This window comes from Zingiber officinale, chromosome 2A, assembly GCF_018446385.1.
Source record: "Zingiber officinale cultivar Zhangliang chromosome 2A, Zo_v1.1, whole genome shotgun sequence".
NCBI classification, from domain to species: Eukaryota; Viridiplantae; Streptophyta; class Magnoliopsida; order Zingiberales; family Zingiberaceae; genus Zingiber; species Zingiber officinale.
In genome coordinates, this window is record NC_055988.1 from 136,431,694 (window position 1) to 136,503,782 (window position 72,089).

Genomic DNA, 72,089 nt, shown 5'->3' on the forward strand with positions numbered 1-72,089 from the left:
TTGTGTACATGTACCTTGTATAAAAGTTGACAATATGGATTGTCTAAGGTGGTTGATGTTTCAATAACTTGAGGTTTGTGGAGACTAAAAAAGGATGGCATGGGTATTTGAGGGGCCGTAGGAAGAGGGTCGTGGAGATCGAAAAAGGATGGTGCGGGGAACCAAGGGACTTGTTTGTGCAATTGTTCTCCTTGTAGTCTAGTGACATTTTGAATTGATGTTTAGATAAAGGGTTTCATTTAGGCTTAGTATATTATATTTGATATATGTGTAATGTGTAAGATCAATTGCACGTGAGAGGGAGGGAGGAGAGTGAATCAGGTGTATTTAAAAATTATTTCTTTTTAGTTTTTTTTTAAAGTGAGGGCACAATTAAAAAATAAACTAACTAAGAAAAACATAAAAAAAAAAAAATAGAACACGATTATTTTTTATTTGATTTGAAATCTTTGAGGACTCCTACTCCAAGACCCGGACTCTTTGGATATTTTCGATGAGTAATCCACTAATTAATAGTAATTGAATACACAGAAAAAAGTGTAACAACACCTACACTTTCTTTAAGCAATAATTAACTTTAAACCAAAACCATTACCCAATACTTGGACGAAGATTTGAATGTGCTCGTGCATTGGTGTTGGTCCGTCCATAGTAGTTGGGAGTAGTAGCGTTGTAGCACATCAGTAGTATGAAGTCAAAGCAGTTGAACAATCAAGGAATCACGTAGAAATATTGTCAGAATTGATGTCCAAAAGTTGTTGACCGAAGTTACTTTTATAGATTTTTTCAGGTGCTTGGACCACCCCCGGGTGCCTCCATTGAAACCCATTTAATCTTGCTTCGACACTAAGTTATCCAACTCCGAGTGCATGGATTCCTTCCGAACTTCTGGACTGGTGATGTGGTTGCTCCTCAGCAAAGCCTTATCTGAGTCACCTTTATCACTTTTCGGGAGACCTGGACCACTCTCGGGTGCCTAAATGATAACGTAGGTCAACCAACCAACGTCTGCCAACTCATCTGCTCATGAAGCTAGATTCGAGCCATTTCGAGCGCCTGGAAGTCCCTTTTCTAGCCAATTTCCAGCTTCGATGTCATGCACCATAGAGTTAGCAAAACAAACAAAAAATAGTATTAAAATTAATCTGACAGTTTCAGGACTATCAGGTCTTGACTTTGGATTTCGCTAAAATCCTAGGTCGGACCAACATCTACTGTTCCCTCAATCAGAAATGAATCCTCAATGGATCTCCTGTAGTTGCTTGCCTTCACTTACCATGTCATACCCCGAAGGAGTCCCTGCCCGATAAATGGATAACATCTCCCCCCTTATGACAACGTATAAAACCTAGATACATTATCACATAGCTGTACAAGTATAATGATTATAACCCATATGGTTGGAACTATACACAACCACGTAGGATAATGAGCAATCCACATGGTTGAAACAAAAACAAAATAGAAGATATAAGATAAGCCACATAAACAAAAAACGAATGACTGCGAGTTCACTCGACTTATACAACAACCATTTAAAATAACAAAAGGAGCCACGAGGCTAAACATCAATTCCAAGTCAAATTATTATAATGTCAAGTCCATAAAATCCAAAGAAATGCAAGTAAAGCAAAAGCAAAATAAAGACCATCCTCATATATGATGTGGGACAGACAGTCAGGTTGCTCCAATTGACACTACATCATACATATAGGAGTGATGCGTCCAAATGACTCAGCGAGTAATAGACAATGATAGTGCATGGTCAAAATAAGAATATGGAGATCAAAGGTATACAGTCTTACAAGTAGGAGTTATGCACATAATCATAAATGACATAATGAATACGCATACCCAATCCAGACTAACTTGTAAGGTATGATGATCAGTAATCACTAATGACCAACATCAGATATGTTCGTAACACCTGAGTAATATATGATAGCATATACATGTATAATAAATGAATATGTATGAATCATGACAACCATGTGCAACAATTATATAATAAGTAAGTGCAACATACCACAAACATATGCAAATATATCTTCAAAAGATGCACTTCACATCATATGCATATGAACATATATGCGTCACTCCTACTCTCCACTTCAAGCTACCACTACATCAATGTGGCCTAGTGGGTGGGACTACAATAACTGCTAATGTCTCCAGCTACCACCATATCAATATGGTCGAGATGGGTAGGATGTAGAGTAACTATCTAGCTACATAACAAGAGGGCATTGTCTGCACAACTCCAGCTATCACTATTCCTGAGTGGCTAAGTGGGAAACTTATGGGTCTACAAAAACTAGAATTGGAGAATCAATCATTGAGGACAAAGCTTGTGGATTTACAAAAGACCCTAGAGAAATTCATAAATAAGTCTAAGAACTTAGATGTAATGCTAAGAAGGCAACTGGACAAAGCATGATTGATTAAGTTTGGGATACCAATCATCATCACCAAATGCCAATCTTCTCCTAAAAGTGTAGTACCTACAAATACAAAAACAAAACAAGTATCAAATAATCATTGAAAAGATCTAGATCATCTAACATTTTGAGAAGCAAAATCATCAATAAGTTCTTCCAAATCAAGTTTTTCTAACACCTCATTTCAATACATAAAATTGTCAAGCCATTTAATGTTTCTTGAGACAATTGAACGCAAGTGTGATTTTATCAATTTTAGTTTAAAAAACTATTTTTTGCTGATGCTACAATAACTGGTATAGTTAACAAAACTCTATAAGCAATGGAGATATTAGGAAAACAATATAAGACTTTTACAAACTCAAGAACTTCAAAAGCTGACTTTGTTTCTGTTGGTAAACACATTTGTATCATTTGCAATTTAGAAAATAAATCATTAGCATCAATATTAGACTTGTCATTATATTTTAGAGCAACTTGAAGATTATCACAACACTCATGCAATCTATTATCATCCATTGAAAGAAACGTTTTAGGATTGAATAGAAAATAAAAAACATTTTCAAAGATTCTAATTATTCAAATATACTTTTCAAAGAGGAAATAGCAATATCAACGATAACAAAAAAAATAAGTAATCCTAAAAGATTCCTCAGCAAATTGTAAAATCTCTTCATGACAATTTTCATCAAATTATTTCTTTCTATGAGTTATATGTTTTTGAGGAAAAATAGGATCAATTTTCATTTTAGATGCAATATCTTTCGCTAATGTTATAGCAGATTGGAAACCTTCCTCCCTATATATTTCAAAATAAGAAATCAATTCTCTCAAAATCTTTATTGCAATGTCAATTTGCATATCTTTAGATTGTAACTTTTTACTAATCAATTCAATTTTTTTTTCAAAATGTTATGCCATATAGTCATGCCCACAAAAATTCAAAACTTTCAAGTTCATGTGTCACTAACGATTAAGCCTCACTCCTAGTCTTAGCATCTTCACCAACTTTTGATAATTCATATAAAGCTTCTCTTATCTCATTTGGTTGAGTTATTATGGCTGCGATACTATTAACATGACTTTTCCATCTTGTTGTTGACAATGACTTTATAGTTAATTGATGAACATGTTCTTGTAAAATCTTCCACCTTTTTATTGAACTAGTAAATAAAGTATACATGTGTTGCACAACTCCAAAAAATGACACAACCTTAACACACGAATTTGTCATATCATAAATCGTTAAATCAAGAGAATGACAAGCACATAGCATATAAAATACTCTTGGATTTATTTCAAAAAATCTTTTTTGTACACCTTGATTTTTTACCTTTCATATTAGAACCATTATCATAACCTTGCCCCCTCACATTATCAATATCAAGTCCAAGGATTTCTAAAACATATTGTAATTCATTAAAAAGTCCTAATCCAGATGTATCATCCACTTTTAAAAATTCTATAAAATACTCATTTACCTTTATAGGACAAGCTAAGACATCCACACATTGAATTATCAAAGTCATTTGCTCATGGTGACTTGCATCTGAAGTACAATCAAGTATCACTGAAAAATATTTTGCCTCTTTTATTTTTTTCAATTATAGTACTTCTTACTTTAGAACCTAATATAAAAATTAAGTCATTTTGAATCTTATGACTAAGGTAATGATAATGAATCTCATTATTTTGAATACGTCTAAAATGCTCTTGCATTACCAAATTAAATTCCGCAATTAATTCAAGTAGCCCCAAAAAGTTACCATTACTATTTTGGTAAAATTTTTCATTATCCCTACGAAAAGTCAAATTATGTTTAGCATGACATTTCACAACAGAAATAATCCTAGCTAAAATAAGTTTCCAATGTTCTTTCTCTTTCTTAATTTGCACTTTGATCTTTTTATCAATTGTTTCATTCTTTTTCAATCTAATTTCCAAATCAATCCAAATTCTCATGTTAGAAATATGCTCAATACCATTCTCATGTTGTCTAAGTCTATCACTTAAACGTTTCCAATTATTCAGACCTTCATTTGCTAGCAAACTTTTATTTTTCACTGATTTAAACAATTTACAACAAAAATAATATACTTTGTTTGCATCTTTCGAGTATACAAGCCATTTTCTATCTCGATTCTCTCCATTTGATAATTTTCTTGTGTAATAAGAATATGAAAAGTGTCTCGAAAGCTCATCTACAGTAAACTTAAGATTACTTTCTCTTATACGACCTTTCTCTACCAAAAGATCTCTTATTTTATTATCAATGTTATCCCAAGATCTTGAATCATATGTATCCAACACATGACCAGTTTTCTCTAACTCATTTTCATTCTCAATTATATTTCCAACTTCTACATTCAAATCATTATCATCATTTTCTCTCAATTCTTCTTGCTCATTCATTGCATGATTGCTATCATCATTTTCTATCAATTCTTTCTGCTTATTGATTACATGATCATTAAGTACTCAGTTGTTACTCATTTGTTGTATAATCATTTAGTTCTTCTTGATTACTCAGTTGTTGCTCATTTGTTACATAATCATTTAGGTCTTGATTTTTTTCTTATAATTCATCAACTGAATCTTTAATTGAAGAGCTAGTTTTAAAAAATTTATGAAGAACACATTTTTGAGTTTTAATTATTTGTTCCACTCTTTTTTTCTTTTCTGACTTCCATATAGATATTTCTTTGAAAACATGCTTGTAATATAAATTTTAAGTGTAAAAATAAAAAACACAAAACTGGCAACAAAGTTGGCAAGTAGCGACGAAATAAAGATAAGTAGTGAAAATAATAGTAAAAGAGCAATAAAATCTGATTTGTGCTTGAAGCAATCGATAGATGCCACCTTTGCAATAATTTCCAACCGAACCACAGATCTAAGGCAAGGATCACTGAGAGATGGAACTCGCAGCAGTTTTTACTGTTCGAGCACAAATCCAAACACTTTCTCCTTAGAGGAACTCAAACATGAGTCACTGACTTGACCATCCAGAAATTAAAGTTATGAAAGGGAGAAAGAAAATCAGTAAATCACCTCCACTATGGCTGAAAATTCCTAAAAATAGTCTCTAAATCCTATTGACAGTGATCAAATTCAGAAGCTGGCAGTTTTTACTCTTCAAGCACAAAATCAAATTATTTTTTCCCAGATGGAATTGTGTCCGACAGCTCTCCTCCTCCAAAATCGATAACTTTCTTGATCAACAAGATCTCCTACAGGCTACAACCTATAGAGTGCGGACTTGTAGTTGCGAGGATTGAATTATGAGACCACGATCGATTGAGAAGATAGAAAAAAAAATCTCACAAAACAACCGTGCGAAAAAGATAAAGAAAAGCATAAAAGAATTGAGATTTTCACAGCACCTTATCGATGCTTCAAAGGTTCAAAGCCAAAATGCCAGGTGGAGCTTCCCCTCATTTTATTTTTCACAGCACTTTATCGTTGCTTCAAAGGTTCAAAACCAAAGGATAAAAATTAAGAACGGTCCAATATTACAATACTGCCTTGGAAAGGAAATAGTGGCCCATTCCTTTTTTTTAAGTAGAATTTTCTTAAATTTTAATTATATATATATATATATATATATATATATATATTAAAAAATCCAAGTATATATATATTTTAACCTTTATTAAAAGAATCTAATAAAATATGTTTTTTGATTTTTATTAAAATAATTTAATTATATATTATATATATTTGTAGAATTTAGGACTTCTAAAAATCAGAGCCCTGGGCCATTGTGCACATGGCTTACATTACACATCTCCATGTTAAGGCATCTCCAATTATTAGTGTGGGATATTGGGACCTTAAATGGACCAAAACGATTTAGAGGAAGGAAGCCATCAATTGTTGAAAGTCGTAATTGACTTCAAAATTGAAATCTACGATTCACGTAGATAGATTTAGACTATTAATTTGCTCAAAACCGATTAAGGGTGAATGAGAAATTAATGTTTAAAGTCAACCCAAAATAACATTTGTTATTCATTAATAAAGTGCATAGAAGAATAGTTCCACATCGAAAATTCTCGATGTGTATTCTCTACTTATTAATGAAGATGTGTTAATGGAGTTAACACAAAAAATAAAAGACAGGTGACCCCTTAGCCCAGGGCGAGCAGGTGCTCGCACCTGTGAGCCCGCCACCCGCCACGTGCGCAATGGGCGCTTTGTAGGCGCACTTTGCACTTCGGACGTAGGCATTGAGGAGCTTAAATTTATGCTCCAGGTGACATTGCAGTGCCTACGTGGCACTCGGGTCGTACCTGACGTGGCAGTGCCTATGCGGCATCCTCGTGGGCAAAGGGAGATGACTGGACAGTTGACTTAGGGAATGGATGGCTATCGTTGATCAACGTTGATCGAATAGATATGATGGATCGCTTGTGATGCGATCTAGAGCGTTGGATCGCAAAGAGTAACGATCTGACGGCCTGGGATGAGACTTGATCTGAAGCATCGAATCAATGGATCCAGATCCGATGGCTGATGACAATAGGCGGGATCTGAGGGTCACAATTCCTCAGATCTGATGGATGAGATTGAAGTGGGCTTGGTGAAGGGTTACAACCCTTCAGAATAGATGATCTAGATCGATCCAGCCCAAGGAACACATCCACTCACCCAAAGGACACTCAACCTCTTCGTTCAGTATAAATAGAACCCTCCAGATGATGGAATACTCACTCAATCTTCTCTTCTCTTCCTCAAGCATTCATCTCATCGTGTGCATTCAAGAGTCCAAGAAGTCTACTAAAAGGTTCGCTGGTCTCGGAAGTCGGAGTGCTACGATTCCGAGACGTTCGTCGTCGTTGTATCTTGGGAACGAATTGCAACAATCCGTTAAGCACTGTAGCGGAGCAATATCGTTTACGGAGATAGTGTCGAACACTAGCCTCGACGATCAGTTTACATACTCCAGAAGCTACCCGGAGACAACAATTAGAACTTTAAATGAATTTTTTTTTAAGATCTTAATATGTCACATCAATAATATGAAAACTCAATGAGATATCTTTAATGATTAAAATTTTAAATGAATTTTTTTATGATTCATGTCATAGCATGAATTGCATGACTTTATGCATGTTGTATCAACTTTGACACAAAAGAATAAATTTATGTTTTCGCTATTGCACTTAAATTATAATTAAACCTTGATTTGGTTGTATTGGAGATGCCCTTAGCATGTTGTGTGTGTATATTTTTTAGTTTTCTTTTGCATGAGAATTTATGAAAAATATATAATAACACTAAAAAAAATCATTTTCAAAAATATAAAAAGAGAAACACCTCTCTTGAGTTCCATGGGTGGTGCATGGTAAAATATTTAAGGAAATAAATAATCAGATGAGAGTTCGAATTTCAATCATATGTTAAACGGGTGAATTAAGAGAAAGTCGGTCAGAACCTCTGAATTATATATATATTCTGAGAATTTTAGGGCTATTAAAGAAAGAATGACGAACGGTAAAGTTATTCACCATTGGCATTCATTCACCGGCGCAAGAAATGTTCAGCGTCCGAATCCACTCTCTCGACGACCCCGGCTCTGCGCCTCTTCGATCTTCGTCCGATCTCATCGATGACTGCGTCGGCGATCCCCAAGAAGCCGTCGGTACCAGTTGGAGCTCTAAGCCAAACCCTAAGGTCCAGCTCCTCCGCGGCATCGTTCATCTCTACCGCACCCTCTCGCCACCACTTTCAACCTCTTCTTCCTCCTCCTCGACAACCCCCCAAGTTTCTTCCGAATCCACCCTCCCGGTACATTTCTCTCTCTCTCTTTCCTACCGTCTCTCTCTAAGCCTGCTTACTTCTATGGTTCCATCTCTCTCGTAGCCCGTACGCGGCACACTTATCTTGATTCTTGCCGTGCCATGCCACGTCTCCCTGGAGGATCTCTTTCAATTTTGTGGCTCCATTGATCGATCCTCCATCATCCAAGTCATTAGGTACTCAATTGAAGTTGAAGTGAATGAAGAAGAGTTGGGAGGATTCGAACTTCTTTGCTTCTCTTCGTCGAAATTAAATTTTAGGTTTTTGATATAGTGGCTTTGCAGGAACGATGCATTTGAAGATAGGTACAGTGTGCTCGTGAAGTTTGATGATCAAAATAGCACAGATCAATTTTATCTTGATGCTAATGGATGGCGTTTTTCTGCAGAGGTGAAGTTGTATCTTAAACTTAGCTACTTCATCTAAGTGTCACTGCTTTGGGTACCCTAAACATCTGATCCTTGTTGGCATTGTAGGGAGAGGTTTGCCACCTTCTGTTTATAAATTCCGTAGAGTTCACTGATCACATGAAGATTGCAGGAACTCCACCAAGTGGATCAACAGAGTTGCCTACATGCCCTGTTTGTATAGGTGATATTTTGGTTTTAGAGTGCTTCGGTTATTCACTTTATATACCAGACTCTTCAAGTTCTTCTAGTTCATGGGTGCCTTTCTTTTGAAAAAAAAAATGGAAATTCTCCTCCACAGTAAGTTCATAGATTCAATTTTTGTTAGTCTTTGTTGGTTCCTTAACCTCATGGACAATTACTAGATGACAATTTGAAACTCTGAAAATCAATTATGTACAAACTTTTTATTTTGGAAATTATTATGAAAGAACAAGTAACTGATTTTATTTGTCAATATTATTTCATATAAAATCTCAAGGGAAAAAATCAGAAGGGCATCCCGAATTAAACAAATCATCAAAAGGGCACCCCACCAAATATTTTATCCCAAGAATACTCTTAGTTCCAGCACTATTGTAGAAGCTACGATTAGCTGCTACAACGCGTAGAAGCTACTAAGCAGCTTCTACAACGTGTAACACTTAATATAATACTGTTGTGGTATTTAGTAGCTACTTGGTAGCTTTTACATGTTGTAGCAGCTACTAGATAGCTGCTACAATTGTTTTCAAGTGATTTTGATCAATTTAAAATAATTTAATAAAGTTTAAACAATTTTTACTAAGTTGGTAAAGATAATTTTGATATAATAGCGATCAGAGTTTATGATTTAGGTTTAAAGTTTTAGTGAAATAGTTAATTTTTTATATTGTAGCAGCTACCAAATAACTTCGACATGCTATAGCAGCTATCGAATAGCTTCTATATATTGTGGCTAAACCATAAATGTTAAACTTTGAATACTGAAAGAGTTGATTTTTCATGTTGTAACTACTACCAAGTAGTAATCAAACACTGTTGTAGCTATTGAGTAGCTTTTACACACTGTGACTAAACATTAAATCTTAAAAGCTTAAACCTTAAATCTTAAAATCTTAAACCTTAAATCCTAAAATCTGAATACTATTATATCAAAATATTTTTTACCAACTTGGTTAAAATTATTTAAACTTCATCAAAAATACTTTAAATTAATCAGAATCATTTTAAAATAGCAACTACTTAGTAATTTTTACACATTGTAGCAGCTATAGAGTAGCTTCTACATGTTGTAGCAGTTATAGAATAACTTCTACACATTGTAGAAGCTAGTTATAGGTGCTATAATAACTTTGGAAGTAAGGAACAACGTTGTAGCAGTTACCGAATAGTTGCTACACACATAAGAGGTATTTTTGGGATAAAGCATCTGATGGGACACCCTTTTGCATTTTTTTGAAAAAGGGGTGCCCTTTTGATGATTTGTATAATTTGGGGCACCCTTTTGATTTTTACTCAAATCTTAATACTGCAAATTCCTTAACAACACTCAGCAACCAAAATCCCTTAACAAATTCTTTTATGAAATCAAACTTTCCTCCAAAACATCAGTATACTTGGCACTCATTGGTAACATGTAGAGATAAAATAATGCAAGATGAAAATGAGAGGTAATTAAAAAGATTGTCATTCTCTTCCTCTTGCCTCAGCTAAATTACTTTCAGAATCACTTGCAGGTTGGTGATGAAAATTAGAGTAACTGTTTGTAATCCAAAAGTTCATGTGCTTGAGGGACAAAGTTATTTCTGCTCTCCTAACACATTGATTGTGCCTTTGAGTTTTTTTTTAAAGTGTGCCTCACTGTTTTTTATGCCCCTAATTGAATTTGTGTTGCCTCAAGTTTTAAATGCTCACTTGTTCTTCAGATGTCCTCATCTGCATTTAATTGTCCAAGAAAAACACTAAATGTCTATTTATTTTCTCAGAAAGCTTGTAGTTTGTTGATGTTTTTGTCACAAATTAGAGTTTTGCACAAATCTTTTTGTACTCCTAAAGTGATAGATATATTGACTAGCCAATTTTAACAATTATTATACTAGATTTTGTATCCTGAAGTTAAAGTTACCTACTAACTTATGTTTTGCTAGTTTTGATTTTATTTTTTGATTTTGCATATTTTTTCTAGAGAGATTAGACCAAGACATCAGTGGAATTATTGCAACAACTTGTGACCACTCTTTTCAATGCTCTTGCATTTCAAAGTGGGTTAATTCCTCATGTTCAGTAAGTTCTTCCTGCATACTAATTGGTCTTCAGTTATTAGTTCTTTGAATACAAATCTCAGTAATGAGTTGGTATGGGCTTTATCTTTATTTCTACTAATTATTAGGTTGCACATATTCTTGTAGTTTCTTAGGTATTACAATTAGGTTTTTCTCCATAGGAAAATGTGTACTAGTCCTTATGGCCAAGCTGAAATTTTATTGATTTTGAGTACGGATTTTGTTTTATTGGAAGTATGTGTAGAATTGCTGCAACAAGATTATTGCATGATGAACAATTGAGTTATGTTGCATTTGACTTATCACTTTCCTGTGATATTCACTATTTAACACTAGTTTATCAGAGCAAATCTTATAGTTATGCACAAGTTAAGGTACAGAGATATATATGTTTACATCAGTTTTTTACAAATATACTCAGCTTCAAAGGGAATTCGGTAAAGAAATCATTTAAAGCTTTAGTTCACAATCACTAACAATGAGACAAAGACTTTGATAATGAGCTAATCACTGAATCGACAAATATTCACCTATATAATGCAATTATTCAATGACTCACAGCTAGGGATGCATCAGGCACAAGGGGAGTTAATAGCAACCATGATGACTTGAGGTTCTAGAGGGGACATTTCTAGTTGTTCTAACATTTAGCACATTATAAGACCAATAATACAAAGGTTGATGCTTGCTTAAAAATTGATACAATAACATCTAGAGAAAGTATTTGTAGAGGATGCTCTAGTTCAGAGTACTAAGTTGAAAGTAAGTGTAGGAGTGCATATACCAGATGTAAGAGATTTGTGATTGTTTGTAGCACGGGAAGTTGACTAAAGGAAAAGGGCCAAACTTATTGCAAAACTATATAGATCCCATCTATATACATTTATCAATGGAATTATATATAAAAGCCATTTCCCGCCTTAGCTGATGTGCTTTCATTCAGAAGAGAGTCTTTTAGTGTGGGGTAAAGTTCACGAAGACATGTATGGTAATCACATCATAATAGCAAAGGTTAGCCGTTATAACGATCTTAGTGGATCCTACTGCTTAGACTAAGAAAGAGGGCGGCTGACTTTTGCACCATCTAGGCAGAAGAAATTTTGAGAGTACTTTGGTTTTATTGGACTACCTTAAGGTCCACGATTGGGGAATTGCCATTCAACTTAGTTTTTGAATCATAAGTAGTCATTCAAATTAAAGTAGTAGCTTTATCTCATAAAATGGTGAATTTTGCACAATAAGAGGTAGATTAGAGATTGAGTGAATTTGGATCTCTTCAAGTTAGATTGTGATCGCACTTAGTGTTGTTGTCGTATAATGTAAATATAAGCTTGGCTGATGTCTGTCCCAAGTCTGAATGAAAAAGGGGGTTGTATTAGGTTGTCAGCCAACGTCGAACATAGGTGAATGTTCTATGAATGGATCCATCAAACTATTGTACGCATATTAGGTTGTTCTCGAAAGGAATGCGTTGCATGGTCCGATTGTAACGTTTGAGAAAGAACCACTGCATCTTCATGAGAGTTTGAGTGTAGTGTTAAATATTTAAGAGTTTTCACATATTAGGTTGGATAAGAACAAACATTATAGGAATATCGATTGTCTTAGATTTGAAACATGAAATATATAAACACTCATTAGTAAAACAAACTAACAATGAAGGTAGTAAATATGATGATTAGGAGAAGAATTAATATTTTGTATTTACAAGAAATAAAATGGGTAGGAAAGAAGACAAAGATGTTGGAGAACTCAAGTTTTAAGTTATAATATACAAGGAGTAAAACAAAAAATATTGTATGTATTGTTATAGGTAAGTTCGTTAAATGATTAAGTAGGAGTAGCTAGAAAGGAGATAAGATTATAAATCTCAAGCTAGTGGTGACAAAAAAAACTATTAATGCATCAAATATAGATTTTGGAAAGACCTAAATGAGGTAGTACAGAAAAATTATGTCATACTAAATGATTTTAATAAGAGGAAATCTAAATGGAGTAAGAAATGAGGAATTTGATAGGGTGCATTAGGGATATGATTTTAGAATAAAAAATGAAAGAGGAAAAATTATATTTGATTTTACAATAGCATATAAACTTATAAATGCTAATACGTTTTTCAAGAAAAGAGAAGAACGCTTGGTTATGTTCAAAAGTGAGAATAATAAGTCGCAAATTGACTTTTTTATAGTTAGAAAGAAAGATAGAAAAAGTTATAAAGATTGCAAATCATCTTTAGAGAAAACTTAACCATCCATGGTTAGTCGTATTCGATATGCATCTCAAGTATAATATCAATAAAAGGAAAACATACATGACTCCTAGAATCAAGTGGTGAAAGTTAAAGACGGAAAATAAAGTATATTTAAAGAGAGGGTAGGAGTACAACTATTAGGAGAAATATATGGCGACTTAAATACAACATCAGATAAGATGATATTAAAGTTGAAGATGGTAGCCAAGAGCGTACTTTGTAAGTCAAAAGGACGTGCACTACTTAGTAAAGAATCTTAGTGGTGGAATAAGAAAGTATAGAAGAAAGTGAAGGCCAAACGAACAATTTATAAGTTATTATACACTTGCAAGAACGAAGAAAATTTAAAAAAGTATGCAATAGCCAAGAAAGTGGTGGATGAAGGAAAGAATGAAACTTTTGAATATTTATATCGACAATTAGATAAAAAAGGAGAAAAAAATATTTATAGAATAGATAAAGCAAAAGAGAAGACAAGAGATCTTATCAAATAAGATGCATTAAAGATGAATACAATAGGACACTAGTGAATGATGATGAAATAAAAGAGCGATGGAAAATGTACTTTCATCAACTTTTGAATGAACGTTTAAATGATCAACTTAACTTAGGTAATTTAAGTAGGTCATATGAATATAGAAATTTAAATTTTTATCATAGAATTCAAACTTCAGAATATACTTGAAATGAGATGCAAAATAGAAAAATAGTTGAACAGTTGATATTCTGAAGAGGTATAGAAGTGCCTAGGAATCAAGATATTGAATGACTTATAAAATTATTTAATCTGATATTGAAAATGAAAGGGAGCCTTGGCGTAACGGTAAAGTTGTTGCCATGTGACCAAAAGGTCACTGGTTCGAATCCTGGAAACAGCCTCTTGCAAAAAAGCAGGGTAAGGCTACGTACAATGGATCCTTCCCCGGGACCCCGCATGGCGGGAGCTTCGTGCACCGGGCTGCCCTTTATTGAAAATGAAAAAACTGCCTTATCAATAAAGAATAAGTACTCTATCCCCTATATAAAAATAAAGGAGATGTACAAAATTGTGTGAATCATAGGGATATTAAGTTAATGAGTCATACCATGAAACTTTAGTAAAATAATAGAAAAAAACTAAGGAAAGAAACCACGGTGACTAAAAATCAATTTGGATTTATGCTTGGAAGGTGGACAATAGAATTATATATCTTCTTAGACAACTAATTGAAAAGTATCGGAAACAAAACAAGACTTACATATGATATTCGTCGACCTACAAAAAAAAGTTTATGATAAAGTCTCGAGAAAAGTTATGTGGAAAATTCTAGAAAAAAATGTGTTAGTGTAGCGTATAATGAAATAATTATGGACAAATTAACTGAAGTGTTTCTTATAAAGGTAGAGTTACATCAACTATCAACTTTAAATCTCTAATTTTTTATGCTAATCATGGATGAACTCACTTGACACATCAAGATATGTTACTATTGCGCATATTGTTTGCAGATGATGATATTATTTTGGTAGATGAAACACATGAAAAAGTAAATCCTAAATTTAAATCTTGATGGGAAATACAGGAAGTGAATGATTTTAGGTTTAGTAAAGGTAGGATATTTGAAATTTAAGTTTAACAATATTAGACTTAATAAGACAATTGCTAAGATAGGATTGACAAACTATAGCTTTAGTATTTAGTATCATATGTGCAACAACATAGAGGGGTTGAGAGATCTTACATAGAATACAAGCAAAATTGTTAAAATGGAGGAGAGCATCAGATGTTCTTTGTGATCATTAAGTACCTTTAAAACTTAAAGAGTGAATCATTTGTGCAATATAATGGAGGGGTTGAGAGATGTCTTACATAAGGTACAAGCAGGATGGTTAAAATGGAAGAGAATGTTAGGTATTCTTGGTGATCATAAAGTACCTCTAAAATTTAAAAAATTACAAAAAAACAATTAGAGATGCTATGATATATGAAGTTGAATGTTGGGTTGTGACTCGAACACATGAGCAGAAGATGAGAGTCATAGAAATGAGGATGTTAAGGTGGATGTGCAGACATAGAAGGATGGATAGAATGAGAAATGATAACATTAGAGAGAAAGTTAGGCTTGCACCCATTGGGGAAAAATTTTGAGAGACAAGTTTAAGATGGTACAGATAAGTACTTAGATGATCAATAAATGCTCCAATAGGCAATGTGAAATTATGACAAATACGCACATTAAACGAGGAAAAGGAAGATTAAAGAAGGCTTGGTTAGCAACTATTAAAATTTATTTGAATATAGATAATGATTTAGTAAGGGATAGAGTTCAATTACATAAAAGATTCATATAGTCGATTCCACCTAGTGGGATAAGATTTGATTATTATTGTAGACTTTGGCATATCAAAATTGAATGTTTCAAGTACAACATTCAGCACAAAGAAGAATGTAGGCAAGTCGAATACGGAATAGGAGAAGATGATGCATAACTAGGAGGGTCTATATCTTTGAGAGTGGAGATTCAGCTAGGAAACTTCAAGCTAGTAGAATGGAAGGGAAGGAAAATTTTGTCAATTTGAGGAAGTTTTTCATTAGGATTAATTTGGCATTAGGGCCTAAGTTGAGATTGTTGCTTTTATAGTAGCTTTAGGTTCCAATTTTAAATTGTAACCTTTGTATAAGCTAAAAGTAATGAACATTTTGCATATGAGTTGGATCTCTTTGAGTTAGATCGGGATCACACTTGGTGCTGTTGCCGTATAATGCAATATAAGAAATTTGTGGCAAGGGTTTATAATTGCAGGCCCACACTGATTGATATACACTTTTGCTAATGTTGAATGAGGCTTTGGCATATCAAAATTGAATGTTTTAGGTAGAACACTCACAAAGAAGAATGTAGCCAAGTTAGTTACGAAATAGGGGAAGATGACGCTTAACTAGGATGGTCCATATCTTTGAGAGTGGAGGTTCAACTAGTAACCTTCAAGCTAGTAAAATGGAAGGAAAGGAGATCCTCAAAAATCTTGCCAATGAGGAAGTTCTTCATTTAGGGTCAATTTGACATTTGGTCCAAAGATGGGATTTTTTTTTCTTCTTTTATAGTAGCTTTCTTTTCTAATTATAAAATGTAACCTTTGTATAAGCTAGATGTAATGGAAATTTTGCATTTGAAGAAATATGTTCAATTAAAATATCATGAGGTGACTTAAGTTTCTTTTATTGTTAAGGATGGATAAATAGAAAGTTTGAATAGTTGAGATGGTTCTTGCATCGAGAGTTCTGATCAAGCGAACTAAGAGGTGAGCTAACCTAGGGTGAATTCACAGGTAAAGTTGAATTTAGGCTGCGAAGTGCTAAAGTTATAACCACCAAAGAGGCACTTTGAGGAAAGGACCTCAATCCTTAGAGTTGGAAAGAAGCCAAAGATCAAAGAGGCATTCTAAAGAAAAAGATACAAATCCTTTAGTTGAAATAAAAAACCTAAAGAGGTGTATTGAAAGCAAAAGATATCAACCTTCATAAGATTAAAAGTTTTAAGAAATGCTTTAAAAAAAAATGACATAAATGCTCAGATTTAAAGTGGAGCTAAATATCCAAAGTGGTGCATCGAAAGAAAAGAACATATGTTTTTTAAATCTAGGAAGACCAAGGGTCTCAAAAGGCATCTTAAGAAATTGCGCATAAGTTCTCAGACCCCTAATCAAGCAAACACACAGTAATACCAACTAGGGTGAGTGACGAGTCAGAGTAACTGGACACATGAGCAAGTAGAGAGAACTGTTGCAACAGGAAACAAATTGATTCTTTGATGATTATGTGACATGTGGAAATGTGTCAAAGTGAGTCCTTAGAACCTACAAAACGAGGGGAATTTCAGCCATTAAGAATTCTGGGATTATGTGATAGACAATAAAGTTTTCTCCGACTCGGACATCCTATGATCTCACTTCCACCATTTGCCTGACATTTCCTCATCCCGATTGTAACCCCTCAACCTCCTCACCTCAGATCCCTATAGTCATTCACCCCTTTACCAAAATTCCTCAACTATAACTAGTAAACCAAGCTTTGACCGAACCACTTGCAGTTTGTGTGAGTTGAACACAACACATTCCAACCTCATTAGCCTCAGCTCAACTTAGGCTAGTTTAGGTAAATACGGCTCTACCTAACCACAATTGGATTCATACCTGCCCAACTTAAATTCCTCTAACTCTATATACTGAATCACAGTCAGAGTTATGATTTACACAGCTAACAAACTTTTATAATCTGTTATAATACCATGATAGATATTACTATTTAGCACTAGTTAATTAGAGCAGATTTGATAGTTAGATACATGTAAGTTAAGGTATAGGGATATAAGTTTGTGACTTCTATCTTCACAAACTGTTTACACTTCTATCTTAGTGATATTATTATAATTTTAGTGGATGATAAGTTATAGATTTAATTTCCATCTTCACATGCCTAAATTAAGTTTTTTCTCTTGTTTTTAGCATATTTTCTTTGGCCAACCTTTTAGAATGCACACCTCCTAGGTGTAAGAGGGTTAAGTTGTGTAAACATGTATTAAGGTGTAAGAGGGTTAAGTTGTGTAAACATGTATTCTACGAGAGGAGGCGTTCAGATTGTGCAAGTGATAATCATAAAGCATGATGAAGTTTGAAGCTTCAGTTTCTAAGCATGTCCAAGTTCTTGGAACCTCATTCTTAAGGTGGTAAAGGCATGCTAATTGCAGAGGCCGATTCAGATTGGCAGCCACAACAAGGCATTAAAACATATCAATTAGATTGACTAAATTTAGATTAGTACTCTATTAGGATAAATTTCATTTAATTAATTTTAAAAAACAATACTAAAATTTTGGACAAAAATAATTAAAGAATTAAAAAAATTTAGAACAATATTACAATACTAAAACTTTGGCGGTTTCTAGTTGGTCAATGTGCAGAAAAAAAATCATTGGGTGATGCTCAGAATTTAGTCTTCATATGCACATGCAATAACATTTTCATTTTTTCCTTTTAATGAATCACCTAAACCAAGTAATTGTTATTTCTTCTGGCATCGGCAATCCTTAACTTTTATTGATTCTCTTTTGGGGTTCTTTCATCATCTTTTTTGTGATAAGATACAAGAATCCTAGTTTATCTTTCTTTTGCAAAGCATTGAAGTTTATCTCCATCTTCACAATTCTATGATAATTGTGATATCTTCGGTTTAAGGGGGAAACAAAACTTATTTTCTTTTGAAGATTTGAAAATGCATAAACTCAATCCATTGATTGCATGTGCTTAATCTTCTGAATTGGACATGAACAATATCTTTTTGTGCAACTTACTGGGACTTTTTTTGGGTCTATTTTGTATGACAAGTTGAACAATAATAGGAATTTTTCTTGCGCAGGATAGGAAGTGCTTTGAGACTCATACTTTCAACCTTGATTCTTCTTTGGCAATTATATATTTAGGAGTGTACTATTATTGAAGATGATTATTATTGTTTATCTTTAATCTAGTGCAAGTATAATGAATCAACACACTAAAGGAAAGAGACACCTTTGTTGAAAATGATATGATATTTATATGAATGATATTTAATGACTTAGCGGATCACATAGTGGGATAAGACTTGGTTGCTGTGTTGTTTCTATTTGATGACTTAGAATTAAAAAGAGGACATGGATTGATTACTAACTAGGTATCTTAGCAGTAATAGAGGAGCTCCAAATTATATTCTAACTCCTAAATCAACTACTAAAGCAAACTAATGGATGATTGCTTGGGTTAAATGAGAGTGACACTTTTATAATGGTGATTGGACTTATTGAAAAAGAGTACCAAGAGGTACATCACATCTTGAAGTTTTTTTATAAGCAATGCATGTTTTGCTAATTTTTATTTAATATTATTATGTGACAGTATTATGCCTTTTTTAATAATTATTATTAAGTAAATTTTTTAATAATCACCTCATATGCATTACCCACTTGCATATCCTATCCAATGATCTAATATCGTATTGCTTGCGCATTTGCCTTTTGAAACATTGCTAATGATAATCAATCTAGTGAATAGTTTATATAGGCAATTGTGTGTGTTGATGACATTGATGATTTAACAGTTAATGCATAAATTTATCGAATCTTTATAAGATTTCTTGGATTTATCCAAACTTTAAAGAAGGTTCATATCTATACTATTGTTTCTAAAGAATATCAAAACCTATCCTTCATTTGAATTCAATCTAACTCCTACAAAATGTGATATGGCGATGATGTCACCTTGTGCCACGTTAGCAATAAACAGGCATGACATTGAATGTGAATAAACACTAATCTTAGTCTTAACTTAAACTTTAAATTTGTCAATCTCTGCCTATCCCTTCCCACTCTATTCTTGTGCCAAAGATTTGGGCAATTTACCTTCAACTGCAACCTGCTATTACTGTCTGCCATCTTTCTTATCCCATGCAACTCGTACTCCACCCTCTAACCGTATCCCCATCACGATCCCTATCACAAAGCCTACTGCCCCCTATTAAATACTTGGCGGCCTATGCTGCTGTGTATTGGTAGAACTATGATGGCCTAACGGTTGCCAGAGCTATTGCACCACCATAAACCCAGTTGGGAGGATGATCCTCGTGATGCGACATTAAGCACTGCCTCTAGTGCAGGTGAGGGCTCAGTAGCCTGAGTCAGCATGGAGACGATGCCAATGGTGGAAAGTTTGGAAAGCGGAGGCTATGCCTCATCTATTTCTGTTGCGCAAAGAGAGGGGCAACACCTCTCAACCTCTAAATCGCGGAAGAAGAGGAAGAGAGAAAAGAGATCGCACGGAGCAACAAGACAAAGACGCACAAAAGGAGCAAACATGTGGAAGAAGAAGAAGAAGAGAAAGAAGAAGAGTTACCGTGGTTCGGCGACGTGCCTACTCCACAAAAAGGCCGAAACTTTATTAGAATTCTCTCTACACAAGAGAATCACGTCTAATGGTTCTTGTGTTTTGTTGTTATACAATGGGTTTACAATGATCCCTATAAATACTGCTAAACCCCAGACCCAGTAAAAACGTAACAGAATTTGTTATGAAAAATATAATAAAATTCCGTTATATAAAATCTTAACAGAATTTTATTACGAAAAATCTTAACAGATTTTTCTTCCATGACATCTTTCATATTAAACCTTCATCCAAATATGAGCCATTCGTCAACAATCTCCACCTTGGCGAATATTCACCCCTTCGAAGAATACGAATATCTGGACAAAACTCCATCTGGATCTCTGGATCTCTGGGTCTGGGCTTCCTTCCTCTAGTATCTAGAGATATGGATCAAGTTCAAGCAATGCTTAAACTTCTCCGTGGTCACTGGCTTTGTTAGCATATCTGCAGTATTGTCTGCAGTGTGAACCTTCTCAAGTTGAATTTCCCCGGAAGCAATCAACTCTCTGATCTTGTGAAACCTCACATCAATGTGTTTGGTTCTCGCATGATACACCTGATTCTTCGCCAAATAGATAGCACTCTGACTATCGCATAACAACTTGCCTCTAACCAACCCTGTAGCCATAAAGCTTCCTTCACTGCTTCAGCTGCCATGTACTCGATTCCGTAGTAGACAATGCAACAATAGATCAGATCATAGATTTCCAACAAATAGGTCCTCCCGCCACAATGAATACGTATCCCGTAGTAGACCTCCTGTTATCTAAATCTCCTGTATAGTCCGTATTTACGTACCCAGAACTAAAGGATCTTCCTATTGTCTCTACATATGATGCCATAATCAGTTGTATTTCTCAAGTATCCGAAAATCCATTTCATCGCATCCCAATGTGGTCGACCAGATTTAAGAGAAACTTGCTTACTATACTAATCGCTTGCACGAAGTCCGGTCTCGTGCAAAATGGCATACATCAGACAACCAACTGACTGGCATAAGGAACCTTTGACATTTCGATCTCGCCATCCGTCTTCGACACCGTGTCGGATAACTTGAGTGATGCGCCGGTGTGCTCACCGACTTTGATTCTTTATGTTGAACCTATCCAAGACCTTCTCCACATAGCTACATTGAGACAACCATAATCTCTATTCCCGTGAATCTCCATCCCAAAAATCTTCTTGGCCTCTCCCAAATCTTTCATGTTAAATTCCTTACTCAGTAGCCTCTTTAATTTGTCAACCTCTTTCATCTTTTTTGCAACAATGAGCATGTCATCTACGTATAGTAGTAAGAAAACCAGTTATTCATCTTCAAAGCTCTTCACATATATGCAGCAGTCATACTCACATCTCCTATATCCGTTTTGAATTATATATGAATCAAAATGTTTGTACCATTGCCTAGGAGATTATTTTAATCCAAATAGCGATTTCTTCAACTTACAAACCAACCGTTCTTGTTCGGACTGACTAAATCCCTCAGGTTATAACATAAAAATCTATTCTAAATTTCTATGAAGAAATGTCGTCTTCACATTCATTTACTCCAGTTGCAAATCGTGATGTGCCGACATAAAAATCTACACCTCTAAATTTCTATGAAGAAATGTCGTCTTCACATTCATTTACTCCAGCTGCAAATCATGATGTGCCGATATAAAAATCTACTCCTCTAAATTTCTATGAAGAAATGTCGTCTTCACATTCATTTACTCCAGCTGCAAATCGTGATGTGCCGATATAAAAATCTACTCCTCTAAATTTCTATGAAGAAATGTCGTCTTCACATTCATTTACTCCAGCTGCAAATCGTGATGTGTCGATATAAAAATCTACTCCTCTAAATTTCTATGAAGAAATGTCGTCTTCACATTCATTTACTCCAGCTGCAAATCGTGATGTGTCGATCTAAAAATCTACCCCTCTATCTTTCTATGTTGAATTGTGGTGTTCACTTTCCTTTACTCCAGCTGCAAATCGTGATGTTTCGATATAAAAATCTACTCCTCTAAATTTCTATGAAGAAATGTCTTTACATTCATTTACTCCAGCTGCAAATCGTGATGTGCCGACATATCCAACACTGCTCTAATTGACGTATGTCACCACTGGAGAGAAAATTTCTTTATAATCTATCCCCTTTCTCGTCCATACTTCCTCTGATACTTTGTCTTCTAGTGCTGCCCTTGGTGATCTATTAATGAGATAACATGCCATGTTAACTGCTTCCGTCCAGAAATTCTTTGCAAGTCTTGCATTCAGCCTGAGACATCTTGCCTTTTCAATGATTGTCCTGTTCAACCTTTCTGCTACCCCATTCTGCTGAGGTGTCCTGCGAACCGAGAAGTGCCTTATTATCCCATGCTGCTCACAGAATTCCTGAAACTTTGAATCTGTGTACTCAGTCCCATTATCTAACCTAAGACATTTGATCTTCCTTACGGTCTGGTTCTCTACTTCAGTTTTCCACAATTTAAACTTTGCAAAAGTTTCTGACTTGTGACGCATAAAGTATACCCATACCTTTCGTGAGAAATCATCAGTAAAACTCACAAAATACAAGTGCCCTCCACGTGATGCTACACTGGCTGGTCCCCAGAGATCCGTATGTACGTAGTCCAGAATCCCCTCCGTCTTGTTTGTTGCCGTCTTGAATTGCACTTTGCTCTGTTTCCCAAGGGAACAGAATTTGCAGAATTCAAGCTTGCACGTTTTGACACCCTTCAACAAATCTCTCTTGTGAAGCTCTAGCATCCCACGTTCACCCATATGTCCTAGCCGCATATGCCACAAGACAGTACTGTCTGATTCAGACTCCACCGAGGCGGCTCCACCTACAACTGTAGTCCCTATCAACTTGTAGATGTTTCTTGCTACCTTTTGCCCTTTCATTACCGTTAGAGCTCCCTTCCTGACCTTCATTACCCCACTCACTGATTTGTAATTACAACCAATACCATCCAGTGTGCCTAGTGAGATCAAGTTCTTCCTTAGCTCTGGTATATATCTGACATCACATAAAGTTCTGATCACACCATCAAACATCTTGATTCTGACATTCCCTATGTCAATAACTTTGCATGATATATCGTTTCCCATCAACACTGAACCAAAATCCACTGCCCTATAGGTGTCAAACTAATCCTTGTTTGGAGTCATGTGATATGAACATGCAGAGTCTAAAATCCATGCATCCGTCAGCTGTTCCGAACTTGACATAACTGATAGCATATCTCCATCACCGCTCTCTGAGTTTTCCTCTTCAACTATGTTTGCAGACTTTGCCAAACTACTTTTGTTCTCTGCAATATGTTTCTTTATCTCTGGACAATTTCTCTTGATATGACCTTTGCCTCCACATTTGTAGCATGTGATCACCTTCTTCCTTCTCGACTTAGAACGAGTCTTGTTGTTGTTGTCATATCCATGTCGAGATTTGCTCCTACCACGCTCTTGGTTGCTATTTACCACAAGTCCTTCTCCTTGAGAAATTTCATCGCTTGTTTTCTTCCTTTGGTGAAAACCTAGCAACGCACTTGTAATCTCCTCCAATTTGAGAGTTTCCTTACCCCACATTAACGTAGTAATCAAATTCTCGTACGTAGGAGATGAAGGTAGAGAATTCAACAACATCAGCGCCTTGTCTTCGTCTTCGATCTTTACATCAATCCGCTTCAAATCACTTACAATCTGGTTGAATACGTTGATGTGCTGACTCAGATCGGTTCCTTCTGTCATCTTCAGCCCAAATAATTTCTGCTTGAGATACAACTTATTTGTCAATGACTTTGACATGTACTGGCTTTCCAGCTTTTGCCAAACTGCCACCGGTGACTCCTCGTCCATGACATGATACATCACGTCATCTGTAAGACAAAGCCTGATTGTTGCTATTGTCTTCGCCTGAAGTTCTTCCCAATCTGATTTCTCCATGCTTTCCGGTTTTCTGTCTCCTAGCGCCTCCACCATGCCTTGTTGCACCAACAAGTCCTTGACCCTTCTCTGCCATAATCCAAAGTTTCCGGTTCCGTCAAACTTCACCATATCAAACTTCGCAGAAATCGTCCCCGACATGTTGAAGAAATCCGCCAAAAGCCTGTAGCTCTGATACCAATTGTTGCGTAAAGAGAGGGGCAACACCTCTCAACCTCTAAATCGCGGAAGAAGAGGAAGAGAGAAAAGAGATCGCACGGAGCAACAAGACAAAGACGCACAAAAGGAGCAAACACGTGGAAGAAGAAGAAGAAGAAGAGAAAGAAGAAGAGTTATCGTGGTTCGGCGACGTGCCTACTCCACAAAAAGGCCGAAGGTTTATTAGAATTCTCTCTACACAAGAGAATCACGTCTAATGATTCTTGTGTTTTGTTGTTATACAATGGGTTTACAATGATCCCTATAAATACTGCTAAACCCTAGACCCGGTAAAAACGTAACAGAATTTGTTATGAAAAACATAACAAAATTCTGTTATATAAAATCTTAACAGAATTTTATTACGAAAAATCTTAACAGATTTTTCTTCCATGATATCCCTCATATTAATCTTCATCCAAATATGAGTCACTCGTCAACAATTTCTCATCTTATCTTGACCCTATCATTGGAGCCCTAATCCGATTCTTACTCTTCATGGGCAATCCTATCTTTTGTCACCCCCTCTCGCTTTCCCTCTTTGCTCAATCTACTGACCTTGTCTTCTCCACGTCCCCTTCGTCCTCCCTCTAATGATTCTTCTCACCAAGATCGTTTCTAAGTCTAATCCTTTTCATACCACATCTATTCCATCTTCCCTTGCCAGGACACCCACGACACTCGCCGCATCTTCTTTGCTCACCTCAACCTTCCTTGTCCCCTAACCACTATTATGGTCACCATTCACGTCGCTAATCCGTGTGACCAAATTGTGGGTGAGGCCTACTTGATGCGTTCTAGTATTCTATTGGATGCACCATGGAGGAGTTACTGATGGATTGTCCCATCCTGCCCTACCTTTTTGCCTTTGTGGTTGGGCGTGCGGGACCTTACACTTGCGTCTATGTTAAGGGTGGAGCAACACTTCTCAATATTGTTGCTAGAAAGTTTGTTGGCACTGAAGAAATGATTAATCTTAGGGTTGATAAAATAGAAACATAGCAAGGAAAGGAGGGTGATAGAAATGGCCTAATCTTAGGGTTGATAAAAGAGAAAAATAGCGAGGAAAGGAGGGTAATAGAAATGTCGTGGAGGACAAAGGACGTTATGGTCGTTGGTGGATTTTGACAAGGAGAGAGAGAGAGAGAGGAAATAATAAAATAAGGATGGTAGCATTGGTATCTATGTGTGTTGATTGTCTATATGGCAAAATGTGATATCATCACCATGTCATGTTGTTTAATGGGATAGATAGACTTTAAACGGAGGTTAGAATTGATATACTTTAGAAATGATAGGGTGAATACAATACTTTTTAAAAGTTTAGATATATTTGAAAATAATTAATGGCTATATAGAAATTGAATCTATGGATCTTTAGTGCATTCAATTTATTGGAAAACAAGAAATTTGTTAGTCCAAATGGAGATAGTGACGTGAACATATGTGCTAGAGGTGGAGAGTGTTGGTTAATCCTAGGAAAATGTACCGGTTCCACTACAAAAATTTTTGTACAAGTGTCGAACCTTTCCTTAAATAACCTATTGTGTTCTTTAGAAATTAAATTAGGAATCACAGATGGAACTTAACATCATTGATTCTAAATTTAACTTATCTGTTCTTAATGGTTTAGATTTGAATCGCAAGCGGAACTTAACTCGATTGATTCAAATCTACCTAGGTTATTAATTCCATAAATATTAATTTCCAAAATTGGCTTCCAGGACTGCATGGCGAGCTTCTTGGATATGGGAGCAACCACCACCGTCTAAGCAAAGCCTTTTAAGGAAAGCTAATATTTATTTCCTTAAATAACTCTAGGTTAACCAAAAGGAACAATCGAATCACAAGTTCGAAAAAGAAGAAAACACAAACTCGAAAAATAAATTCGAAAAACTAGATCTAATTGCCTCTTGTATTTAGAATTCTTACAAAGAGAAAAACTAACATGATGCGGAAAACAATTGCTAATTATACCTTCTCTTTGTACGCTAATGACCTCGAGATCTTCTGCCGTATTCCTCGCCTCACCTTGGACGTCGTGTGGGCGACGATCCTTCAAGATGAACACCACCCAAAAGAGCTCCTCCTCTTCTTAAATCCGGCCACCAACACCACCAAGGAGATGAGAGCAAAGGGAAAGGGAGAAGGGAGAGAGCCGACCACCAAGAGGTCTCCAAGCAAGAGAATAAGAGTTGTATCTCATGAAGCCCCCTCACTCCTTCTTTTATATTACTTGCCCAAGGCAAATAAGGAAAAAACCTTTTACAAAAAATAAAATCATCCAAGAGTTTTTCTTTTTTCTTTTTTATTTTTCCTTTTCTTTCCTCTTGATTGAATCAACCACCAATCAATGGTTGTGATCAATCCTATTTGGTTTAGGATTGGGATTGGCCGACCCCTTGCTTGGACATCAAGCAAGGTGGCCGGCCACCATATTTAGGAAAGAAAAATAATTTTTTAATAAAATTTTATAAGAAGAAAACTCTTATAAAATTTTACAAGCTCTATTTTCTAGAGTTAAAAAAAGAAAGTTTTAAAAAATTAAAACCATGTTTTAAAATTTAAAACTTCTCTTATAAGATTTCTTTTTTTAACATAATAATAGAAAATTTTAATTTTAAAACTTATCTCCGTTTTTTTCTTAAACCATGAGGATGGTTAAAAAGGAAAGTTTTAAAACTTTTAAAACTCTCTATTAAAACATATGACCTAATTCAAATAAGGATAGTTTTAAAAATTAAAATCTCTCTTTTAAAACTTATAGTTTTCTACAAAGAGAAGATTTTAAAAATTCAAAACACCCCTCCTATTTGAATTAATCTTGGTCGGCCCCTACATGCTTGGTCACCAAGCAATAGGGTCGGCCCCTATAAAGAGGATGTGGCCGGCCATTGCTTGGTCACCAAGCAATGGTCCGGCCCCCTTCTTGGACACCAAGAAGAGCCTTACATTTGGATGGACTTGAGGCTATAATGAGGCTATGACAGGGACCTAGAGGAGAAATTGGTTTTGGTCTTCCGATGAGCTTGAGTATCCCGTACTCGCTCCGAACACTCAACTCAAGTTCATCGATAATAACCCATTCCACTAGAGAGTTATTACCGCACTACCGCACCAATCCCAAATTACATTATGGGCTCCTTCTTATCATGAGTGTGTTAGTCTCCCTGTGTTTAAGATTACGAATGTCCACTAATTAAGTAAGTTACTGACAACTCACTTAATTAATATCTAGCTCCAAGAGTAGTACCACTCAATTTTATTGTCATGTCGGACTAGGTCCACCTGCAGGGTTTAATATGACAATCCTTATGAGCTCCTCTTGGGGACATTCTCAATCTAGATAACTAGGACACAGATTCCTTCTATAACCAACAACACACACTATAAGTAATATCATTTCCCAACTTATCGGACATATTGATTTATCGAGCTAAACCTCACCCTTTGATAAATCAAAGAAATAAATATTAAATATATGTGCTTGTTATTATATTAGGATTAAGAGCACACACTTCCATAATAACTAAGGTCTAGTTCTTTTACTAAGTCAGTACAAAAATAACATACCTAAATGATCCTACTCAATACACTTAAAGTGTATCAGTGTAATTTATTAGTCAAGATAAGCTAATACTTAATTACACTACGACTATACTGATAGTTTGTTCCTTTCTATCTTAGTCGCGAGCAACTGTTTATAATTTATAGAGAACCGACAACATGATCTTCTGAGTGTGACACCACACTCCATGTTGTCTACTATATAAATTAATTGAACAATTACATTTAATAAATGCAGATATTGACCAATGTGATTCTTTTATTTCAACAAATAAATGTTTACAAAAACTAGGCTTTTAGTATACACTCTAACAGAGAGTGTAAACAACATGCCTGTAAATAAAAATAATCTTTTCTCTTCTGGTGATCTCAATGTCACAAAACAATGTTAGTAGCGGAAAACATAAATAAAACAAGCACATACCACAACACATTGACAGAGGCAATTTAATGTAGTTCAGTAACTCCCAGGCTTCTAGTCAATGACCTATGATGCTTTAGGTGGATTGCTCCTGGAATCCTCTTTCTCCTCTTTGGTAAAATGCTATAAATGGAGAAAACTCTTACAGAATTCAAGGGTTTTACAATATGGCTCAACAAAATAACAATGGAAAACAATGTAATAATCAATCTGTCGTACTTTCTTCGTGGCCTTTGAGAATCCCTTTCAAAGTCTCCTCCATACAATGAAATCTTGACACAGTCATGCTGACATGGCACTGATCAGTCCATTGAGACATCTCCAACGGTCGAACAGTTGACTAATACACTCGATTCTCGCGGCTCATGATCAATTCCTACTTCATGAGTCGATTAATAACCAACCACAACTGATACTCAACTATTAGTTGATTGTGTTGATTGAATCTCAAGACTTGCGATCGATTTCTATAATTCCTCTGATGACACTTGCATCAGTCGACTAATCACAAATCGTCAATTGATTGGGCCAACAGAAACACAATACAAAATATTTTTTAGTCAATTGCACTAGTTGATTGGGCCATCAATTTATAGGTGCAGTCAGTCCACTACACAATCAGAAACAAACATACAGTTTCTTAGTGGACTGCTCCAGTCGAGTGCCCCTAGTCGAGTGCTCCAGTTAACTGCTAGTTTTACTTCAATCTATCTAATGGATGAGTGTGCCTTAGTTGAGTTCTACACATACCCAAGTACAATTTCACTCAACTCTCAGCTTACCAGCAACTGTCTTCTGCTACACCAGCAATTGCCTTCCGCCACGAGATCTTCTCCCGTCAAACTTCTCGACCGTCGAATGCACGGTGCCCTCCGAGCCCCTTTCCATATTATCTTCCTTGCTCTGCTCATAAGTGTGTCTCTAATAATCTTCCGCTAAGCTTCTTATCCCTTTGATGCACTGAGCCCTCTAGCTTCCTACCTGTGTCTTCCTTCTCGCTCCATTTGCATACTTTGCTTCCAGGCACAACTACCTTTAACACTTTCATCCTATGGTTCCTTGGGTGTAACATACCATCCTTCGCCAATCTTCCATGAAAATTGAGTCATTGGGTACTCCATATGTGTAATACCTAAGTCTGTGCACATTTAAACACAAACGCATAGCAACCTCCGATGCTCTCATCCTTTGGTTTGTTCCTTAGGTGTTCTATACCGTCCTTCTCCGATCTTCTATGGACCAAGCAAGGTCTAACTTAAATTCTTTGCCTAAACATCAAAACTTGAAGTTGCACTAGACTACTTGGGGACTGAAAGTCACAACAAAATCGATGTAATGGTTAAAGGAATAGCCAATTAATTTATTTGCATTGATTAGGGTCTATCTATTTTGTGGAAAATATTTCATCAGAAAATGTTTTTGGGTTTTCCATTGTTTGTCTTCACGAAAAATAACAGTCAAAACAATATAATTTTTTTGCTTAGTCAATGGAAAATGTAGGCATTCAAAGGGAAAACCACTTTCACTTGAAACATCCACAACTTCCCCACATGAACAACAATCTTCCCTACTTTTCCACTCCTCTCACAAGCAAACAGCAGCTCCCAATCTAGCACCAAGATGGAGCTGTTGTTATTTACCGTTGCCTACAAAGACCAAGCTGCCATTGTCTGTGCCGTTGTCATGGAGATTGTTGTCTGTCCTTGCTTCAATATTGGGTTGAGCTTGGAAAGGAAGAGGAGAGGAATATGAACAATGTTTCCTTGTATATTTGCTCAATAAGGGAAAATTTAGATTTTTGTTGTAAATGTTTTCTTGGAAAGTTTTTTAGATGCACATTATTCTATGGGAAACACAAGGACGCTCATTTACTAAAGGATATGGAAAAGTTAAAGCATCTTTTTGTTTACATTCACACATTTGGTGGATTTGCAAGTTCAAATTTTTGGACGCTTCAAGAAGTTACAACTAGGAGACGGTTTAATTGTTTTTAGCTTAAGAAAAGGAAAGTGAAAGCGCACTCTGATGCTTCATGTATCTCTATCACATGCTAACTCCACTTCTTTTAGGTTCCATGCCTTGCGATGAAGATCCTGATTTCGATATTGTATATACATGTCTGCTATTTTGCTGTTACTTTTTTTGTTTTTTGTTTGTTGGTTTTCCATTGGTAAGGAGAAGAGGAGCCTTGGCGCAACGGTGAAGTTATTGTCGTGTGGCCTAGAGGTCACGAGTTTGAGTCTCAGAAACAACCTTCTGTAAAACAAAGTAAGACTACATACAATAGACTCTTCTCCCAGACCCACATTTGTCAGAGCTTCGTGCACCGGGCTGTCCTTTTTCTATTGGCAAGCAACATTGAGCAAGAATCCTGTGTTTTTCCAAGTGTTGATTTTTAATAATCAAAAGAATTCCTTTTACTTGTATTTAATGTTTGTGTCCAGTGATATTAATTTTCTTTTTAGGATGAAAATTAATTAAATTTATCTTTAAATTTTCAGGTTTGTCATTTTTGTCAGAAGCATTCAGATAAGCCAACATGCTCAATTTGTGGAACACCAGAAAACCTTTGGATATGTGTCATCTGTGGTTTTGTTGGATGTGGAAGGTATAACTCGGCCATGATGCGGCTGATCTCTGTCATCATGTCCAGATTGTTCTTTTTACCAAGCTAGTATATGTTTGAATTGTTGTTTTCATGCCATTGTATTCTCTTTTACCAAGAAAATGTGTGAACTGTATTTCCCATGCTATCATAGATACGAAGAAGGCCATGGTATTAGACACTGGAAAGATACTCAACATTGTTATTCTCTTGATATGGAAACACAAAGAGTGTGGGATTATGTTGGTGATAACTATGTTCATCGGCTAAATCAATCCAGAAGTGACAATAAGCTTGCCAAACTGAATTCCAATAGTAGACTGTCAGGCAAAAAATGCATCCACTGTGGATGCAGTGATGATGTTGGAATTAGTGAAGCTATATTAAGCAGCAAAGTCCAAATGGTGAGTGCTTCACTGTTTAATTCAGTATGATAGTATGCACAATTTGTAATGTGAAATGCTTTTATTATTCTTGTATAGTAATTCAACAATGTGCTTCATCTTAATGTAAAACATGCTACAGATTGTTGATGAGTACGAACATCTACTAGCTAGTCAACTTGAAAGCCAAAAGCAGGTACTTCATCTGTCGAATTAACCCTCTATGTTTCCTTTTTTTTTTGCCTAAAAAGATTGCTTAAGGTTTTCTTTTGTTTCTGCTTTATTTTATTTTTGCAGTATTATGAAGCGATAGTTCAAAAGGAAAAGGAAAACAAGAAGAAGTACATTGCTGATGCCATTGAAAAGGCTGTAAGTTTAAAGCTGCAAGATATGCAACATAATATTCATGATGTTACCAAGGAGAAGAAAGTGGCTGCTGATGTAAGCTATTTCACACTTTTATTTTGTTATGCAAAGCATATTATTTTGCATCATTCAATTTTCCTTTCTGTTTCATTGTACTCCAACTTGTTTTCATTTTTCTTGCTTTAGATTAATGCAAATCTCATGAAGAATCAGAAGCTTTGGCAAGAAAAGATCAAGGAAATTGAAGAAAGGTATAACAGTAACTTGGGTTGGTGATTTCTTTTAATTACCATGCTCATTCTTCAAGTCAGATATCAACTAATTGTCAAAATTCGGCAACTATGGCCTGCTGACTGCCCTTTAATATTTACTTCTGTACTAATCCTTTTTGCTGCTGATCATCCATTAGTTGCAACATCCACATCATTATCATCATCAAAATATGTAAGTCCCAACTATTTGGAATGGGATTGAAAATGTATGACTAGATCACTAGTAATATCTAAGTAACCCAACTAAATTTATATTGTATTAATTAAAGTTTTTTTAGTCTCTTTTGCCCCTTATGAACTCGCACTTTTGTGCTAATTGATTCAATTAACCCAACTAAAAAAATCTATGCTCCTTTTAAACACGTCCATACCATCTCTACCTATTTCTCCCTTCACGATTACACTAGCTACACTCAAATAATAAACTCCTTATGTCTATCTTAACATTCTTATTTATGTTATATTAAAATTTTGTACAATTTCTTAATCATCCTATTACTCAAATTCTGAAAGTATGACAATTCATACCATAATCTTTTAAAATTTTCTTTTTTAATTAAAGTGGCACATGATGATTACATAAAACTTTAGAAGTTCCTCTTTATTTCAACACCCTATGGTCCATTTGGTTTTTAAGATTAGCTATTCTGTTCCCTTTGATTTCATGGATTATAAGTATGTCTATGCTTTAGATTAGAAAATTAACAAGGAACATCGGTTCGTTGAATTGTGATTTCTCAACCTTTTTGGCTTTTCCCTCTTCTATTCTAAAAAATCAATATTCTTCTATTTCATTATTGTAAGAATATCTATTTTCATTCTTATTTAATTGTTCAAATAATATATATTATGAACAAGTAAAGCAGACTATGTGGTTTGGGGCCCAGGGATAAGGTAAATTGAATGGACTGAACATGCAAGTCTGGTGGATTGGATGGAGTAAGCTGGGTTGAATTGAAGAGATCCAACATCTCGGTCGACTAACTGTGCTAAATGGATGGGCAAGCTGGTTAGGTTGGTTGTGGGTGAGGCCAATTGAGCTAGGCTAAATGGTTTGATCAGTTGGGTTGAGCGAGATAGGCGGGTTGGGCATGCCAGTCTAGATTAAATGTATCAATTGACTTGGGTTTGATCAGTTGGACCAAGTGGGGGGTAACGAGCTTGAACATGAACAAAACCTTTCTTGTATGGTTATCTTATCATTATGAAAATCATTTCTCATCTTTTGCATATAACATTCATAATAAGTCAAACACTACAAATTCAAATGAAGCATCTATTTTATTCAACTAAGGGAAAAAGCATCCTTATGGTCCTTGTCCATTCTAATGATTCCATTATCAATTTATTCCAAAAACTAAAAATCATTAACGATATTTTCATCAATTTGAATTAGTTCCTTGTCCTTATTAAATAATAGATAACAATATTTAAAATTTTTATAGGTGTCTCATGTCCATCAATCTTAATTATTTTCTTGATTCCTTTTTAAAAATATCTTTTGTATTATTCAGCTTTTAGCTCTACTTCAAACCATTGGTTCCTCAGATTTGCTCTATATTTCCGTTTGAGAGTTAAATCTTTTTGTACCTTTCAATTATCAAAATATCATCCTAAAATACCTTGTATAACATAACACAATAACTTAGTTCTAACATTGGTTTAAATAGGCTTTTTTCCTACTTTAGATAAGATGCATTTGGTAATACTAAGTTGCATTAGTTACCAACTATTTGTCGTGGGCACGTGAATCTTATCCTCAATTGAACTTTTTGCAAATTTTGCTGTGAAAGAACTTTAACTTCTTGGAATCTGTCAATTTATTTATCATGGAGCTAACGTCCTATTAATATAGAAAATATTAAGTCTTTACTCCTATCATCAGCATGATCCGAATATTTGTGGCTACGTGGAACTTATTCTCCATTGGTGATAAGATCTTCGATTTCTTGGTAACTAAAGATCCGTTTTTAGTTTTCAGTGATGAATTTATTACACTATGAACTATTTATTAGCGTGGACCCAAGTCTTATTCGAATTGGAATATTTTACTTGGGGTTTAGTCTTTAGATACTGTTTGTTATTGATTCTTGTTTACTGCTAGTGCATCTGTACTTGAAGTTGCAGTTTGCTCGATGAACATCAAATTGCATTTTCACTCATTATAACTTGTCACACAAAATCAATTCTTATACTTCAGGGAGAGAACAACTTTAAGAATAAAGGATGAAAATATCCGTGATCTAGAAGATCAGGTATTATATACATTTTCCCTTCTTTGGTGACAGGATTAGCCTTAATAGGCGTCCAAGTTCTTGTTTGTATTAATCGATTGATTCTTTGCAGATAAGGGATTATATGGTTTTCATTAAGGCCAAAGAGGCACTTAAAGTGGCTGAGGCAGATGATATCCGAGGGGGTACGGTGCTGCCAGTTCCTCTGCTGCAGGCTTCTTCAGCCAAGACCAAACGATCATCAAAGATAAATAGGAGGCAAAAGTAAAAGTTCCCGATGCGACCAGCATATTGCATTCTCATGTGGAATCAAGTCACGGGAACGATATAAAGTTTTCCATAAAAAAAAATCCTTTTTTTTGTGTATAAATGTGCCTGGTTAGTCAGTGTAGTTCCATGAAGATCGTTCCAGATTTTAGATCAGATGTGAATGCAGTTGGATAGTTCTGGAACTAGATTGTTCACGACCATCTGAATTATTCCCCCTGCTGTGAAGTTGGGTTGCACACTTAAAAATGAAATGTTCATAAAACCTTACATCGCCAGTGTTCTTATGTGAAGCAGCCTAATCGGCATCTCTATCAAACTTTTCTTTCATGCCTAATTATAGCCGACCAAGATTTATAGCTGCAAGAGGCGGAAAAATCCACCACTGGAGCAGTTGCTAATGCTGCAAGAGATAGATTGCTATCTCCAGTAGAGCCTGTGATACAAGTCACCACCAGAGCCTCCTGAGCTACTAAAGCCTATAAAGAAGTCAATGTCAGATAAAATCTATCACTGTGGATACGATTTCCATCAATGCCAACGAAGATGAAGATGTTGATGTTGGAGAAATCACCTCTCCAAACTGCTGAGACCTCAAAGTGCATTATGATTTTTGACAAAAAGTCACCGATTGGCGAAGAGGCCTATGAAGCAAGGAAATTTGAAATTGAGAGAATGAGGGGAGAGCAAGAAATTCAAAGGAGGTAACCTACAAATTACAATCAATTTGAGGCCTCCTGATGTATTAGTGACTTTGGATTTTTTTTTTTTTAAGTCACTAATGGGCTAGAGGCCTCAGGGAATTATGGTGTGGGGATAATGAGGGGATTGAAATAAATGCAAAAGATGTCATCGATAGTCAATTTGAGGTTTTTGTACCCATCACTGAAAAGTCAGTGATGAGCAAAGTGGTATGATGAATAGGGAAATTTAGCATGGGGATAATGAAGGGAGTGCAAGGAATACAAAGGAGACGATCTGTAATCAATCTAGGCCTCCAAATGCATTTGTGACTTTTAGCAAAAACAAAAGTAATGATGGGCATAGAGACTTCAAAAGAAAGGAAATTGAGCATTGGGAGAACGAGGGAAGAGCAAGCTAAGTAATGATGGCAATCTAAATTCAATCTGGCCTCCAAATGCATTAATGACTTTTGGCAAAAAAAAAAGTCATGATGTTAGGACTCTTCCCCCTTTGCATTTAAGGCAATAAAAGATTTTGATGAGATTGACAATGAGTTTAAGTTAGATTTGTGTTTATCTAACGTATGTGCTAAGTGCTAAGTTGTGCAGGATCTACCAAGTATACTTGTCGTAACTAAGGGTTATGATGGCTTGAGGTCCATGAGATCAAAGAAGGATGACACATTCGAGAGACTGCAGGATGAGGAGCATTAGAGTATAGAAAACCGAAGAGGTGAACTACATGAAGGATAACATGGCAAATCGAGAGCTCGTTGCATTTGAGGGAGTTGTGAAGACCTCAAGGTTTGGATAAACTCCACGTGAAATGTGAGTGGAGTGAACTATATACAAGGTATGAAGGATAGACAACTTAGGTGGACTTGACCTTAGATGTGTAGGATTGGTGAGATTGATAGAGAGGGTGAATATTGATTCGCCGCTTTTCTTCTTTTCGCCGTTCGTTCGTTCTTTCTATAAAGGTATTGCAACATAATATGAAATAATATAAGATAAAACACAAGACAGAAAACATGCGGGATTTACTTAGTTCCCAACTCTCAGGGTCAGTACGTCCAAGACCTAAGTACAAGAGGTATCCATCCACTAGTGGTCTCCTTTCTAAAACTTTTTTGAAGATGGAGAAACTCGTCGTACAATTCAAGAACAAACACAAAGAGTATAAAACAAAGCACAAGCTTGTAAATTAAACAAAAACAAACACTGTGATCCTATTTGGAAGTCCTGAGTGCAGCGCACTCCTCCTAAAGCTTCCTTTATTGCAGAGCTTCTCCTTATTATCTTTTCTTTCGAGCACATAAAGAAAGTAGTAGAAGAGTTGATGTTTGGCTCTATTCCCGAGGCCTTCTTTTATAAGCCTCATTCGGTCTATTGATAAACCTTATCGGTATACCAATCTTGGATAAACTTGATCCCCACGACCGATTTTATCGTAATCTACAATCTCATCATTATTAAGTTTATTGGTCTACCAATCCTTGGGATCGATCTACCAAACCAAGTGCCACATCATCAATCCAGGTTTGAACCTGGTCACCCGAACCTGATTGGTCGACTGATCCTTGGGATTGGTCGACTGATTCGATCTATCGATCCTTGGGATCAGTCGTCTTAACCGACTTATTTTTTATTTGACCCGAGTCAAATCCGGTTCTCCATACTTGGTCTGGTAGCGTCTGGTTTACATCTGTCTGCTTCTTCAGTTTTGCTTCTAGCTCCAAGTTCTTGCAAGACACACATACAAATACAACCAAGCAATGTAGCCTAATCCTGTAAGTCTACCTAACCTACTAAGCTTAACTTTTGCTTGAAATTTACTCCTTCAAGACTTTATCACCTAAGAGTCACTCCCTTAGGATTAAGGAGCACTCTTGTAAGTCTACCCGATCTACTAGGCTTCTTGCTTTGACTTTCTCTAAGGCCCACCTAAGGCTCACTCCCTTAGGATTTTTCTTTGTCAAACATCTAATCACTTTGACATGCTTTAATTTGCTAATCACTCGGTAAACTACTTGTAGGACCGTTAGATTCGATAGAGGGGGGGGGGGGTGAATATCGATTCGAAAAAGACGAGTATAAACGCAGCGGAAAAATAAAGTAGACACAGATGTTTTTACTTCGTTCGGAGCCTGTGACGACTCCTACTCGAAGGCCCGTGGTCCTTGACCACTTTCGTTGGGCAATCACTAACAAGTCGAAATAAGATTACAGAATAAGTACAGGAAATGCTAGTAATAATAAAGCAATACCGACAAAGAAAAATTAAATAAACACCGGAGGAGCACTTTTGTCGGAGCGTTGTTGACGTCGCACTTGAACGTCGAGCAGCAAGACCAGCAGTAGAAGAGTTCTCAGTAAAAAAAATTGATTTCTGAAGCTCCTGCCTGGGGCTTCTTTTATATGCTGTTCCGGGCGCCTGGATCCCTTCCGGGCGCCTGGAGTGTGACGTAACTGCTCAAACCAAGATGCTCCACGTGGCGACGACTTGGCTGGATAAAATTCGCCTTCCGGGCGCCCGGATCCCCTCCGGGCGCCCGGACCACCTTGTTCCAGAAAGACTCCTTTTTCCTGCAAAACAAAGTTAGTCCGAGGCAAATATACATCCTGTAAAACAAATTGTTAGCACAGTTAAAGTTCAACAGATGGATAAAGAGAGTATGACTTAGATTCCGTCTTTCCGAGACCGGAATCTAGTCACGATCTCGACTTAGACATCCGAAATGGATCTAAGCCGGATCGACGCCTAATGTCCCCTTCCCGGGAACGCGTCCTCACAGTCACTCCCCTCCAGTGACTTACCTCACTTACCTGCCGGTCAGCCCGTCGACCCGTCTGGACTTCTCGCCAAGCGTCCGGTCAGCCCGTCGACCCGCTTGGACTTCTCGCCAGCTATCCGGTCAGCCCGTCGACCTAGCTGGACTTCTCGCCAAGCGTCCGGTCAGCCCGTCGACCCGCTTGGACTTCTCGCCAGCTATCCGGTCAGCCCGTCGACCTAGCTGGACTTCTCGTCAAGCGTCCGGTCAGCCCGTCGACCCGCTTGGACTTCTCGCCAGCTATCCGGTCAGCCCGTCGACCTAGCTGGACTTCTCCTGCACACTCGATCAAAGTGTCAGACAACAACAAAACTAACTTAACCTATTTGTCATTCATCAAAACCTGGGTTAAATCGTTAGTGCTAGCCGCACCAACAATCTCCCCCTTTTTGATGGAATGACAACCTGGTTAAGTTAGTGAAAGCATATGCAAGAAACAACATGCATTTGTGTGGTTTTAAAGTTAGTTTTTGTTTTCAAATTGGTTTAGCTAACTTAACCACCTAACCCTCCTCCCCCTTTGGCATTCATCAAAAAAATGAACAAAGGTAAATAATCATAGTGAAGAGTTACTATAATAGGTAATCAAATTTTGAAAGATATCTAAGTTTGGTTCAAAATTTGAAAGATAAAAGTGCAATTTTTAACACCAAGTAAAAAAATAGTCAAGTTGACTTGGGGGAGACAAGTTGAGTTTTGAAAAGTATAAATTTAAGGTTAATCAAGTTTAACTCTCAAGCGTGTGGAAATTTTCAAAATAGGTTTTTCAAATTTACTTTTTATGTTTAAGTAATATCTACTTTTCAAAAAGGTAAATTTTTCAACTTCGATTTTTCAAAACAAAGCAAAAATTAAATAATTTTTCAAGAAATAAATTTTTTTGCCAAAATTAATTTTTAAGGCTAATTTGATAAAGGCTAAATTTGGAAATAGTTAATTTTTCAAATCATGTTTGAAAATTGGGTGGGATTAAACTTTCACATTTTTCAAATACTTAGTTAAATTTAAATTTTGTAAATCAATGTTCAAACATAGGTTAGGTTTTAAAAGGCATTTTTCAAACACACAAAATTTGAGTTAATTCTCCCCCTGAACTTGATATTTAACTTTAACCAGCTGTCTAACCAATTAGGTACTAACTAGCTATCAGAAGATGGTAGCTTTCACATGGTTAGTCAGATTAAGTTGATTACAAGCAGTCAGTTTTTTGACTTGACTGATTAACTTTAATCTGATTAATATCTGAGTTGTATTTAACGTCCAGACTTATGTTGATGCACTGAAATAAGCATCTTAAGTCTAGACAGTTGGCCTATGCATCTCACCCCTTTCTATGTTTGTCAAACACAAGCAAGGTAAACCTAGGGTGTTGGTGAGATGCTCAAAAACTAGTCCTATGGGTATATGCTTTCTAAGGATTCAAAACTAGTCTAAGGCCAAAACTATTTTTGAAAATCTAAAAATGGTAAGTTTTTGAAAACATACAGTTTTAACTTATAAGTTATTTTTTTTTTAAAACTAGTTTTTAGAAAAATTATAGTCTACCGAGATAGAACATAATCAATGTAGGTCTGAAATATCACTAGATAAATCCAAAATATTTTACAAGTAGTGTAGCTACAGAAGTAGGTCATCACTAAAGCTACTGAGATGATGAAGGGGGTAGTGCCATCAGCTCAGTGTGTCGGGTGTCTCCGGCAGCTCGTAACTCGGCAACCTCTCGCCGTATGTCCCGATGAAAATCAGAGTTCTCCTGCTGGAGACTCGCCATAGCTCTCTCTAGTCCGGTCATACGGTCGGTTAGAGTGCGGGGAGCGTGTCGTGGTGCTCGAGCTGGGGGTGGTGGTGGAGCCGGTGCGGCTTCCTCTGGAAATAGTGCGAGCATGAACTCGTCCACCTGTGCGTCTGGATCGGGCTGGTGCTGTGCCCCCCTCCGCCAAGACATAGTCCCGTCAACTCTATCTATATGGATGCCGGCTAGGGAAAAGTTCCGAGCGGCTATAACATCGAACTCGGTCATATGGGCAACGTCTCCCCTAGTGACATCAATGTGCAACGAGGACATATAGGCTGTCAGAATGTGACCAAATGGCATATGGACTCGACTGTCAGTCACAAATCCAGCTGAATAGATGATGGTGGAGAAGATATCTAGGCTGATGTCAATGTCTAACCTATGAATCAGGGCATAAAGTAAGAACGAATGGAATGGGCGCATCACAGCGATGTCCCGAGTAGTCAGTGGTAAAATGCAAAGGACTACAACCCTATAAAGAGCGTAGTCCTGGACTCGAAGTTCTACTGACCTAAACTGTGTCACAGTGGGATCTCTCTCTCCTCCGAAAAAATACGAATAAATCGTATCGAGAGTAATATGTGAGTAGGGATCTTCGAACGGTAGATCCCTCGGAGGATAGCACAAAAAGGAGCAGGTAGATGGACGCAACTTTAAAAACTCTCGGATAGTCGTAGGGGAAAATACGATATCGGTGCATGCTGCCCTAGTGGTATAGGTGAAATCGTCTACTTTTACTAGGTTATTGCAAAATTCGGCACACAGACTTATGTTTATTGGACTGGTACATTCGACAAGGTTCGTTAAGTTATAGTGGCCTATAACCTCTAAAGCAGAGGGACATGACCTTAGAAAGAACGATCTATCTATGCAGGTAGTCCTAATGGCCTTATAAATGGTGGACTCAAACTTAATCCTAAGTTCGTCTGTGGGAAACCTAGGGTCTGTACTAGCATTGGAGGGTCCAGCACCAGTATTTGTTCGTTTCCTACTGTATATAAATAAAAGAATATTCTAAGAAAAAATTGAGAAGACAAATCCTAATAAGATTTTAGAGAGGGGAAGTATTTTATTTACCGAGGAGCCATCGAAAAATATAGATTTGACGACCTCGGTTGAATCGCAACAGCGTCTTCACCGCAAGAAAATTTTGATTTAGAGTACTTTCGCACTGAGGTTCAAAGTGAACCTTGGCAAAAGTGAGAATTGGTGGGGCAAAGGTTGGGGGCGCCTGCTGCCCTTTATTTATAGGGGACTCCGGGCGCCCGGATCCCTTCCGGGCGCCCGGGGTTGCTAGGGCGGGGCGCCCGGAACTTTTGAAATAAAAAAATTTTTAAGTTTAAAATTAAAATTTTGAAATTAATTTTTAAGTTTAAAATTAAAATTTTGAAATTAATTTAAGTTTAAAATTAAAATTTTGAAATTAATTTTTTAAGTTTTAAAAAATTTTGAAATTAATTTTTAAGTTTTAAAATTAAAATTTTAAAATTAATTTTTAAGTTTAAAATTAAAATTTTGAAATTAATTTTTAAGTTTAAAATTAAAATTTTGAAAATTTTGAATTTAATTTTTAAGTTTAAAATTAAAATTTTAAAATTAATTTTTAAGTTTGAAATTAAAATTTTAAAATTAATTCTTAAGTTTAAAATTTTGAAATTAATTTTTAAGTTTAAAATTAAAATTTTGAAATTAATTTTTAAGTTTAAAATTTTAAAATTAATTTTTAAGTTTAAAATTAAAATTTTAAAATTAATTTAAGTTTAAAATAAAAATTTGAAATTAATTTTTAAGTTTAAAATTAATTTAAGTTTAAAATTAAAATTTTGAAATTAATTTTTAAGTTTAAAATTAAAATTTTGAAATTAATTTTTAAGTTTTAAAATTAAAATTTTAAAATTAATTTTTAAGTTTAAAATTAAAATTTTGAAATTAATTTTTAAGTTTAAAATTAAAATTTTGAAATTAATTTTTAAGTTTGAAATTAAAATTTTGAAATTAATTTTTAAGTTTAAAATTAAAATTTTGAAATTAATTTTTAAGTTTAAAATTAATTTAAGTTTAAAATTAATTTAAGTTTAAAATTAATTTAAGTTTAAAATTTTAAAATTAATTTTTAAGCCTTATTCATCTCACCCGATCTATATTATCAATCAGGGAATCCTATGATTTTGTGAGATGAAATTGGTTTGATTACAGAGTTTTGGTTTAACTTGTGTTAGATTCAGACTTAGCTTTGGTTTCCACAAATAGGCATTCTTCGGATAAACTTCTAAGCTTGGTGAGTCACAAGGACATCATTAGAAGTAACCAACCTTTCGAGGTTTTCCGAATAGTCCTATCCACGGAACTTAGTACTAAATCTTGGTCTAACTGGTTATGATTCGTTTAAGGGTAACTTCGGTCAGTTCCACTTGGCCAAATGCACCAGATCGAAACCATATCTTTCTAGACATGCGATGCCCAAGTTTCCCTAACGTACTATCATCCAAAAATTTCACCAATACCATGATTCAAGTTAAACTTGGTCTCTTTTTAACTAATCCTAATTACCCTGCCGGGTTGGTAAATTTTGGGTTACCCTATCGGGTAAGTTAGTTTTGGAGGTGCCAGCTATTCTGGAGCCTCCCCCTGAATTATTGACTTTTAATAAATTTTGATTTTAGGCTTGTGTCGATTCTTTTTATAGTTATGATTAACTTGTTGATAATTTTATTGATTTTCAAACTGTTTAGATTTTGAATTTGATTTAGGTTTGTATTTTGAATTTTGGTTTGGTTTATTCGATTTTATATAATGCATTTTTTCTTTAGGTATATAATATTGATTAAGTCCTACTTGCGTGGTCAGACACGCTTTCGGAACCCAAGCTAAATTGGTTGATTTGTATTGGGTTATTAATGAGTTGAAAGTTTTATTTGAATTCGACTTATATCCTAGTCCGGTTTTATTATAACATGCTTTTTGATTATTTAGGATTAAGTCTAGATTTTTTGATCTTGTTGTAAATTTTTCTAGCATTTCTTTTAAATTTTTAACATCATTTTTTAACGATAGATTTTCCTCTTCAAGTGTTAGATCTTGAGTTGGATTCGAATTTTTTAATTGTTCCTTGAGGTTTTGATTTTCCTCAAGAAGTGATTTATTTTCATTTTCAACTTTAGTTAATTTACTATTTAAACAGGAGATGATTCTAAAAAAATTTTTGTTTAAATTAAAGTATACCTCATTCGAGCCTTCGGAAACGAGTACGGACTCGTGGCTTGTTTCGGGTTCAGACCCGTCTTCATCTTCCGACTCGTCTTTTGCGGGCCATCAGTGCGAGGTGGGTCTGATGTTTCTGTTCTTCTTCTTCTGATTCGTCCGAGGAGTCGTCCCACGCTGCTTTCAGTGCTTTCTTTTTGGTTGGCTTTGGTTTGTCGAACTTCAGTTTTGGGCATTCGTTCTTGTAGTGTCCCTTTTTATTGCAGCCGTAGCAAGTCACGTTCTTTTGTTCTGAGGGAGAGTTGATCTTTTGAAGGTCCTTTTTGCTGAAGCTCCTCTTTCTCCTGGTGAATATTTTTCTTACCAAGTTCACCAGGTGTTCTTCGTCTTCGGAGTCTTGGTCAGATTCATCTTCATTTTCAGGCTTGCTTTTCTTTTCTTTGGAGGAACTTGCAAGTAGAGCTATACCTTTCTCGGCTCCAGCATTAGTTTGTTCGTGTAATTCTAATTCACAGAAAAGCTCATCTAATTTTAAGTTAGAAAAATTCTTAGAGATTTTGTAGGCATCCACTATTGATGCCCACAAACTATTTCGTGGAAAGACGTTTAATGCGTACCTTATTAAGTCTCTGTTCTCCATCCGGTGGCCTATCGCATGGAGCCCGTTGAGGATGTCCTTGATCCTCGCGTGTAGTTGATTCGCCGTTTCACCTTCCTGCATTTTTATATTAAAAATTTTATTTAAGAGAAGGTCTCGTTTTGTTACCTTGGCGTCGCTCGTTCCCTCGTGCAGCTCGATCAACTTGTCCCATAGCTCTTTAGCGTTTTTGTGTGGACCGACTCTGTTCAGTTCTTCTCTTGTCAATCCGCATTGTAGAGTGTTGATCGCCTTATTTTCTGTTGATGCTTTTTTCTTGAGATCTGCTGTCCAGTCTTCAGGATCCACTAGATTCCCGGCGTTGTCCACTGGAATTTTGTAGGGTCTCGTGATGCTCATCCACTGGTCAAAGTCTGTTTTGAGGTAGACCTCCATGCGCTTCTTCCAGTAAGGGAAGTCGTCCCCGTTGAAGAGTGGAGGTCGCACTGTGCTGAATCCTTCTTGTTGGGACATTCTGTGCACAGGTAAATAACCAAAAAAAAACCCAAGACTTGGTCTTGGATTAGTAGTGCGGGAAGAGAAAAATAGAAAGGAATCTAGATTCATGTTGCACTAATTTAAATTGATTAGAGAAATATTAAGTTAACGAAACAACAGTTTTAAAGTTAATTAAAAAAAATTCACCCCCTGTCTAATTGGTGGTTGCACCAAATCAGAGCGGTATTAGCTATGATACCACTTGTAGGACCGTTAGATTCGATAGAGGGGGGGGGGGGTGAATATCGATTCGAAAAAGACGAGTATAAACGCAGCGGAAAAATAAAGTAGACACAGATGTTTTTACTTCCTTCGGAGCCTGTGACGACTCCTACTCGAAGGCCCGTGGTCCTTGACCACTTTCGTTGGGCAATCACTAACAAGTCGAAATAAGATTACAGAATAAGTACAGGAAATGCTAGTAATAATAAAGCAATACCGACAAAGAAAAATTAAATAAACACCGGAGGAGCACTTTTGTCGGAGCGTTGTTGACGTCGCACTTGAACGTCGAGCAGCAAGACCAGCAGTAGAAGAGTTCTCAGTAAAAAAAATTGATTTCTGAAGCTCCTGCCTGGGGCTTCTTTTATATGCTGTTCCGGGCGCCTGGATCCCTTCCGGGCGCCTGGAGTGTGACGTAACTGCTCAAACCAAGATGCTCCACGTGGCGACGACTTGGCTGGATAAAATTCGCCTTCCGGGCGCCCGGACCACCTTGTTCCAGAAAGACTCCTTTTTCCTGCAAAACAAAGTTAGTCCGAGGCAAATATACATCCTGTAAAACAAATTGTTAGCATAGTTAAAGTTCAACAGATGGATAAAGAGAGTATGACTTAGATTCCGTCTTTCCGAGACCGGAATCTAGTCACGATCTCGACTTAGACATCCGAAATGGATCTAAGCCGGATCGACACCTAATGTCCCCTTCCCGGGAACGCGTCCTCACAGTCACTCTGACTTACCTCACTTACCCGCCAGACGTCCGGTTAGCCCGTCTAGCTGGACTTCTCGCCAAGCGTCCGGCCACCCGCTTGGACTTCTCGCCATTATCCGGCCCGTCGACCTAGCTGGACTTCTCGCCAAGCGTCCGGTCAGCCCGTCGACCCGCTTGGACTTCTCGCCAGCTATCCGGTCAGCCCGTCGACCTAGCTGGACTTCTCGCCAAGCGTCCGGTCAGCCCGTCGACCCGCTTGGACTTCTCGCCAGCTATCCGGTCAGCCCATCGACCTAGCTGGACTTCTCCTGCACACTCGATCAAAGTGTCAGACAACAACAAGACTAACTTAACCTATTTGTCACTCATCAAAACCTGGGTTAAATCGTTAGTGCTAGCCGCACCAACACTACTCACCCTTGCTAGTCATCCAATCATCCTTGACCTGACTAGATTTTCCCTTGCCTAATATCCCGCTAGAAGTTTTCCCTTACTAAGTATCTGTTTACCTTTGTCTTGCTTGGACTTTTCCTTGTTAGTCATCCAGTCAACTTTTGACTCGATTAAACTTCTCTTTGCTAGTCAGTCAAGCTTGACATGACTAGACTTCTCGCTTCCAAACATTAGATCCTATTTAGATCAACCCTTAGTCAAACATGACTAGACACAAATATATTGTCAAATATCGAAATCTTGGAGGTTGATTGCACCAACATTGACAATAAAAAGTTGAACAAAAAAACTAGAAAAGATCATTTTCCCCCTCCCTTTTATTGATCAAATGCTTGAGAGTTAGCTAAGCATTCATACGTTTGCTATCTAGATAGGTATTCAGGATTTTATCAAATTTCTATACACCCTAATGATCAAGAGAAGAATACCTTTAAAAGGCCATGTGGTACATTTGCTTATAAGAGAATATCCTTTGGTCTCTATAATGCACCCACTACTTTTTAGCGTTGTATGATGGCTATATTTTCATATTTGATTAAAAGCATAATGGAAGTTTTTATGAATGATATTTCTTTGTATGAGATTGATTTTGATATATGTTTATCTAACCTTTTTAGAGTTTTGCAATGGTGTGAGGAAGTCAATTTGGTTCTAAATTGGAAAAAATATTATTTTATGGTAAGAGGAGTTTTCATGGGGAACATGATTTTCGAGCGGGGAATTGAGGTTAACAAAATTAAGGTAGAGGTGATTGAGAAATTACCCCCGCTAATAAATGTGAAGGGAGTAAGTGTTGGTGCAATCAACTTCCAGGGGTTTGATATTTATTTGACAATATATTTAATGGCGTCTAGTTAGTTCAAGGTTGATCGGATGATTAGCAAGAGCGAGAAGTCTACCCAGTGACTAGTCCTAACTAGATATTAGGTAAAGAAAAATCCTAACTAGAGGTTAGACAAAGGTGAAAAGTCTATCGAGTGACTAGTCTTAACTGAAGATTAGGCAAGGGAAAGACTTAAGTAGAGGTTAGGCAAGGATGAGAAGTCTATCGAGTGACTAGCTCACCCTCTCTGATTTATTTTAAAATTACTCATCCGGAGGGTCTCGATCACCGAGGCCCTAGACAGAGCATCCACTGCAAAGCGAAGACATCAGTAGGCAGAAAAAGGTAAATCAAATTAAGATTTCTTACCTAGAGAAAGTGGCATTTCCGCTGGGAGGGTGCTCAGACCAAACATATATAGGAGTTCTTCCTGAAGTAGCTTGGAAATATCAAATTTTAGACTTGCTAGTCACTCCGAGACTTCAGTGAAAGTTGCCTCCGTGCGAAAGTCGCCCAGTTTAGGCACCGGTGGGAGAATTGATTATCTCTTAGTCAGTTAAACTACGGGAGTAGGAAAGCGAAGGAAAAAACATTCAACTTTCTAGCCCCTATCCTGAAGAGACATTTTGTCGAAAAAGGTTATCCTAGGGCGAGGTTGAAAATAAAAAATGTTGTCAATATGGTGTTAGGGAACAAAGAAGTAGTGGAGCACGCGAGGAGTCAGGGGAATTTCATACAAGCATAATAGAATGGTGATCCTGTACAAAATGCGAATGGAGTTGAGGATGAACTAGTAGAGGGGAATACGAAAGTACCACTCACGTTGGAGAAAAAATTAGGAATAGGAAAGTGAAAACTCGCTAGGATTTGATCCTTGAAAAAAGTCACATAGCTAGCAGGCGGCCAATGAGGGCAGTCATTTTCGCTTGGTATGATTATATGGAGGGAATGGGGAACCTTGTAAGTAAAGCGAAGATCGTCTAAGTCTACCCTAGTGAAGTTCGAGATTAGTTGTGTATACCACAAAGTCGAAGCATCCATGGTGGATTGGAGAAAGAAGTTGACTCAAGAAGAAGGATCTCAGGAAGAATAAGAGAAAAAACCAAGAATAGATGAGAACAAAGAAATTGCCAAGGTCGTCGAAGGGAGGAAACGAAGAAGTACAATGAAGATGAAGTGTCGGTGTGTATGAGAAGTCGTTAGGTTATTTCAAAAGGGATCTTGTGAAATAAACCATACAATCGTACTGAAATATGAACCGCTCACCAGGACCATCGGATTAGAGGGTAGGTAGATCGTCGTCCATACAGAATATCTCAAGTCAGATGTCTTGTCAAGGAGGAGTAAGTCTGGTAGACATGTGGCTGTATTAGAAAGGGAACATTTATGACATCGGGAAAAGACAAAATACTGGCAAGGCACATCATCCCGAGGCCTTTTCTAGCATTTATTATGTATGTAGTATGTCCGGTTCAACCGACTTCAGTCTATCAGCATTCCAGGCAGTTTTTCCTATCTAAGTCCACTCGACTATAGTCGAGTGGATCTTTTAAGGGTGGAATGCCTTATCCTAGCCGCCCAAGGCAGATCGCTTAGCAACAAAATTGGCGAGTATTTATTAACTGGTTGGCTATAAGCTGCCCGGGGTCTCAGATGGTCGGCTATATGCCGCCCGACTCTTAGTGCAACCCGATTAGCATGTTAGGATTCCATGTGACTTACTTCTCGATCGGTAGTAATAGCCCAAGGTCCACTCAAGCGACCAATCATTGATCGCTTAGGGAATATAGCTACTTGATGCCTAACGTCACTCGCAAAGATAAGAAATGGTCGGCTATAAGTCGTCCAACTCTCAGATGGTTGGCTATACGTCACCCAACTCTTAGTGCAATATGATTAGCACATAGGGATTCCGTGCAACTTACCTCCCGGTCGGTAGTGATAGCCCAAGGTCCACTCGAACTACCAATCACCGATCCCTTAAGGAAGATAGGTACCTAGACGATGCCTAAAATCACTTGTGAAGATAAGCCAAGTCTCACTACTTGACCAGCATCCAGAAGGACAAGGCATTAGCCCTACCCTTGTAGTTGCGTTGATGTTCGCAAATGCATGGAATAAGTAGCACAAACACAAGTATCAAGGATAAGCCAACAGAAGCAACAATTAAGTACAAGCCATGAAAAGTTTTATGCCCTATCAGGGTCTGGAATATTGGACCATAGAAAAATTACTTAAAGGTTGGGAAGGTTTCGTCAAGAAGCTCACCCAACAGCCTTTTGTGGTCTAGAAAGCCCTCAGGGGGTTCAGATGCGAGCAGACCGACCTTCTGTAGCTGTGTAATGGCTCCTTCAGTGCCATGTATGATCATTTTGTAAGTACCCCGTGAACGTTTTGATGTGATCAATCAAGTCAAGTTAGATCCTGTTGTATTTTGATCCTTGTGTCTAAGTGTGCAGGAACTTATGAGCACAAGAGTTGAGCCAAAGACGCAGTTAACGAGAAGGATGATACATGAGAGAATCACGGTGCATCTGAGGGATGAGGTACTACGAAAGAGTACGTTGGCGGATGAGAAGGAAGCACGCGACCTTTTTGAGGGATGAGAAGCTGGAATAGAAGATTGCTCGAGGAGAAGGTTGAAAAATGAGTTCAGGTGAGCTCTATCCTGGATGATCAAAATCACCCAAGTGAACAGAGCCAAAATGGAGGAGAAATTATCAATCAATAGAGGTTGATTGCTCTAAGCGCATGGAATAGCTCCAGGCACCCGGTTGCTCCGGGCACTAGGATTGCACCGGGCACTTGGAGCGTTCCAAGCACCTGGACCAAATAAGTCTGATCCATTACGAGCCATTGAGAACTGTTATGACGTGAATAAAATTTCATCCACGCCCAGGTGCCTGGAGCATTTCTAGACACCCGGAGATTCCATGTCAACAAACGGTCAGATCTAACCAACAGGCTATAAATAGAGTCTTAGTCTCAGTAGTAGAGAACAACACTTGTACTCAAATTTCTTTTATGTTCTATTACTTTGATTGTGAGTTGTCAACATTGTAAGAGACTACTTCTCCCGAAGGAGAATTCTAGTGAGCTTGTCATAGTCTTGGATTAACAATATTCTAATTACAAACTAAGTAAATTCTATACCTCTTTCTTTCATTAATTGGTTTATTTTAATTGATTCTTTTAAAAGAAAGTGTTTCTCTAATTTAGTTTGAAAAGAATGAGAAAGGTTTGATTTTATTTTCAAGACAATTCACCCCTTCTTGCTGACCGCAAGGGACCTACACATCTGGTTAATAGCGGGGCCGACTTGCAAGCTGAAGTGGTGGGAAGAAAGGTAGACGGTCTTCCTAGTCTTGAAGCAGTTATCCTCCCTTGCTCAATAATTTGCTAGCTCACCCTGGGACTTGACTAACTCATATTCCTCCGTAGCGAGCTCCTACTTAGAGGCTATCACTTCAGACTTTGCAGCCTCCAGCTCAATACGTAGGGACTCCAAGGCGATCCACAAAGCGTCCATTTACTGTTGCTGGTCAGATACCAGTAGGGTGCTAGCAGTCAACTTAGCATCCTTCAACGCTAGTGTCGTCAAGGTAGAAGCATGGGAAGTTTCCAACTCCTTTAATTTGCTAGAAAGGTTAGTCAGCTCTTGGGAGAATTTGTCTACCAACTTCAGCAGTGGGCAATCCACCACTTTATTTGCCGCGCCTTTCCAGGCCTCCGCTAGCAGGCCCTTCAGTCTCACCTACCCACAGCCAGGCAAGGGATCTAAAGATGAAGTTAGGGCCAATACTTAGAGGCATGGCACATTGAAAGTAGATGTGAATTGGAAGTTGCCTTTGGGTCGGTATGACCATTGAGGAAGAGCCTCTGAAGGCTAGATGGTTGGCAAAGGAGGAGGCGCCTGAGGAATGGATGTGGCGGGGGACTTGCTCGCCCAAAGGCCACTTCCCCTTGTACTGATGGAGGTGGAAGTAAAGCAACCTGCTTAGGAGAAGCTGAACCGCTTTCTTAGGCTGGAGTAGACCCCCAAGCGAGTAAACAGGTTAAAGGAGACCACTTGGGGGAATGACTGCATCGATGGAGTAACTCGGCGCCTTTTGCAAGGGAGCCGTAAGGGCGTGTCCAGGTCCACGTTGGGAGTTTCCTCGAGGATGGTGAGGGGCTCTGCGACCACCATCTCCTCACTGGCGGTCGCAACACTACTACCCACCTGGTCACGGGAGACCACTCCTGAGGAACTGGTCGGTTGAGTCTCTCGGTCAGCCAGTATGGTTTACCATATGCACTCAAGAGTGTAGGCTTTAAACATGATGTCCTCTGCATAAAAAGAAAACATGGGATCTCAGTTAGTGAGAAGGCAAGAGCTAAGTTACCTAGGCTTACCAAAAGAGGAGGGAAGTGTTGTTTGGACGGGACTCAGTCCAAACACATGAAGAAGACTTTCTTGCAGCAGAGAAGGGATGTGGAACTGCATGCCCTCCTCCAAGGCAGTAGTGCATGCAGGCATATGGTGATGGTCTCCTAACTCAGAGGAAAAAGGGAGATCCACTCGCCATTCAGTCGGTTAAAGTATGGGCTCAGGCACTTAGATGAAAAAGAAATAAAATTTCTATCCCTTATTCGAGGAGGGTATTTTTTGAAAGAAGATGACCTTCGATCAAGATTAAATCATAAAGACCCCAGACTCCGACTTCTTATGATAATAAAAGTGATGAAATGTATGGGGGATAAGGGGATATCATACAGATGAAATATCATCGCCATTTCACACATTGTGCAGAAGACATTAGGAGCAAATTATGAAAGTGGAATGTGAAAATACTAGCTTATCTTCGAAAAGAACTAAGGGATGGAGAATTGTAGATTAGCGTGAAGTTGATCTTTGAAGAAATTAATGAAGCCGAGAAGAGGGTGATGAGGACCAGGAAAGCAAATATAGAAGGTTGTGGAAATCTCTAGGTAGCCTAGTCGACTTGAGGTCACAATTATCAAAATCAGAGTGGAAGGTAACACACCAAGGGGTGAAAGTTTCTTGAGCCATCGAAGAAGGAAAAAAGGAAGAAAAGGGTCAAGAAAGAATACTTACTGGGAGGGTTACAGAGAAAATTGTAGGCAGTAGGGATCAATGGAGCCGAAAGTTGAAGAAAACAAGGTATGAATGAATCATTTCCTACAACACTTAGGGCTTTTAATGAGAGTCCTGAGGGTGCTTTGAGGTTGAACTATCTGATTGAAACAGGCCTACTAAGGGCAATTGTCGAATCAGAGAAGGCAAGTCACGGTTAAAATTTGTGTAAAAAGGCATTCATAAGACATCACATCAGAGTGAAGTTGGTAGGACAATGGCAATCGTCCATAAAATGACATTTATGATGGATGGGATAATCAAATTATTACACTGATATGGTATCCCTAAACCCTACCTTGTATTAAAATAATAGACAGACGACGGGCAGACATTTCCTCAAAACATACAGTGTTATAGGTGGCCTTAAGAGGCCATCGGGGATGATGCCCGGTCAAATGGTGGGACCGCAGGAGGACTCGAGTCTAATTAGTTAGACATAAACCTCCTTCAACTAGACTTGGAGGGGAAGGCTTGTGATATAACATATAATGGATGGCCCTAGGAATAATGGGAGGCCAATATTAAGGTGACATGACATTCAAAAGTCGAGAGGAGATGGAAGTCAAGGTTAGGAGTACATGTCCAAACTAACCAATAAATTATCACGCCCCAAAGAAGTCTTTGCCCAACAAACGGATAACATCTCCCCTATAACCATGACAATTGAAATCTGGATATATAACTACTCAGCTGTACAATTATAATAACCTACAGCCCACACGACTGGAAGAAAATACAATCACAAAGTTTAATATGCAGCTCACACGATTAAATCAATAACCATGCAGTTGTATACACAATCAACACAACTGGAATAGAAAATAAAATAATAAACAACTCACACAGCTGTAACAAAAACACAACGGAATATATAGGAAAGTCGCACAATCCAAAATGATACACTACGTGCCAGCACATCTTAAAGACAATAAATATTGAAAATGGTAAAGTAGCCCTAAGGCTAAACTCCAAGTTCAAATATAATTATTACAATACCAAAATCATACGAAAAGCATGCAAGAAAACAAAAGTGAAGTAAAGACTGTACTTAGATGTGACGTGGGATAGTCGCCTAGGGCCCAATCCCTCACTTTTCATGGGAATGACTCCCAATCTACTCTCAGTTGGCCCAAGTGCCGGTCAGACTATCATCAGGGAACAACATTGTTAGGAAATCATAACCACTTATTAAATAATAATGGTAATTACCAGGGAATATTCTGATACTCTGCCACATGCATGCCGTGGAACCTTCCAATAAAAGTTTGTCATACATCCTCCATCATCCGACATATCTTTACACCTGATATTCCCTGATGTGTCATTATGGAGGAGGTTATGAGAGGCATTACAAAAAGGGAGATCCTCTCCATTAGCAAGGTATAGTTCTACTATCTCCTACACTTTTCGTTCGACCTCTTTTTTTGACTTGAGCATCAGAGGGCCAGTACCAGGGACCTCTTCCCTGGTTCTCGCTCTAACGCCCCTGTGTGAGCTCTCTGTGGTGTGTGCAGGCTTGTGAGTACCACTCTCGACATCTCCTCCCTGCTCTACTCAAATATCTAAAAGCCTGCAATGCATTTTTAGGTCCAAAAGCCCAATTCTCTCTTCGTCAATATTCTCGCCTTCGTCACCGGCCCTTGTCTGAATTAGATTCCAGACAAGATCATTTATGTTGGATGTTGAGGCAACGAAGGGGCCTTCGTCTTTCTCATTGATGTATACGTTAAGGAGACGAAGGGGCGCCCCTTCCCCTTCATCTTCTTCAAACCTCCTGTCAAAGGGCGTCCAAGTTCCTTATAGGAAGAAGGTGTGGGAACAAATCAAGAGGAGATCAAGAGGGATTTGATTTGTGAAATTTCTGAGAAGGTTTAAAGGTGGTGATCTTCTCGGCGACAGTGAGCTTTACAGTAGTAACATCTTCTCCGAGTTCTCCTCCAAAAAGATCACTATAAATCTTTATTGTTTAGTACAATAGAATAACAATGGTATTAGAGCTGACGACCACATCCTGAGTGGCTGGCCATGAGCCTGAGGCTAGCGAACACAAAAAATTATCATAGTTTTGACACATCGTGGGCACCGACGACCACGTTGGGCCACTATCGATCGACCTTTGGTGTCGAAAAGTGCTCGATGGCCAGTGATCATCCGCTGAGACTGTCAAGCCGTGTTCATCGTGGTGGATAGGTCGCAACAGAGAAGAAGAACAATATCTCTTTACTGTTCCTTCATCAAAAACTTTTGAGAAAAAGTTTGATTTTAAAAAATTGAAAGGAAAAAAAAAAGAGAAAACGTGAGAAGTTTTCTCATGCTCTCATATGTGAACAAACAGAAGGAAAAGAGAAAATTCTCTCTCATAAAGAGTCTGGCTCACAACATTTTTTTTTTCTATTTTGATTCAAATCAACTTGGTTTGAACCAGTTTGATCCAATCAAATTTCAATCTAATTTAAATTAATAGTTGGTTTAAATAGATCAATTTGGTTCAATCAAATCTAGTATGGTTTAAACCATTAGTTGGTTTAATCAGACTAGTTTGGTCCAAATCAGAACTAATCTGGCCAAAATTAATCAAATGAGCATTGATTTGATCAAGAAGTCCGAGTTAAACTTAAATAGATTTAGGTTAAACAATAACAACTAAACATCCCAATTAAATTAATTCTAATGAGGACTAGGGGCATAGGATCTAGTTTTCCAATCGACTAGTCTAGTATGTTAGTCAACTAGAGCTCCTCAAATAAAGAAAATTTATTTTTGTTATTTGCTTAGTTATTCTGTGTAATGGTTCTATACTTATGTGTGAATTAAAATGAACTGATTTTGCTACTGGTTTGACGATTTTGTACTGATATTATTATTTTCAAATCCAGATGCTGGGGATGATATACACGATGACACATTTCGACGTGCAATGGAATGAGATACGGGAGGAGATTCAAGAGATCGAGTATAACCCATTTTATGGAGTCATAGGACACATTGGATGGATTTATCAACTGTTCTGGAAGCTCGAGTAGGAAGAGTTTCTCATCCTTGACAATTACAGGATTTGGGCTTTGATTCTTTCATTGTCGGGGAATTCAATGGTGGTAGTACACCATATATGGGGGACCTTTGAAGGGCGTATCTCATATGCAGAATTGTATGTGGAACTACTTCATCATGAGTTTCCAAAAGAGGATCCTGAAGATTCTGAAGAAGATTCTTAAAAAGTTTGAGGAGGATCCAGAGGAGGATTCTAATATGAACTAATTAGAGAATTCTGAAATTGATTTACCTGAGACTGCCTGAGCTAAACCTAGAAAGGTAGGACTTGTGTTGATTACTACTGCTCTAGTGTCTTTCCTAGTGGGAGTAATAATGTCCTACCAAATACAACTACTAGTATTAGTCCTAGAAGGAGTGGTGTCAGCTTATCTAGTAAAGCAGAGTTTAGTTGTTATTACTGTCACTTTGCATGGACGGTATTAAACTCATATTAATAAAATTATGTAATAGAAACTGTTGTTACGTACAAACAGTGCTATTTTAATAAAATGTTATGTTATGTGTTAACAAATTTGAAAAAAAATGTTATGTATTAGCAGTCTTAACAGAATGATTAGTTCATCTTATGATGTGTTCATTAAATGATTAGTTCATTTAATAATTAGTTTATTTGATGGGATGTTTGTAATAGAATTGATCAATGTTAATTAGTTGAATCATACGAATGATGAGTGGAAACATAGTTACCACTTGATTTTGTAAATCGATTCTAATTTATATTGAGTCATTTATTAGTTACATGCATATGAATTATACTAAAATACTAAATAATATATTTATTTATGGTAGATTATGACAACTAAGAACATCATAGCTGAACTCAATAAGGAAAAAAAATTATATGAGGATAACTATAAAATATGGTACCTCAAGATACAATATGTTCTTGAGGAACAAGAAGTTCTAAAGGTTATAAATCAGTTTATAGATGAACTTATTGATGGTTCTACAGTATAGCATAAATATGATCTTGATGCCTATAAGACATGAAAGAAAAATGACTCCACTACTAAGGAGATATTGATTAGTTCTATGGTATATATCCTAGATTTGAATATGAGCCATTACCATCGGCTTATATTATTTGTGTAACCCTGTTAGATTTTGAGGGATGTCCTAAGGTAATCATCTTATGATTTTTACTAAATATAGATTTACTATTTAAGTGCATATTATATTTTTAATTGTCTTAAACTCATTTACTGAATGCCCGCAATACAATTCATAATATGAGAGAAATTGTTATTGGATCACAATTAGTGATTATCTCTACATGTGTAATTATGAATGTATTGAAATTTTCCTAGTCGTTGAATTTATACATTCAGACATTATCAATTCTGTAAGACTAGCATGGGTTATACTCTTGGTTCGTCAAGCAGCTATTTTCTCACTGGCTGGAGACATTGGATGTCGAGAGTTAAACGTAGATGCTAGTTATAGTAACTAGTTCATTGGAGTGACTTGTTGTAAGACTTCATATGGTTATCTATATATGTGGATATGTTTGTGAAGCTCTTACTACAGCTCTAGTGTAAGTTTCCTTCAACTTGAGATATACAAGTCATCTTAGTCATGGAGACTTATACTTTGACATCTTAAGAAAGCACCTTATTAAGGTATGGACCCAGGGTGATTGGGTATAAGTCAAAATGTCCAAAAATGTTTGGATAGCCTATAGAGGATTCGTCGCTCCTTACGAGGAGACGTATACCCTATGGCCACTCGTTAGGATTATTACTCAAAATCTTTGGTCAAAATATCACATATTAAGAGTACGAGACTCTTGTACATGTGTACGAGTAATTTGAATTCGTAGAATGAGGAAGTATTACTTAGACTAGGTGTGTCATAGTCAGTCTAGTAGGGATAGACACATACACCATGTCCTGAACCAAGTGGGTATAAGACGAGTGAAAGAGACAAAGTACGACTCACTATAGCTATTGAAGGATTTAAAATTAATTCTAAGATCAACTATGATTTTCTGACTAATTGGGGATCATGATGTACTATTAGGTGTCACTCATGATCGTTCTATAATTAAGTAATTAATTATGAGCGGCCAAGATAAATCGGGAACTTATTGGGTTACACACACTAACGAGTCTCTAAAAGACATAAAATAAGTTAAAGAATATGATTATTAGATCAAGAGATAAATATTTAGTTAGACCATACATAAGACAAATATAGAAATATTTGTCATGATAGAAGCACGGATGAGCTACATCTTTTATGGTAGAGTTGAACCATATTTGATTTAATCATGAATTAGTCATGAACCAACTTGATTTAGTTGTGAACCAAACCAAAGTGTTAATGGGTTGATTTTTGATTAAGGGATAATGGGTTGGATTTAAGACTTTCTAATCCAACCCATTAAAGAGGATTATATATAGATGTAATTAAGAGAGAATTAGACACAAGTTTCATTATTTGGTTGATTAGCTTTTGGAAACCTAATCCTCCTCTCCCTCTACTATCTCTCCCGCTGCCAACAAGAGGGTGCCCCCTCTTGTTGTCGTGACCACCACAAGGGAGGAAAACTCTCCTTTGTGTGCTTCTCTTCTTCTTCCTTTTGATTCTTCTTCTTCGCTCATGGCTAGTAACTTTCGAAGGAGAGGCTTGTGTTGGGACCTTTGTGCCTACTAGAGGGGGGGGGGGGGTGGGGGGTGAATAGCGGATCGTCGCGCTTGCATCGGTTTGCTTCGTCTTGATAAATATGCAGCGGAATACAAAGACACAAACACTCACAACGCTAACAACTAGGATTTACTTGGTATCCACCTCAAGATGAGGTGACTAATCTAAGGATCCACACACGACACGCTATCTCCACTATGAATCACTCCTTATTGGTCGCAGTCAGAGGCGGAGAAGCCTCGTACAAACTCACACAACAATACACACAAAAATACAAGAAAAGACACTCTCTTCTTGCTTACTTGTGCTTGTTGTTGCCTCTTGAACTTTGAGAGAATGCACCCAAGAGCCTTCAAGAACTGGCGGTGAAGATCGGAGAAGCTCGCTGTGAATCGCAGAGAAATCGCAGGAAGAAGAACGCAAAGTTCTGCGGAGAAAATGCTCCGTAACAGCTATATCCTGTGCTCCCAATCGATCCAAATCAACCTCAATCGATTGCCACGTCAGCACTGCTCCATCCCAGCCATCCATCGCTTGTTTCTTGTGCAACAGTCACTTCCTAATCGATCGACCGATCGATTGGGACTGCCTGAATCGATCGCTCGATCGATTCAGAGCCTTTCTGTGCTCTCGCGTCCGCGCGAGAGCTTCTGCTGCCCAATCGATCGACTGATCGATTGGTAGCTCCCAATCGATCGCCCGATCGATTGGGAAAGCCTCCGTGCTTACGATTTCACATCCCAATCGATCGATCGATCGATTGGGCCTTCCTATAATCACAGTATACTCCAATCGATCGACTGATTGATTGGACCCTGGTTCAATCGATCGCCTAATCGATTGACCAGCCTGGACTTGATTCAAACTCAAGTCCAAAATCTCCAACCCAACTCCTGGTCAACCATGACCTGTTGGGTCTCTATGCCTAGTATTTGGCCACACCCGACCAATTTTGAACTAGCCTTCTAGCCTCCTCCATCAGCCTTGCGTCTCTCGGATATCTCCCATCCTTCACGCATTGCCTTCAGGAGTTTCCTTCGGCCTCATCCTAGTTGTCGGATTATACCACCACACTCGACCAACTTCGAACTAGCCTTCTAGCCTCCTCCATCAGCCTTGCGTCCCTCGGATATCTCCCCATCCTTCATGCCTTGCCTTCAAGAGCTTCCTTCGGCCTCATCCTAGTTATCGAGTTCTCCTTGCCAAGTCACACTAGGACTTTCCGTTGCCTGGCTCCTCACCAGAACTTCCCAATTACCTGGCTCCTCACCAGGACTTTCTCCTTTGCCAAGATCACACTTGAACTTTCCAATTTGCCTAACCTCCAGTTAGGACTTTCACCACTACCTAAACTCTAGTTAGGACTTCCATACGCCTAACCTCCAGTTAGGACTTTCTCAGTCAAGTCTCCTATCAACCTTGACCTACTTGACATATATTCTCATCACTTCCACCACTGCCTAAACCCCAGTTAGGATTTCCATACGCCTAACCTCCAGTTAGGACTTTCTCAGTCAAGTCTCCTGTCAACCTTGACCTACTTAACTTGTATTCTCATTAACTTGATTAACCCTTTGACCATCTCCATAATCGAACGATTGCTCCAGCAATCTCCTTATATTGTCAAACATCAAAACTCAAATCCTGACTCAAGCTTGACTCAACTCAAGCTTAGTCAAACTTGTCAAACTTGACCTAAGGAAATTGCCCCAACAATCTTCCCCTTTTTGATGTTTGACAATACCTCTAAGTTAGGCTAAATCCCATAGCCTTAACCTCTTCTTTATACCAAGGCTAAATTCCATAGCCTTAACTTCTTCTTTACACAAGGCTGAATCTCATAGCCTTAATTCTTCTTCATACCAAGGCTAAATCTCATAGCCTTAACCTCTTCTTTATCATAAAGCTAAATCTCATAGCCTTAACCTCTTCTTTATCACAAGGCTAAATCTCATAGCCTTAATCCTTTTCATGACAAGGCATGAATGAAGGTTTCCTTCATTCTCTCCCTTTCCTAGAGGGCAAACTCCCCCTACTTGGGATGAAGGCCTAACTTAACCTTCCATTCTCCCCCTTTGTCATACATCAAAAACTGAAAACAAACTCTTCTCCATAAGAGTTAACTCTTCGTTGTTTACAACCTCATATGTTGTTAACAACCCCACAATGAAGATCTTATATTCTTCATTGCCGCCAAAGCTCCCCATTGAGCTCTATTTCACTTCACAATGCTCATCCTAGAGCATTATGCCTCAACTTCTCAATGAAACTCTCATTCATTGTATTCAATGCTCCCCCTTGAGCAATAATCTTCTTCTCCATGCTCATCCGAGAGCATTTTCCACTTTACCAATGAAGGTCCGATCCCCTTCATTAATCCAATGCTCCCCCTTATGCAGTAATCTACTCCACAATGCTCATCCGAGAGCATTTATCATCCTAGCAATGAAGATAACCAATCTTCCATTGCTCCCCAATACTCGACCCTGAGTATTAATTCATTACGAAGGTTTAACCCCCTTCCAAGGTCTTTGAAAAGATTTTTATGTTTTCAAAGAGTAACTCCCCTTAATAATATGGTCAAACTTCTATCATTGCACCAATAATGACTTGGAATTCCTAAACAGTTAGGAAAATAAAATCTTGAAGTTTTGAGGTTCAAAATTCAATAATGAAACTAAACCCCAACCTAAACTTCACCTAAATCTACCTTAACCAATCCATACTTGCTTTTAACATGAAAACTCCCCCTAAATGAATACAAGTGTATGCCAAAGGGTTAGAGATGGTTAATGACCCTTGAAAACTAAAACTTGAAGTTTTAAGGTTTCAAAATTCAGAATTGAAACTAAACCTTATCATAAACTTCACTTTGGTTTCTCTTAACCAATCCATACTTGTTTTCATCATGAAAAACTCCCCCTAAACATATACAAATGTATTCCAAGGGATTTAGAGTGGTTAACGGGACTCGAAGTGACTTAACGTGTTGAAATCAGGCTTTCAGGCTAAAATCAGACTTCCCAATCGATTGAAGTTGGGACTCAATCGATTGAAATCACTTCAATCGATCCATTGATCGATTCCGTAAGCTACTGCTCGCAGAAATTCCCTTTGAATCGATCGACTGATTGATCCAACCCAGGTTAATCGATCGGCTGATCGATTCACTACCCTTCTGTTCATGGGAATTGGCTTCCCAATCGATCGGCTGATCAATCGAACTCATCCCAATCGATCAGCTGATCGATTGGGTCCCTGATTTCCTGAAATTCAATTTCAGCGAAATTCAGAAACTCCCCAAAAATTCTACAAAATTTTAAAAATCATGAAAATTCATGTAGACATTATTTAGGGTATACTTTATCAAGAAAAAAATAGTTTTCTATGAAAATACTTCTTATTTTCAAAGATTGATACAAATTTGAAAACTTCTAAAAACTTTAATATTTTCTTCAAGTTTGTGTCTAACTATTCAATGATGATCACTATCAAAAGATAGTCTTCACCAAGGTTTTCCAAAGGTATTTTAAAATCATTTTCAAAACCAATATCCAATGATGTTCTTTGGGCTTAATACACATGACTTGTACATTAGCTTTCCTAATGATTGGAAGTCACATGACTATGTGCTTTGATGAACCTAAAACTCAACAAGATGCACTAAATCAACATCTTGAGTCACCATCCTAACATCTCACTTGTATCTAATATGTGCTAAAACACATACAAGTCACCTTATGATTCTTTGTGAGATGTATATTTGATTTTGCCCTAAACTAAGGGATCATGCATATCTATCTAGACATTAAGAGACTTATGATCATCTACCTAGGATTTCATTTGGTATAATCCCACTTGTTGGGATATTTACCATTCTTAATAAATGCCTTTTGTCCTTAATTACAAGGAAATTAACATAATGCATGATGTTACATGGCATACATCAAAATAAGCAATTTTCAAAAGAAAAACGTACTATAGCTACATGATGTATGTATGACATGACATGATATTTTTGTGTTTTTCATAATAAAAATGAATGCAACACATAATGTCATGACATATGATAGGCAATCAATCATGGCACTTTAGCATAAATAAAATATACCTAGATAATCTATCCAAGTATCCTTAAACCTTAGCTAAAACCTTAAAAATTAAGCCTAGATTGCTTATCTCTTGAAGGAATACCAAAACCCAACCTGACATTTCTTTTACCCTTTTCCTATTTGTGCCAATTGAAATTAAGAGTTCAATCCTCAAATATTTGTTTGGCACATATTACTCTCTTTAAGGACCAACCATTTAGATTGAGACTTAATTTTGCTCTTAATCCCTTAAGAACATACTAATATCTCAACTAGACATTTCTTATCCTTTCTCCAAGTGTGCCAACTTACCTTTGATGTGATTCCTCAAGGTTTGACACAACTCACTCTTCCAAAGAGTAATTACCTTATATTTTAAGCCCGGATTTCCCCTTGACTCTCTAAGAACATACCAAAATCTCAACTTGGTAATTCATATGATTCTCCAAATTTTGCAAATTTAATTTAACCATAATTCCTTAAGATTTGGCACATGCTACTCTTTCCAAGAGTGGCAATTTGGATTAAAGTTTACATTTTCCTTAATTCCATAAGCAAATGTCGAATTCCAAATTTGGCATTACTTTTGCTTCTCTCAAGTGTGTCAATTTAAATTAGTTCAACTTTTCAAACTTTGACACATTTTTGCTCTTCAAGGCTTCATCGCATTTGATTAAAGCATGCGTTTTCTCTTAATTCCTTAAGAAAGTATCAAAATTCTAACTTGATTTTTCTTATACTTTTCTTAAGTGTGCCAATTTAAATTGAGTTCAACTCTTCAAATTTTGGCACATATATCACTCTTTCAAAGAGTAACCCAATAAATCTTTTCATTTTCAAAGGTTAATAATAACCTTGAAAATGCTCTCAAGTGTCAACTTTACCAAGGTTGGGTTAACTACCTTTCCAATTGGAGTTGACACTCTCTAAACCCATCTAGGAATATGTTCCTAGGAACCCAATACCTACTGGTGCTCCTTGGGTGCTCTAGGTACTCACTAGGGATAACTTCCCTAGTCACCTTCCTAAGAACCTTTCTAGGATTTTTAGAAGCCTTGGTCACTTCTAGGGCTAACTTCCCTTGTAGCCTTCTTTGTGACTTTATTTGACCTTTTTGGAGCCTTAGTCACCTTCACTAGATCAACTTTAGATATGACCTCCCTTGTGACCTTTTTTGTGACTTTGTTAGACTTCTTAGAAGTCTTAGTCACATTGGTCTTGCCAAAAGGACCTTTAGGGATTCCTTCCCTAGTATCCTTGACTTGACCTCCACACCTAGGGTTGATCCCATAGCTATATGGAACCCTATGAAAAGAAATCACATCCTTCTTGACTTTAGGTTTGTATCCCAAACCTCTATAGTCATTAGATGACTTTTGTCCAGTTCTCCCAAGAGTTTGCTCATTTTGACCCTTAAGAATATTTTCTATTCTTGCTAGAGTCCTCTCTAAATTATCAAGTCTTGACCTCAAGACTTGGTTTTCCGTCATTAAATCCATATGTTTGGATTTTTCTTGACCCCTATGAACATTTCTATATTTAGGCATGTATCTATAATCCTTAGGCTCCGTTTGGTATGCATGATAGGATAGAATTGGGTTGATTAGGATAGGATTAAAGGTAGGATAAATAATCCCTCTTGAGGCCAAGGTATTATGAATCCTACCTCTAATCATCCATAATCCTACCTCTAATCAACTCTACCAAACGCTTGATTAAAAACTTTTTGAAAATATAATCCTATCCTATCATGCATACCAAACGGAGCCTTAGAGTTATTGCCTAAATAGTTATTTACATTCCTAACCTTAGGTGTGATAAATCTAGCATGAGGAGGGATATATTTGTCCTTACTTCTATCATTCCTCCTAATCTCATGACAATTAGCATTTAAATGATGTACCTTATTTCTAACATGCTCTTTACAATTTCTAAAAGGAATTGCGTCATTAAAGGTTACCTTGGGTTTGCTCTTAAAAACTCCCCCTAGATTTGTGCTTCCTCCTCTAACTTTGATTGACTTCTTCCCTTTAGGGCATTGACTCCGGTAATGCCCATTTTGATTGCATGAGAAGCACACAATGTGCTCCTTACTCTTGCGTTCCATGGGACCAATCTCCTTGGACTTCTCCTTGCCCTTGGGTACTACTTGGCCTTTCTTCTTGGCCAATTTGGGACACTTACTCTTGTAGTGTCCATGCTCCCTACACTCAAAGCAAATGATATGATTTTTATTATTCACAATGCAAATTTCTATACCTTTACTTGTAGGGGTAGCACTCAATCCTCCATTTGATTTATCTTGTGTTGTGGAGGTGGCATCATCATCTTCTTCTTCTCCTCTTGAGGATGTGGGTGCTTCCACCTCTTCAATTAGTGAGGATGTGGATGCTTCCACCTTTTCCTCTCTTGAAGATGTGGATGATCTCTCCTCATCTTCCTTTTCCTCTTCTTCTTTCTTCTCCTCGAATGTTGACCTCGTGTCAACATCGGATTGGTCCTTCTCCTCTTGGACCACTGAGCCCTTCTCCTTGGGCTCCTCCACACCTTGGAATTGTGTAGGGTTCTCATGATATGCAATGATCTTTTTTCAAAGATCACTTGCACTTGTGTATTCACCTACACTCACAATAATATTAGAGGGTAATAATTTTAACAATATATTTGTTACCTCCTTATTTGCCTCTGCTTGCTCCTGTTGTTCCTCGGTCCAATGTCGAGGTTTGAGGTGCTTCCCTTTCTTATCCATTGGAGCTTCAAATGGGTCCTCCAAGACCACCATTGGTTCCAATCCATTTAGAACCAAGTCTCCAACCTTGCCCTCCAAAAATTGAAGTCTTCTTTGTCGTACGGAGGTGGAATTCGGATGTCTCATCCGAGAGGTCCTTCACTCTCCATCTTCTTCTTCCTCTAGCTTCTTGCTCTCTTGGCGGTTAGTCCGTAAAAGAGCAACCTCGCTCTGATACCAATTGTAGGGACCTTTATGCCCGCTAGAGGGAGGTGAATAGCGGCTCATCATGCTTGCGTCGGTTTACTTCGTCTTGATAATGTGCAGCGGAATACAAAGACCCAAACACTCACAACACTAACAACTAGGATTTACATGGTATCCACCTCAAGATGAGATGACTAATCCAAGGATCCACACACGACACGCTATCTCCACTATGAATCACTCCTTCTCGATCATAGCCGGAGGTGGAGAAGCCTCGTACAAACTCACACAATAATACACAAAAAAATACAAGAAGAAGGAATACAAATACACGTAAAGACACTCTCTTCTTGCTTACTTATGCTTGTTGTTGCCACCTGAACCTTGAGAGAACACTCCCAAGAGCCTTCAAGAACTGGCGGTGAAGATCGGAGAAGCTCACTGTGAATCACAGGAAGAAGAACGCAAAGTTCTGCGGAGAAAACGCTCCGCAATGGCTATATCCTGTGCTCCTAATCGATCCAAATCAACCTCAATCGATTGCCACGTCAGCACTGCTCCATCCCAACCGTCCATCGCTCGTTGCCTGCGCAACGATCACTTCCCAATTGATTGACTGATCGATTGGGACTTCCTGAATCGATCGCCCGATCGATTCAGAGCCTTTCTGTGCTCTCGCGTCCGCGCGAGAGCTTCTGCTGCCCAATCGATCGACCAGTCGATTAGCAGCTCCCAATCGATCACCCGATCGATTGGGAAAGCCTTTGTGTTCGCGAGTTCACATCCCAATCGATCGATCGATCAATTGGGCCTTCCTATAATCGTAGTACACTCCAATCGATCGACTGATCGATTGGACCCTGGTTCAATCGATCGCCTGATCGATTGACTAGCCTGGACTTGACTTAAACTCAAGTCCAAAATCTCCAACCCAACTCCTGGTTAACCGTGACCTGCTGGGTCTCCATGTCTAGCATTTGGCCACACCCGACCAACCTTGAACTAGCCTTCTAGCCTCCTCCATCAGCCTTGTGTCTCTCGGATATCTCCCATCCTTCACGCCTTGCCTTCAGGAGCTTCCTTCGGCCTCATCCTAGTTGTTGGATTATACCACCACACTCGACCAGCTTCGAACTAGCCTTTTAGCCTCCTCCATCAGCCTTATGTCCCTCAGATATCTCCCCATTCTTCACACCTTACCTTCAAGAGCTTCCTTCGGCCTCATCCTAGTTATCGAGTTCTCCTTACCAAGTCACACTAGAACTTTTCGTTGCTTGGCTCCTCACTAGGACTTCCCAATTACCTGGCTCCTCACCAGGACTTCCTCCTTTGCCAAGATCACACTTGGACTTTCCAATTTGCCTAACCTTTAGTTAGGACTTTCACCACTGCCTAAACTCCAGTTAGGACTTCCATACTCCTAACCTCCGGTTAGAACTTCCATACGCATAACCTCTAGTTAGGACTTTCTCAATCAAGTCTCCTGTCAACCTTGACCTACTTGACTTGTATTCTCATCACTTCCACCACTGCCTAAACTCAGTTAGGACTTCCATACGCCTAACCTCCAGTTAGGACTTTCTCAGTCAAGTCTCCTGTCAACCTTGATCTACTTGACTTGTATTCTCATCAACTTGGTCAACCCTTTGACCATCTCCATAACCGGATGATTGATCCAACAATCTCCTTATATTGTCAAACATCAAAACTTAAATCCTGACTCAAGCTTGACTCAACTCAAGCTTAGTCAAACTTGTCAAACTTGACCTAGGGAAATTGCCCCAACAGCTTATACTCAAGGAGTTATCTTAAGGAGCTCAACGTGGATACGAATAGAGGCGAGATTCAACAACATCTCTACAGTTGATGCCCTTCTCGTTACAGGTCATCCGTAAGGTATACCTTGCGTAAATTTACTTTCCGTAAAATTTTAATTATGTGATCATATTTAGCACGTTGTATCCTTGTATGTGTGTGGTGTGCATGATGTAATAATTAGAAATTATTATTATATTATTTTCCATTGTGCATGTTTACGAAACATGTTCTAGCGTGCACCCGCATCGGCCATATCCCAACAGTTATATCAGAGCTTGATCGTGCTTCTACATGATCGTAAAATTATTTAACGATTTGTAGTTAGTATTGTAATTAATTTTGAAATTTTCTGGAATTATTAAGATATTTTCTATTTTTGAAAGTTTCTTAAATTGTTAGGAAATTCCATTTTTAGAAAGTTTTTGATATAATTTTAGAAAATTAAATTTAGAAATATCCTGTTAATTTAGAAATTATCATTTTTGGAAATTTATGAAATTTTAAGAAATATTCTATTTTTAGAAAATTTTCTAATTTGTTATGTAATACCAAATTTAGAAATATTTTAAAAATTATTAAAAATTTAGATTTGAGATATTCTAGATTAAATTATAGAATTAATTTTTTTTTGAAATTTTTAGATTTATTAAAATATTCCATTTTTAGAAGGTTTCTTAAATTATTAGGAAAGACCAAATTAAGAAAGATTTGAAAAATCATTAAAAATTCAAATTTAATATATTCTAAATTAAATTATAGATTAATATTTTATAAAATTTTTATATTTATTCAAATATTATATTTTTGAAAAGTTTCCTAAATATTATATTTTTGAAAAGTTTCCTAAATTTGTAAAAATTTAGAAAATGGTAAGAAAATCTATATTTGAATTTTTTTGTAATAAATTAAGAAATATTAATTATTTATTTTCTAAATTATTAGGAAATTAATTTGAAAATTTGTTTCTAAACTAATTAAAGATTCTTGATTGATAGAAAGATTCTAGATGAAATATGTTAATTAAATTTAGAAATTGATTTCCTAGTTTGATTAGATAAATCTCGATTTATTAAAATTAAATTTATAATATTTTTTAATTATAAAATATAATTATTACATATGTAAATTTATGTCATGTTCATACCATATTGTATGTCATGTAGATGCATTAATTATGACATAATTAGATTTTGTCATGCACGTGATATGATTAGATCTTACCATATGTGTGATGTGTCATGATATATCATATGTGTGATGTGTTATGTCATCATTTATGTCATGCTTGTGATGTGTCATGTCATCATTTATGTCATGCATGTAATGTCATGTAAATAGAGTATTTACATGATGTAGATGAGACTAAATCCCTTACACAATATTAAAACCTACACCTTCCGTTAATATGGTAAGAACTAGAGTTTAAGTTCTTGTTTGAATTGTTGGTCAAAGTCAAGCTCAAACTTGAAATTAAATATGTTCAAACCATAGAGATGCAATCTCATGGTTAACGGGTCGGTTTTAAACTTGAAGCATTGATTTATTGTGTCAAAGCCATGATCAATGTGGATAGAGGTGAAGTTGGGTGATATGTATTTGATGTATACTTATTAATGTGTTAACAACCCAATGTTTATACAAAGATCAAACAGTTTCTAGTATAATGTGATAGTTGCATATAAGTGATATGTAATCGGTAAACTTGTTACCTACCGCTATAGCTAAGAATGACTTGTTAGCCAAAGTCAAGGTTATTCTTATCTGTAGTGGATATCAACCCACTTGGAGAAAACCTACCATCTCCTGAATTAAAAAATAAGAGTATTTGAATTTGATAAATAAGCAGATTTTTATGTAAATTGTTTACATAAATAATATTATATCTCTCATACATTCTCGTTTTTGTATTTCTAAGTTAATTATTTAATTATAACTTTTGTTAATCTGCGTTCGATTTTGGACTCGAATAAACTAACTGGGCCGAACTTCTTGGACTAGTTTCAAAATTTGAGAATTGTTCTCAAAGTTGAGAAACTAGCTTATTTACTTGATCAGCCTCTTCCCACAAGTCTTGATACCGATGCAACTACGGACCAATTGTTGGCCCTTCATAAATATAAGGATGGTTTTGTACTTGCAAGTTGTATCATGTTAGCTGCTATGACTTCTGAACTACAAAAACAATATGAACATTTGGATGCTTACGATATTGTCTATTATCTTTGTGAGTTATTTGATGAGCAAGCTAGATCCGAAAGGTTTGAGGTTTCTAAGCTTCTTTTTTGCTCAAAGATGTGGGAGGGTTCGTCTGTAGTACAATATGTACTAAAGATGAATGACTACATAGAGCGTTTAACATTACTCATTTTATAATGGATCATGAGTTAAGTATTGACTTAATTCTACATAGTTTACTGATCCTGTCTGAGAAGCTGACCGTGAAGGAGATCCGGGAGAAAGAGACCCACAGTAATGACGAAGGATAATGACGGTGAAACCTCGACCCGAGAAACCCAAAGCGGATCGAGGGAAAACCCAAGTCACCGAAGGAGATTTGATAAGTAGGAAGAAATCCCCGTCCGAATAAGAGAAAACCGGACCTTCAAGCTCCCGAGGCTCCCTGCGCACAAGAGACCAATCAACACTATCGTCAGTGACCTAAGACCGGGGTGGGAATCCCTGGCTAGGCCCTCCGACGCTCAAGTTAGGGATCTCCCTTGATGCTGAGGAAAGAAAGAAGAGAGAAGATGAACAGTAGTCCCAGAATCAGAGATGTGAACTTACCTAGCCAACGGAGAGGATTCCCCCTTTTATACCACTTCATATAACCTCCGTAGTCATGAAGTGGACCCCGGTTTGTTAGAGTTCGTTATGACATCAGCTGCGTACTTGAGGAAGATGATTTTTAAGGAATCTTTTTTGTACCCCAGATGTACCTTCTTTGTCGTTTAATGTCTGCAAGACAATCTGAAAGCATATTTCTCACCAAAATATATATTCTCTATCATGAATTATTCCATTCGGTATATTCATGTATGATTCTTCTTCATGTGACTTTTTGTATCTTTATTGTGTCAAAATAATATTCTATCTAACATGTTTCTGAGGTATTCATTAACCCTTTTGGCCGATATTGGTCTATCTTTGCTTTAGAGTATGTATCGGTCTTTATTGGCTTACCTTCACACGACAATCATGTATTGGCAGCTATTGGCCTACCTTCGTTCGGCAGGCATGTGTCGACCGATATTGGCCTACCTTCGCTCGGAAGGCACATATCGACCGATATTGATTTACCTTTATATGGCGGGCATGTATCGACCGGTATTGGCCTACCTTCGCTCGGAAGGCACATATCGACCGATATTGATTTACCTTTATACGACAGGCATGTATCGACCGATATTGGCCTACCTTCGCTCGGAAGGCACGTATCATCCGATATTGATTTACCTTTGTACGACAGGCATGTATCGACCGATATTGGCCTACCTTCGCTCGGAAGACACGTATCATCCGATATTGATTTACCTTTATACGGCAGGCATGTATCGACCGATATTGGCCTACCTTCGCTCGGAAGGCATGTATCGGCCGATATTGGTTTATCTTTGCTCTGGAGTGCGCATCGGTCGTTATTAACTTACCTTCATATGGCAAGCATGTATCGACCGATATTGGCCTACCTTCGTTTGGCAGGCATGTATCGACCGATATTGGCCTACCTTCGTTCGGCAGGCATGTATCGACCGATATTAGCCTACCTTCGTTCGGCAGGCATGTATCGACCGGTATTGGCCTACCTTCGCTCGGAAGGCACATATCGACCGATATTGATTTACCTTTATACGGTAGGCATGTATCGACCGATATTGGCCTACCTTCGCTTGGAAGGCACGTATCATCCGATATTGATTTACCTTTATACGGCAGGCATGTATCGACCGATATTGGCCTACCACTACAAAAATACTTGCAAATAACGACTGAATATTCCGTCGGTATTCCGTCGGTAAATGCGTTTTCTGACGGAATACCGACGGAGTTTTATCTGTCGGAAAGAATTGGGTCGGTAGTCAATTTATCGACGGAATATATATTCCGTCGGTAATTACCGACGGAATTATAAGATCCGTCGGTAATTTTTACCGACAGAAAAGTTTCCCGTCGGAGAAATGGCCAACGGCGAGTAACGGAGTTTACCGACGGATTATTATTCCGTCGGAAATCACCGACGGAATTTAAATTCCGTCGGTAAAATTCCGACGGAATTATAAATTCCGTCGGTAAATTGCCGACGGAATTCATCATTCCGTCGGTGATGTATCGTAAATGTCTATTCAAAATTCTATATTTCCCGACGGAATAGAAATTTCCGTCGGTGGATACCGACGGAATTCATAATTCCGTCGGCAATCTACCGACGGAAGTTAAATTCCGTCGGTGATTGTATCGCATTCTATAGATTACCGACGGAATGAATATTTCCGTCGGTGATTTCCGACGGAATATAAATTCCGTCGGTAATATCCAGTAAATTTGAAATGTCTGCCCTGCATTTTCCAATTATCATACATACAAATTTTATACAATAAAAACCATCACAAACGATGGTAACACAAACTCAAATCATATATAATAACAATCCATACAATACACAACCAACACAACATACAATATGCAACCAAACAAATAATAAAACTGTCTAAAAAACAATACAAAACATAGTAACAAGCATATCTCCAAAATTCCAAATATCCAAAACATACTGACAATCACAAATATCCAAAAGTACTAACAAGTTAACATCAAATACAAAATATCCAAACTTACAATGATACATCACCTACACATATATCCAAATATAATCCTGTAAAAGTCAAATATAAAAGATTATAATCAGACTGAATCGATATAAATGTAATATATACCTCAAGAATTGTAATATATAAGTAATTTTGCATGTAATAAAATACCTGGATTATATTGTAGATATCCAATGATAGTACGGTGGTGATTGTATCAATACGAACTCCTGCAAAATGTAATACAATTTAAGATAAATATCTAAATTTGTTAAGAATCTAAAACCTAACAAGAATATGAAATTGTTATGACTACTCTATCTTATAAGAGATAAGGAAACAATTAATCATATTCAAGCATTAGTGGAAAGCAAGATGTATGCAACATGCTCATGGTAGTGTCAGATTTATTTTCAGCATGCATTTGGTATTTGAAATTTGAAAATACACAAGACATAGCAAAAACTTGGAAGTATGTATCTTGATACAATAGTGCTATCATTAATGAGTAATAATAGCTTTGTTAGCAACTACTATATATACCATAAAGCAATTGAATAAGCTTACTATAAGTTTTAATAGTTGTGTTATAATAAGAGCAATTTAACTTTACAGATATTTTAGTTAGAGGTGATGGGATTTTCAAATCCTTCCTTTACAACAATATGCAAAACTGAAAGTGATATAAATTAAACTCATGCTTTAACTAAAACTGAAACTTAAGTTGTACACAGCACATTAGTGGAACACGAGAAGAAAAATTAAAAATACAATGAATAAACATTAGAATAAGACAAATGACAGAAAAAATACTATGATTTAAAAATATAAACAATTAATCCAAATGGTTATTAAATGTTTATGAGAAATTTTATGATGGGGAAAATAAACCATATGTTCGGTTCACAATCAAACAACACTAATATCATGCAGTTGTTTATACAACAATCAATCTTCTGTACAGGCAAACCTAAACCTCTGATCAATTTCTTTGTATCATAGAAGCTATCAGTCATTATGTTATCAGCAGGGAGCAACTATGACATCAATTGACAAATGTCATCGTAACACCTTTCTGAGAAATGATGTTCTGCTTTCATATTCAATAACCTTGCAGTAGCTGATAGTTGAGAATGACCAGAAGGAATACCTTCCCACACTTCTCTTTCACTAGCCTGTAACATTTCATATAGTTGCTGATATTCAGGGGTTGGTATTTCATCTATATTTGAATAATCAACTGCATTCATCGCATCTTGAACCATTGATTGCATTGAAATATCAATATTATTTGATGTTTCAGGAGCGGTAACAGTAGTCCCAGAAGATGAACCAGCAGAAGGCCTAATTGGTTCATATAAATAAGTCTCTCCGTGACAGTACCAATTGTAGTAATTT

The 72,089-nt window shown here is 37.1% G+C and overlaps 1 protein-coding gene across 1 annotated transcript; it reads left to right on the forward strand.

Annotated features, from left to right (window-relative positions):
• Positions 1-7,916: 7,916 nt before the first annotated feature.
• On the forward strand, positions 7,917-34,617 carry LOC122042404 (BRAP2 RING ZnF UBP domain-containing protein 1-like). Its single transcript, XM_042602512.1, has 12 exons — positions 7,917-8,228; positions 8,304-8,416; positions 8,525-8,630; positions 8,717-8,831; positions 10,815-10,912; positions 30,722-30,828; positions 30,980-31,229; positions 31,351-31,404; positions 31,506-31,649; positions 31,761-31,825; positions 34,047-34,101; positions 34,193-34,617. The coding sequence occupies exons 1-12, from the start codon at positions 7,977-7,979 to the stop codon at positions 34,346-34,348; spliced, it is 1,515 nt and encodes a 504-aa protein (XP_042458446.1). The 5' UTR covers positions 7,917-7,976; the 3' UTR covers positions 34,349-34,617.
• Positions 34,618-72,089: the final 37,472 nt, after the last annotated feature.

Excerpts from the sequence above, each read along its gene's own strand:
- LOC122042404 (XM_042602512.1), top strand. The coding sequence starts at position 7,977 with ATGTTCAGCGTCCGAATCCACTCTCTCGACGACCCCGGCTCTGCGCCT. Across the intron at positions 10,913-30,721 it reads GGGTTAATTCCTCATGTTCA|GTTTGTCATTTTTGTCAGAA; the intron begins GTAAGTTCTTCC and ends TTAAATTTTCAG. Across the intron at positions 34,102-34,192 it reads TCCGTGATCTAGAAGATCAG|ATAAGGGATTATATGGTTTT; the intron begins GTATTATATACA and ends GATTCTTTGCAG.